Here is a 72,089-nt window from a genome sequence, read left to right on the forward strand (position 1 = left end):
ACATTGATTAATATTTTTTAGGTGCAGTCCTTATCTCTTCTCACCCTTTTTTCTTTTATTTCTTTTTTTAGTCTTCACTTTTATATCACGTTCACCTGCACGTGTGTTCACTCACCCCCACTCACCCTCGGTTAGTTATTTCACTATTAATTACGTATGTCTTCTCATTTTCTGTATAAATATATTAATATATATTTTTCTATTCTTTTATTTTATGATTTTACTGCAGATTTAAGTGAAGTTTTAAATTGTATGATGTTCTGTATGTTCATATATATGCTAGAATGTTCACATTTTTCACTGCTGTAAAGATGTGTATATATATATATATATATATATATATATATATATATATATATACTGATTTATGTATGTTTAATTGGGATGCTAATGTCAATGCTATAGGTGTTTGAACAGTATATGTGTATTGTGGATATATATACCTGGTTATTCGGGATTGCTCCTGAACTTGGCTGCTGTGTCTTATCGCTGGGACTTCACCTCCATTCCTTATTTTTGGGTGGAGAGTCCCATCGATATATACGACATCCTTATTATGTACATCTTTCTAAACCTATATGTCCGGGTTTCTGGCATACTTGCCAGGTTCCAAGATGGCCACCGCTACTCTGTTACATAATATGTTTGGTCACGTCAGCCCCTCCTCCAAGATTTTAGGTGCGCACGCGCCGTACGTACTTTTATGATGTCTATGCTTAAGGACATGCTTTCCGGCGCTTGTTTTAGCACTGGTGCGCATGCGCGGCGGGGGAAATATGGCGCTTGCAAGCACGAGTGCAGCTCCCTTCCTTTGTTTACATCCCTGGACTTCTGCAGCATGGTAGGCAGATATCCTCTTTTGTGATTATAATACTCAGAGGCTGTGTATACTGTGCATCCATTGGATGCTGCTATAATCCCCTCCCCTTGTGTTCTATACTTAAAGTGACCATTATTTCATCATGTCAGTACCCCTTGAGAAAGCTGACGGCGAAACGCGCGTTGGGGGCGGTCTGTGTGGAGATATCTCGTTTGTGGCTCATCATGCAATCCACGGGTTTGTGCAGTTCTCTTAGCCCATTAAATAGGGCAATTATTTGGTCTATCTGTGCATAGGTGGGCACAATTTTGTGCTTTCTGGCCAGGTGTATAATACATCTAGAACCTTTTTTTGTTCTTTAGTTTAATTATTTGGCTTATGATATATCCTTTTGGATAGAGATTTCTGTACTATACCACATCACATGATGGTCATATTGTGTTAGCATATAACTGGGACTATTTACGCTGTTTCTCCACACTCTCCTTTTTAATTGTGTGTATTATTGTTTTTATCTTTGTGATGGCCAATATGCTGTTATGTGCAATATAATAAAGTTTATTTTTTATTGTCATGGTACGTAATTTGTGCTATATGTCGCTTATTTTCTGGATATACTAGCTGTCTTCACAGTCTTCTATAGGTTTTGAGTTCTGTCTTGCGATCTGTGTGGACGCTATTTTTTGGGCGAATGCCAATGGTCTATAATTGTATAGGTATTCATCTATTATAGTTATGTCTGAATTTTCTAGATCTGTAAGGGTATGTTCACACGCATTGTTTTCAGATGTAATTCGGGTGTTTTACGCCTCGAATTATGCATGAAAAAAACGTCTCCATTACGCCTACAAATGCTTGCAATGGGTTTTATGATTTTCTGTTCAGACAAGGTGTAATTTTAAGCGTCACTGTCAAAAGGCGGCGAGTAAAAAGACGCCCGCGTCAAAGAAGTGCATCTCACTTCTTTGGACGTTTTTGGAGCCGTTTTTCATTGACTCCATTGCAAAACAGCTCCGAATCTTTTGATTTTTATCTCTATATGCTAGTACATTATCTTGTGTCATTTATTATTTATTTTGTGTTATAATTTTTTGCTCTAAATGCCAGTATATTATCCTGTGTACTAATAGTATATAGGCAGTTGTTAGGGCATACCTAAATGTAGTGCCTAACAACAAGGAATATGGTCAGACAGCCTTGGGTTTCTTCACTGGACCCTGATCTGTCTGCCCATACAAGTTATAGGCTCTCATCCTTTTAGAGGGCATACTTGTGATTCAATAAGATATACTGCAGCACAGCCGATATACAGTGGTTGGAGCCTTCTGCTTCCGGCACCGACCACTGCATAGCTTCTGCCAACTGGAGGCAGCCGGGCAGCTGATTGGTTCGGGGTCTGGGTGTCGTACCCCCACCGATCATATACTGATGACCTATCCTGTGGATAGTTCATCGGTATGGAAAACATTCCCCAACCTGGACAACCAATTTAATAACAGTAGGAATTATTCCCTTTGCTATTGATAGTGACCAATGTCCTTGGTCAGATTAATTTTATTTTTTGTTTACATTTTTAAGATTAGAAAAAGATCTATATGACCTCAGGCAGGCCTCCCGATAATGCCTTCCCGAAATGCACTGCAATTATTCCTCCCTCTACCACAGCCAATCATGAGGGGTACAGGTGAATGGCATTACTTATGCTGGCTTAGCGTTAAAGAGATTGAATGGGTTTGAATACGTCAGACACAAGTTTTTAGGGCAATCCGGGCATTTCTGATTATACGGACCAAGACTAATTAGACGGCTGATTCGACCCAATTGGACCCAAAACAAATTTGATTTTGTAGGATGTGTTTTATTGAACATTATCATTTTTGGAAGCATGTACCAAGTTCTGATATTATGATGTGAGCATGTTGGTGCAATATATTCAAGGGACAGTAATGAAAGGTTAGCTCATATTCGTATACAACTAAATATATCAATATACTCTCATGTAAAAGGGACTATTGTGACCATTGCATTTCCATGATCAGTGTTACTAAGGACATATAAAAGACAACATCAGGTCCACCTCATTCTTTACGATAATCCGTCCAGGATGAAGATTCTCTGGTAATCGATGGCAAGAGGTCATTTGCCAGACATCCAGTATGGTCACTGGCAGCTTGGAGAACATGGCTCTCATTACTGTGTCCAACTGATAGGACAACCAGTCATTAACCAAGACAAAATTATATCCAGTGTTGGCCGATTTAATAAGAATCTTTGTATCAGGGCTACGTTCCAAAAGTTGTGTTACAGCTTCTCGAATGTGCTGTAGTCGTCGTATGTACAGTCATACTGGATAGGTGACAAAATGAGCCCAGCAGTTCAAGACGATGACCATTCCCTTCCGAGCTCCCAGTCCATCCAGCTCTGTAGCAATGTAATGTAGCTCTTTAATTCCCAAACGCTTCATACGCAGAGGCTTCTGGTGCGCTCTCCATTGTACCAGATAGTTATTGTCTGCATCTGTCGCTATTAACGGACCTGAGTCCTGGAGCACATGGAGACTTATCTGCTTGAGAGCTATATATATTTTTATTTTTTAAAAAGCAAGAGAATTTGGACATTAACTACCAGCCACAAAGTCTAAAATTAACAAGCCAGAAAAATAAATATATTTTACCAGGGGTGAAAGGAGACAGCAGAGGGCCCCTGTGCAAGAACAGTATATGGTCACCTTGCTCCATAATTGCTCAACATACAGCAGTTAGCCCCCTGGCTGCCATGGCAACCAATTGGCGGCCGGAGATCACATTTGCGGGCCACCGATTAGTGACAGAGGGAGCCCCAACCCCCTGTCAAACCACTTGATTAGTGGCTCCAACTTCTCATGAAACAAATTCAACACAATATTGCGACGTGCTAACAAAACTCTTGACAGACTGCAATTCCCATCATAACCACTCGGTGGCCACATATAGACAAATATAGCATAGGCATCTCGTGACAGAGTATCGTGAAATCATGTATTTTTTTTTAAAGCTGGTCATCTCACGCCACACATCTCAGGATATGGTGAGATAAGAGAAAAAGTAAAGAACAACACATCTGTACATTGCAAAGTTGCTATTGTAGACACTTTAGGATCAATGAAATATACAATTTCAATTTTGGAAGACCCTTTAATACCCATGCTGGTTCCTACCATCCACAAGAATATGTAGGTTTAGTCCCAGTTCTGGGTGCATGTGCAGCTTAGGTTCCCAACTTATAGAGGTCGCATAGTCGTGGCAGGTGGGCTCACATAATTTGATCAAAATGTGCTCTAAGAACCTCCCTATTGTAAGTAGATTTAGCAGTAATGCATATTTGTTTATATTTAGTGGCTTAGGTGGCATTAGTGTTCGCAGTGTGCAGTCGCCATTTTCTTGTGTGCTGTATAAATTTGCAGTCACAGATGTTCTTGCACCTGTCTACAAATTTTGTTTCATTTTGTTGGAATGTGCTGTTCAAACTTTTGTGTTGATTGTGATTCCTTTAAAACCCATGTTATTTTAAGTACATAGTGCTGGTTTCAAGCTCCTTCTCCAGCTCTGTGCCTGGCTGTCAGCATATTTGCTCCTAGCATATTTGGTCCTATTTTTCCTCTTTATTGTATTCTCTACCCTGGCTGTCAGAGACCGAGAGAGAGAGAAAGTCAGAGACAGCCAAAAACCCTAAAGAAAAGACAGAAGCTTTTAAAATCTGCTTCTATCTTCTCTATTGCATCTTACACAACGCTCACTGAGTGCTGTGTAGTAAATAGAGGCAATCATGTGATCGTCCTGTGGCCCCCCGGGCATAACAGAGTTGCTGAGTCTAAAAATACCCAGATCAGCTCTGCCAGTTACTGATGTCACTAGTGTGGCCTATTTTTCCTATGTATACCCCAGTTACAATGGAAAACTGCACAAAGATATAAACAGGAAGGGATTGCACCCAATAGATCTTTTAAGACATCTTGGGGGGGTCAAAATATTTATAAAAAAATAAATACAGAAAAATAATTTAAAAAAAATACAAATAAATTACAAATAAAAGAAAAAACAAAAAACATACACAGCTGTGCCAGCCCAAACTGCCACCATATGTGCCAGATCCCTGAAGACAATATATAATACATATCAAAATGATCAAAACCAAATATTTACTTTGGTGCAAATTTGCGGATTTAAAAAATAAAGAACTTTTAATGCAATATTTTTCTTTGTGGTTTTGTACAATTTACAAATAATAAAATGAAATAAGAAAATAATATAAATATGTATGTATGTATATATATATATATATATATATATATATATATAATGGTATAAAAAATATTCTATGTGTCACAAAAAGATGCAAAAATGAAAAATGTTTAAAAAAAAACTGCTAAATAAAAAAGCTAGTACCACTTACAAAAAAATCACTGAAAAGTGTCTGGTCATTTAGGAAGAAAACACTACAGCCATTAAGGGTTAACAGTATTTTTGTGGATCCTTTGCAAATTTATTCTGACAATGAATATATATTTATAATCAGGGTTGGACTGGCGCAGCAGAATACCAAAGAATCCTCTGCTGAGCCCAGGCTCTGACGTAACGATGGGCTCTACAGGTCCAACACAAGACAACCCCATTTGAAGATAATCATTTATCACTAGGGTCTATTTCTTATGGGTTGGTTCACAATTAACCCATTAGACCTTATTCATGATGTGTCCTGTGTGTGCAATGATAACAACAAAGATTACAATGAAAATTAATACGGACGTGCACATGATAGAGCAGGAGGAGGTCCTCAGAATCTTGTTCTCTGGAGGGTCGAAGCAACCCCAGTCCGACACAGATAACCATATTATTTGTCCCATTTTTTACTACTTACTTGGTACAAACTTCACTAGATAGTCCCACCAGGCCCGGAGGGTGGAGTCTCCGAACATGTAGATTATTTTCCCAGAAAGACATTTGGCCACTTTTTCGGCGTTGTTGAAATGTTGATTGGAACAGACAAGCGAGTTCCAGACGTCCTGGTAATAGAAACCTACTGGGTTTGGATTCTTAAGTCTTGGTGTGCAAGCTTTTCTAACTAAATAAAAAATGGGAACATTTTTAGGATATTTAACCTTGATTTTCCATGAAATTTCTTTTTCTTTTTTCTTAAATATTTTTTCCCCCCATTTCATGGCCTTTTGACTTTGTTTTTTGACTTTGGTTTGAGTCTTTGCCACCTGCATTGTCTGGTACTTTCTTCCCATTATAATTTAAATTCATTGTCTTCTCCAGATTCACAAAGTGGTAAATGTGGCTCTAATAGATAGATTCCTTTAATGTCATAGTAAGATATTTTTTGAATATCCCAATCAACCATTAAGGCCTTATGTACATGGAAGAGCCATGTTCGCGCGGCATGTAGGGTGGACCCCATAGTCCCTATAGAGACAGACTGTGCTGCCATATAGAGGACCTGTACAGCCCCAATATTACTGATGTTTTCTCCCCTAAAAACAATCCTTCTACGGAAGAACATATATGTATATGGTTTCCGATGCCACCATGTTTTTTTCTGTCAGAAAAACCTCCAAATACCTCCAGATGACATTGTAGTAAATAGAGATACAGTACCATAATGCAGCCATGCGCATGTTCCTTAAGCCCTTCCCGACATATGATGTACAGTTACGTCATAGCCGGGCAGGGTGAGTATGGAGCGGTTTCACGGGCTGAGCCCACTCGAAACTCAGCGGGTCTCAGCTGTATATTATAGTCGAAACCTCACCGAAATGGCCGGGATCAGAGATAACCCCGATCCCGGCCGTTAAACCAATTAGATGCACCCGTCAATAGCGACCATGACATCTTAACTGTTACGACGCCACGCTCAGTCCATAGCCCCGCACAATGTGATTGTCATAGCAGCCTGGAGGGCTACTGAAAGCCTCCACTTCTGCCATCTTTGTTTTTCTATAGCGCCCTGGCTGGGCTTAAGCCGCATTCCTTGTCGGATAAATGTCTAAAACATTTTTTAAATGGGACATACGGCATGTGCGCCAGAGATAGATAGATAGATAGATAGATAGATAGATAGATAGATAGATAGATAGATAGATAGATAGATAGATAGATAGATATGAGATAGATAGATAGATAGATAGATAGATAGATAGATAGATAGATAGATAGATAGATAGATAGATAGATAGATAGATAGATAGATAGATAGATATTAGATAGATATTAGATAGATAGATAGATAGATAGATAGATAGATAGATAGATAGATAGATAGATAGATAGATAGATAGATAGATAGATAGATATGAGATAGATAGATAGATAGATAGATAGATAGATAGATAGATAGATAGATAGATAGATAGATAGATAGATAGATAGATAGATAGATATTAGATAGATAGATAGATAGATAGATAGATAGATAGATAGATAGATAGATAGATAGATAGATAGATAGATAGATAGATAGATAGATAGATAGATAGATAGATTACCTTTAATTACATCTTTTTGGGGAAGAACACTAAAAGGTTTTATACTTGTTGAAAGTTCTTGGTCAATGAGAGTCCTTAAAGAAAATGAGAAGTTACACATTGGATGAAGTTATAATAATACTAATAATATAATAATAATAATAATAATAATATAATAATAATAATATAATAATAATATAATAATAATAATATAATAATAATATAATAAAAATAATACTAATATAATAATAATAATAATAATATAATACTAATATAATAATAATAATAATATAATAATAATAATAATAATATAATACTAATATAATAATAATAATAATAATAATAATAATAATAATATAATACTAATATAATAATAATAATAATAATAATAATAATAATAATAATAATAATAATAATAATAATATAATAAGAAATGTTTTCCTTCGCAAGGACCTGGGAAATCAAATTGTAGGAAAGTTATTACCCAAATACATGGGAAAACAGTTCAGCGAGCATCCGGGACACAGCAGTCCTGTCCTCATGACAACACTTTGTGGACAACACTTGACAATCTCTAATGTTTAACCCGTTGCGTACCATCTCCGCAATAGTACGTCGCAGGCCGCTCATTGAAGCGGACCTTCGCCGTACTATTGCGGAGAAGGAATAAACTGTCACTATGTGAAATCACATAGTGATATAACAGCGGCGCCAGCTGTCATTGACAGCTAACCGTCTCTGTTACCAGCCTGGGAACCAATTAGCAGTCCCCCATGCCGGCGATTGCTGTGATTGGTCAGTCTTCAGAGACTGACCAATCACAGCCGTCTGTGATGTTGTCTACAGGAGAAAGCTCCTGTCACTTTCTCTGATCTCCTCATTTCTGTGAGATCCGTGAGGAGATCAGAGAAAGCTGTGTAAAAAAAAGCAAACACTATTTTTATTAACCCCTTCCCAAAAATGGGCGTATAGTAACGCCCTGAGGATGAAACGGTTTGAATGATATCTCAGAAACTAGTCTTGATTAATGGTCTATGTATCTTTATATCACACATGAGTTTGTGTTTTTTTTAAATACTCTGGGATCATTTGGTTTTTTTCTTTTTCGTATATAAATGGATTCATTTTGTTTTTGTTTTAAATACGCTGAAGAGTTTTTTGGTGTATATCTACTTTTATATTCACTTGCTCTACATGTATCTATTTTAATTGAGTTACTTTTTAGTCCATTATATTATTATTCAGGATTTTGAACATTTCTGTGGCTGTCCGCTTCTTCAGGGAAGGTTTCTGACGTTGGGGTCATTCTTTAATTCTCTTCATTGTTAAAATGGTTGTTATAATTTATTTATTCATTGTAGTCTTGAAAGTTTGCTCATTATGGGTCCCCTGTAGCAGATGAATTTGTTGCCTTGAATTTGGTTGATCGTTCTTCATATAAATAGTTGGCTCCTTTCCCTTTTATTTTTAGCATACAGTATTTATTTAATTTTGACTTATTTATGTATACTCAACACTTATATTTATTTATGATAGAAGTCCCCACTGAATTTTACACACTTTAATCCAAAGGGCAACTATTGAAAATAATATTAACCCCTTAATGACCGCCGATACGCCTTTTTACGGCGGTCATTAGTGGGCTTTATTCTAGAGCGCCGCTATTCTACGTCGCTGCTGTAGAATAAAGTAAACAGAGCAGGGAGTGTCAAATCTACCTGCTCTCAGCTGCTAGAGGCAGCTGAGGGCTGGGGGCGTCCCTGCTCTGCCGGGTGAGATCGATATTAGTATCGATCTCACCCGTTTAACCCTTCAGATGTGGTGCACAATAGCGAGCACCGCATCTGAATGGTTTTGGAGAGAGGGAGGGAGCTCCCTCTCTCTCCACCGACACCCGGCGATAAAATCGCCGAGTGTCTGTGTCTTCTATGGCAGCCGGGGGTCTAATAAAGACCCCCAGGTCTGCCTGGAGCGAATGCCTGCTAGATCATGCCGCAGGCATGACCTAGCAGATGCCTGTCCGTTTTAAACGGACAGGCAGTAATACACTGCAATACAAAAGTATTGCAGTGTATTATAATAGCGATCGGAGGATAGTGAAGTCCCCTAGTGGGACTAGTAAAAAAGTAAAAAAGTTTAATAAAGTTAATAAAAAAAAAAAAGTGAAACAAAAAAAATGAAAAACCCACTTTTTCCCCTTACAAACTGCTTTACTATTAAAAAAAACTACAATAAAGCAAAAAAGTTACACATATTTGGTATCACCGCTTCCGTAACGACCCCGACTATAAATCTATAACATTATTTAACCCGCACTGTGAACGCCGTAAAAAATAAAATAAAAAACAATGGAAAAATTGCTGTTTTCTGTTAATCCTGACTTTAAAAAAATGTGATAAAAAGTGATCAAAAAGTCGCATCTACTCTCAAATGGTACCAATAAAAACTACAAGTCGTCCCGCAAAAAACAAGACCTTATACAGCTATGCCGACGCAAAAATAAAAAAGTTACAGCTCTTCGAATGTGACAATGGAAAAATGTTAAAAATGGCTTGGACATTAGGGCCCAGAATGCAAGCAGGGGGAAGGGGTTAAGATCATCTCAATGGATGATCATTAGTTCTATTAAAATAGACATCATTTGGTGTGCTTTCCTCGTTTAGTTGAGTTCCTATCGATATGGGTTTAATAGTAGTTTTCATCATTTTCACCCATTAAGTTCATTTTCCTTCAATTCGTTTTCATTGTAATTAATTGGTGAATTACCGCAAAACATCGCTATTACGATACAGCACAAACTTCTGTATATTTTGTTGAGTTTTAACTCTTGTTTAAATTCATCGATATGTATATTATTGTTTTCATGAGATTGTCTGCAATTGTCCTTTTTATTTATATCTTTATATCCCATACCCCTTTTAATTTTTTGTCTTCTCTAGTTTTAATTAATTAGTATATACGAATGGATGTTTTTCATGTATTTTTTAAGCCTGAACTTCTCCCGGTGATTACGTCACCGTTGCACTTTGACCCTGTTTACATTGCTGTTTTTTTTCCCACATGGTGTATTTAAAGGGCTGGTGTTTAGACTGCAATGTGTGTGGCCTGAGGAAGATGCCGGTGCGGCATTGAAACGCGTAGCCTATAACAATAAAGCATAATTTACTATTACTACTGAATCCTTCTTGAGTAGCAGCGCCTCACGGGGTCCCGTTTTTCCAAAGAATCTCTACTGAGGATGAAACGGGCACAGGAGCTGTGCTCGCTCCATCTTCATCGGGTGTCGGCTGTAATATACAGCTGACATCCCACTCCAACAACAGCGATCACTGTTCTCTACAATCGCTGTAGTTTAACCCCTTAAATGCCGATGTCAATAGCGACAGCGGAATTTAAGTGATTGATACAGAGGGAGGGGTCTCCCTCTGCACCCCATTCACCCCCCCGCAAAAAATTGTCGGGTTCTGATGGTTGCAATGGCAACCAGGAAGCCTAGCAATGGCTTCCTGGTTGCCAGGTATGGGAGCCTATCAGGTCCTGCCAGAGGCAGGATGTAATAGGCTCAACTGTCTGTTGTAAAGTGACAGTTACAATACACTGCACTACACAAGTACATACAGAAGTAGTGCAGTGTATTGTACAGGGGATCAGAAGATCAGATCTTCAGTCTCTTAGTAAGTGTAAAATAAAAAGTGAAAAAATTTTTTTTTAGATAAATAAATAAAAGTTTTACGTTATAAAAACAATAATCGCCTTGTTTCCCTGATCAAGTCCTTTATAATTCGAAAAAACGGAAAAAACAAAACTAGACATAATAGGTATCGCCGCGTTCGTATCGGCCTGACCTAAAAAAAATATCATATTATTTATCCCACACGGTGAACACCGTAAAAAAAATACAATAAAAAACAATGACAGAATTTCCTTTTTTGGTCACGTTGTTTCCAAAAAAATGGAATAAAAAGTGATCAAAAAGTTGCGCGTAGCCAAACATGGTACCAATAAAAACTACAGTGTGTCATGCAAAAAACAAGCCCTCACACGGCTCTGTCGACAAAAAAATAAAAAAGTTATGGCTCTCAGGACATGGTGACACTAAAACATTTTATTTAAAAAAAAGTGTTTTTATTTTGTAAAAGTAGTAAAACATAAAAACGATATAAATTTCGTATTGCCATAGTCGTATCGAACCGCATAATAAGTAAACATGTTGTTTATACTGCTCAGAGAACGCCGTTAAAAAATTATAAAAAATACAGTGAAAGAATTTCTGTTTTTTGGTCTCTTCACCTCACAAAAAATGGAATAAAAACTGTTCAAATTATCGCATGTACCCCAAAATGATACTAATAAAAACGACAGCTCGTCCCATGAAAATCAAGCACTCACACAGCTCGTCAACGGAAAAATAAAAAGTTATGACTCTTGGAACGCAATAATGCAAAACGACGGCCCAGACTAATTTATATGTGCAGCAGTTCTTCACCTAAAACCCCACGTCATCATTTGCAGCCCCCACTGATAGACCCTGTAAATGCAGCGGAAACTATGACATTTTGGGGTCTGTGCTACATATGGGGCTAGTGAAGAAGTCAAAGATTAGGCAATGCTGAAGTGCGGATGTTTTGTACAATACCACAGACACCCTTTAGAAGTGCGACTCCTGCACCCAATAATCCGGCCTGTTCATAAAGGATAGGTTCAAAGCGTACGTCACTATCCATGGATCATTAATTTTATTATTCATTCTCCCCATTATTACATTATCCTATTATGACCTGTTGCACTCAGCCCAGAGTCACGGCGCGGGTTGTGGACACACTGGGCCGTACCGCGTAGCGGGGTAGAAGCTGGCCAACAAGGTACTAAACGATGTCTATAGTTCAAAACGGGTATCTGAGGCAATGTAGACAGTGGCAGGATCACGACTTGGCTTTCACAGCAGGAGACGCAGCGGATGCGGCGGAAGACACGACTTGGCTTTCATAGCAGGTGACGCCGCGGATGCAGCGGAAGACACGACTTGGCTTTCGCAGCAGGTGATGCCGCGGATGCCACGACTTGACTTTTACAGCAGGTAACAATAGTACGGGATACAGGGTACAGGCAGCAGGAACGGGCAACACTGGGAACTGGAAAACACTGGGAAACCTTTAGCAAGACAGACTAGGGTATACACCAATGCTCAGGCAAGGAACCAGTGGGCGGAGCCCCTTTTTATAGTCCAGCAGCCATTTGGGCTGATAACTGATTACTGGCAGCTGGACGCGTACTGGCCCTTTAAGGCCGTGCACGCGCGGGCGCGCGCGCCCTGCGGGGAACGGAACAAGGACCCGGAAGACAGTGCCGGCGTCTGCCAGAGGGAGGAGGACGCTGAGCAGACAGGTGTCCATGGCCGGGATCGTCAGGGGGTGAGTTAGAACGGCGATCCCCGGCCATGGACGTAACAGTATCCCCCCTCTTATGCCCCCTCCTCTTGGGACCAGAGAGGGAAAGAAATTTCTTCACGAGGACAGGGGCATCAATATTCTCCTCCGGCTCCCAAGACCTCTCCTCTGGACCAAATACCCTCCAATCCACAAAGTAAAATGTCCTGCCTCCTACTTTCTTGGTGGCCAGGATCTCCCTCACTTCGAAAGTTCCGGATGAACTGCCAGGAGCTACTGCGGAACTAGGAGTCCTGGAGTAGCGGTTTAGAACCACGGGTTTTAGCAAGGAGACGTGGAAGGAGTTAGGGATCTTGAGGGTAGGAGGCAGTCGAAGCTTGTACGACACAGTATTGATCTGCAGCAGAATCTCGAAGGGTCCAAGAAACCTAGGAGCAAACTTGCAAGATGGCACCCTCAGCCGGATATTCCTGGAAGACAGCCAGACCTTTGTACCTGGAAGAAACTCTGGAGGTTCTCGTCTTCTAGTGTCTGCCTTTCTCTTCATGCGGTCCACCGCCAGCAGAATAGAAGACCGTGTCTGCTGCCATATTTGCAGAAAGTTTCTGAAGGTAGAATCGGCTGCAGGCACCTGAGACATAGTAGAGCCGGGTAGGGGTATTTGAGGATGTTGGCCATAGACTATAAAGAACGGACTGGAAGTGGTGTAGTCACTGGTATGGTTATTATAAGAGAACTCCGCCCACAGGAGCAGCTGCACCCAGTCATCATGTCTTCTGGAGACAAAGTGCCGTAGGTAGTTCTCCATAATTTGATTAATCCTCTCAACTTGCCCATTGGACTGAGGGTGATAAGCTGAGGAGAAGTCCAACTTTACCCCGAGTAGGCCGCAGAGTGCTCTCCAGAACTTAGAGGTGAACTAGACCCCTCGATCCGAGACAATATGCAGAGGTAATCCATGCAGACGGAAGATGTGTTGCATGAAGAGGTCAGCCAGTCGAGCGGCAGAAGGCAGGCCAGTTAGGGGAACAAAATGAGCCATCTTTGAAAAACGATGCACCACCACCCAGATAACACTGCATCCTGCAGAGGGAGGCAGATCCGTAACAAAATCCATAGCAATATGCTGCCAGGGGACCTCGGGCACCGGCAGTGGTTGGAGCAGACCGGCTGGTCTGGAGTGGTCACCCTTGTTGGCTGCACACACCGTACAGGAGGAGACGAAGTCTATGACGTCTTTGGGCAGCGTGGGCCACCAGAACTGACGGCCAATCAGGTCTCGGGTCTAACGGGCACCCGCATGTCCTGCCAGATTGGAACAGTGACCCCAGCGAAGGATTCTTCCTCTATCTGCCAGCCATATGAAAGTTTTTGCTGGGGAAATGCCTCTAACCTGCAGAGGGTTGACAGAGTAGATGCAGGAGGGATCGATAATATTCTGTGGGGACTCCACAGTGTCCTCTGTTTCAAAAGACCTGGACAAGGCATCGGCCCTCACATTCTTGTCGGCAGGTCGGTAGTGGAGTTCGAACCGGAACCGTGCAAAAAACAATGACCATCTGGCTTGACGAGGGTTCAGTCGTTGAGCCGTCTGTAGGTAGGTCAAGTTCTTGTGGTCCGTGAAGACCAGGATAGGATGAGCTGCGCCTTCCAGTAGGTGTCTCCATTCCTGCAGAGCCAGCTTGATGGCCAGTAACTCCCGGTCCCCAATCGAGTAGTTGCGCTCTGCAGAAGAAAACAGCTTGGAGTAGTAACCACATACCACCGTCGTGCCTTTCGAACCCATCTGGTACAATAGAGCCCTGACACCAATAGAGGAGGCGTCCACCTCTAACGAAAACTGCAGGGACACATCAGGATGGTGCAGAATGGAGGCAGACGTGAAGGCTTTCTTTAAGGTTTCAAATGCGATCTCCGCCTCTGGAGTCCATACTTTGGCATTCATAACCTTTTTAGTGAGGGTGGAGATGGGAGCTGTCAGAGAAGAGAAGTTGGGGATGAATAGTCTGTAGAAGTTGGCGAATCCCAGGAAGCGTTCTATGGCCCTTAAGCCTTGGGGACGTGGCCACTGCAGGACAGCCTTGACCTTCTCGGGATCCATCTTGAGACCCTGATCAGAGATAATGTAGCCCAGGAAGGGTAGAGACTTTTCTTGGAACACACACTTCTCCAACTTGGCGTAGAGATGATTATCTCTTAATCTAAGCAACACCTGGCGGACATGGCCCTGATGAGTCACAAGATCTGGGGAAAAAATCAAGATATCATCGAGGTACACCACAACACAGACATAGAGGAGGTCACGAAATATGTCATTCACAAATTCTTGAAATACTGCGTGAGCATTACACAGGCCGAAGGGCATGACCAAATATTCGTAGTGTCCATCACGTGTGTTAAAGGCAGTCTTCCACTCGTCTCCCTGACGGATCCGGATTAGATTGTAGGCCCCCCGCAGGTCAAGCTTGGAAAAAAAATTTGCCCCCCGTATACGATCAAAGAGCTCAGAAATCAACGGCAAGGGGTACCTGTTCTTCACCGTGATCTGATTGAGACCCCGGTAGTCAATGCAGGGTCGAAGTGATCCATCCTTCTTTTTGACAAAGAAAAACCCGGCTCCGGCCGGGGATGAAGACTTTCGTATGAAGCCACTCTCTAGATTCTCTTTAATGTAGGCCGACATAGACTGGGTCTCTGGCAAGGAAAGAGGGTATACTCTACCGCGAGGAGGAGAAGAGTCAGGAACCAAGTTGATGGGAATGTCGTATTCTCGATGTGGTGGCAATATCTCTGCCTCCTTTTTGTCGAAGACATCAGCGAACTGAGAGTAACAAGGAGGTAGCCCAGACAATGACTGAGGCGAAGAAGGCTGGGATGGACGGACATGGCCCAGACAGCGGTCTAGACACTTGGGACCCCACTGAAGAACCTCTCCAGAGTTCCAATTCATGACTGGGGCGTGAAGACGGAGCCAAGGCAAGTCCAGCAGCACAAGGTTGACGGCCTTGGACAGGACATACAGAGAGATCAGCTCGGAATGAAGAGCTCCCACCTGGAGTCTCAACGGCTTGGTCACAGACAAACCTGGTTCAGGCAAAGGCAGTGCATCTACCGAGGCAACGATCAATGGTCTCTCCAGCAAAACAGTGGGCAACTGAAGGAGATCCACAAGGTCTTGACAGATGAAATTGGCTGCGGAGCCAGAGTCCAGGTTGGCAGAGACTGGATGAGGTCTCCCGCCAGCGACAATGGTCACAGGAATGAACAGCTTGGACGAGAATTCTCTATCAAGTGCAGTAGCGCCCACGGTGGTCTCTCCAACCAATCCTAGACATTGGGGTTTCTTAGGCCTCTGGGGACACAGACGCACGACATGGCGAGCGAGGCCGCAATACAGACAGAGTCCAGAGGTGCGCCTGCGCAGTTTCTCCTGATCAGACAGTTTAAGTCGATCCACCTGCATCGGGACCTCGGGCGCAGCAGAAGAATAGGGCAAGAGGGGTTGCTGGAAGTTGGGCGCCAGTCTAGGAAGCCGTCTCTCCTGTAGAATCTCTTGGGATCTCTCTCTGAGCCTTATGTCCACGGGGGTAGCCAGTAGAATCAGATCATCCAGGGCAGCTGGGAGATCTCAAGCAGCCAGTTAGTCTTTGATCTCAGGCGATAGGCCATGCCAGAAGGATGCTACCAAGGCCTCATTGTTCCAAGACAATTCTCCTGCCAGAGTCCAGAACTGGATGGTGTATTCGCCCATGGAGGCGTCTCCTGACGCAGGTTAAAAAGTAGCAGTTGTAGCCGATGAGGCTCGTCCAGGCTCCTCAAATACTGAACGGAACAACCGCACAAACCCCAGGAAGTCTCTGGTCACGGGTCCCTGTCGTTCCCAGATTGGATTCGCCCACGCCAGGGCCTTGCTGGTGAGCAGGGATACAATAAAGGCGATCCTGGCTCCGTCCGAAGGAAATGCTTGGGCGTGCAGAGTGAAGTGGATTTGGCATTGGTTCAGGAACCCCCTGCACGAACTTGCATCTCCATGAAACCGTGGTGGCAATGGCAGCGAGAACCGAGAGTCCGAACTGGAGCTGCCAGGAGGTGTAGCAGGAGGGTTGATCGGAGCAGTTTCACTAAGGGCAATGACGGAAGAAACTAGTGCACCAAGGTGCTGCGCCATGGAGTCTACTGCCACAATGAGTTGATCCTGTCGCGCTTGCAGATCCTGCAGGTCTGCCTGCATGGCTTGGGAGGATGACAGGCTCTTGACTTGGCCAGCGGGGTCCATGGCCTGAGCGTACTGTCACGGCACGGGGTGTGGATCCACTGGGCCGTACCGCGTAGCGGGGTAGCAGCTGGCCAACAAGGTACAAAACGATGTCTATAGTTCAAAACGGGTACCTGAGGCAATGTAGACAGTGGCAGGATCACGACTTGGCTTTCACAGCAGGAGACGCCGGGGACGCGGCGGAAGACACAAGTTGGCTTTCACAGCAGGTGACGCCGCGGATGCGGCGGAAGACACGACTTGGCTTTCGCAGCAGGAGACGCCGCGGATGCGGCGGAAGACACGACTTGGCTTTCGCAGCAGGTGACGTACTGATGTACTCCACCCAGCTTACATATACCCTGATTTACTCCGCCCAGCTTACATATACCCTGGCGTACTCTGCCCAGCTTACATATGCCAGTTCAGTTATTTCTGTCCCCCTCTTCATAATATTTAGAGAGTCTCTCATGAGTGGTATAGTGCCAAGGGACTGGCGCAGGGCAAATGTGGTGCCTATTTTCAAAAAGGGCTCTAGGTCTTCGCCGGGTAATTATAGACCAGTAAGCTTAACATCAATTGTGGGGAAAATGTTTGAGGGGCTATTGAGGGACTATATACAGAATTATGTGACAATAAATAGTATTATAAGTGACAGCCAGCATGGTTTTACAAAGGACAGAAGCTGTCAAACCAACCTGATTTGTTTTTATGAAGAGGTAAGCAGAAGCCTAGACAGAGGGGCCGCTGTGGATATAGTGTTTTTGGACTTTGCAAAGGCATTTGACACTGTCCCTCATAGACATCTAATGGGTAAATTAAGGACTATAGGTTTAGAAAGTATAGTTTGTAATTGGATTGAGAATTGGCTCAAGGACCGAATCCAGAGAGTTGTGGTCAATGATTCCTACTCTGAATGGTCCCCAGTTATAAGTGGTGTACCCCAGGGTTCAGTGCTGGGACCACTATTATTCAACTTATTTATTAATGATATAGAGGATGGGATTAATAGCACTATTTCTATTTTTGCAGACGACACCAAGCTATGCAATATAGTTCAGACTATGGAAGATGTTTGTGAATTGCAGGCAGATTTAAACAAACTAAGTGTTTGGGCGTCCACTTGGCAAATGAAATTTAATGTAGATAAATGTAAAGTTATGCATCTGGGTACGAAAAACCTGCAAGCATCATATGTCCTAGGGGGAGCTACACTGGGGGAGTCAATTGTTGAGAAGGATCTGGGTGTACTTGTAAATCATAAACTAAATTTCAGCATGCAGTGTCAATCAGCTGCTTCAAAGGCCAGCAAAATATTGTCGTGTATCAAAAGAGGCATGGACTCGCGGGACAGGGATGTAATATTACCACTTTACAAAGCATTAGTGAGGCCTCATCTAGAATATGCAGTCCAGTTCTGGGCTCCAGTTCATAGAAAGGATGCCCTGGAGTTGGAAAAAATACAAAGAAGAGCAACGAAGCTAATAAGGGGCATGGAGAATCTAAGTTATGAGGAAAGATTAAAAGAACTAAACCTATTTAGCCTTGAGAAAAGACGACTAAGGGGGGACATGATTAACTTATATAAATATATGAATGGCGCATACAAAAAATATGGTGAAATCCTGTTCCATGTAAAACCCCCTCAAAAAACAAGGGGGCACTCCGTCTGGAGAAAAAAAGGTTCAACCTGCAGAGGCGACAAGCCTTCTTTACTGTGAGAACTGTGAATCTATGGAATAGCCTACCGCAGGAGCTGGTCGCAGCAGGGACAGTAGATGGCTTTAAAAAAGGCTTAGATAATTTCCTAGAACAAAAAAATATTAACTGCTATGTGTACAAATTTTTTACTTCCCCTTTCCCATCCCACTTCCCCTTTCCCATCCCTTGGTTGAACTTGATGGACATGTGTCTTTTTTCAACCGTACATACTATGTAACTATATGTAACTATGTAACTATGCCCTGATGTACTCTTCACAGCTTACATATACCCTGATGTACTCCTCACAGATTACATATACCCTGATGTACTCCTCACATATTACATATACCCTGATGTACTCCTCACATATTACATATACCCTGATGTACTCCTCACATATTACATATACCCTGATGTACTCCTCACATATTACATATACCCTGATGTACTCCTCACAGCTTACATACACCCTGACGTACTCCACATAGCGTACATATACCCTGATGTGTTCCTCACAGATTACATATACCCTGATGTACTCCTCACATATTACATATACCCTGATATACTCCTCTCATATTACATATACCCTGATGTACTCCTCTCATATTACATATATCCTGATGTACTCCTCACATATTACATATACCCTGATGTACTCCTCACATATTACATATACCCTGATGTACTCCTCACATATTACATATATCCTGATGTACTCCTCACAGATTACATATATTCTGATGTACTCCTGACAGATTACATATACCCTGATGTACTCCGCACAGTTTACATATACCCTGATGTACTCCTCACATATTACATATATCCTGATGCACTCCTCACATATTACATATACCCTGATGTACTCTTCACATATTACATATACCCTGATGTACTCCTCACATATTACATATACCCTGATGTACTCCTCACATATTACATATACCCTGATGTACTCCTCACATATTACATATACCCTGATGTACTCCGCACAGCTTACATATACCCTGACATACTCCACATAGCGTACATATACCCTGATGTACTCCTCACATATTACATATACCCTGATGTACTCCACCTAGCTTACATATACCCTGATGTACTCCGCACATATTACATATACCCTGATGTACTCCGCACAAATTACATATACCCTGATGTACTCCTCACATATTACATATACCCTGATGTACTCCTCACATATTACATATACCCTAATGTACTCCTCACACATTACATATATCCTGATGTACTCCGCACAGATTACATATATCCTGATGTACTCCTCACATATTACATATACCCTGATGTACTCCACATAGCGTACATATACCCTGATGTACTCCTCACATATTACATATACCCTGATGTACTCCGCACAGCTTACATATACCCTGATGTACTCCTCACATATTACATATACCCTGATGTACTCCTCACATATTACATATACCCTGATGTACTCCTCACATATTACATATACCCTGATGTACTCCTCACATATTACATATATCCTGATGTACTCCTCACATATTACATATACCCTGATGTACTCCTCACAGATTACATATATCCTGATGTACTCCTCACATATTACATATACCCTGATGTACTCCTCACATATTACATATATTCTGATGTACTCCTCACATATTACATATACCCTGATGTACTCCTCACATATTACATATACCCTGATGTACTCCACCCAGCTTACATATACCCTGATGTACTCCGCCCAGCTTACATATACCCTGGCGTACTCTGCCCAGCTTACATATGCCCTGATGTACTCTTCACAGTTTACATATACCCTGATGTACTCCTCACATATTACATAAACCCTGATGTACTCCTCACATATTACATATACCGTGATGTACTCCTCACAGCTTACATACACCCTGACGTACTCCACATAGCGTACATATACCCTGATGTACTCCTCACATATTACATATACCCTGATGTACTCCTCACATATTACATATATCCTGATGTACTCCTCACAGATTACATATATTCTGATGTACTCCTGACAGATTACATATACCCTGATGTACTCCGCACAGTTTACATATACCCTGATGTACTCCTCACATATTACATATATCCTGATGTACTCCTCACATATTACATATACCCTGATGTACTCCTCACATATTACATATACCCTGATGTACTCCTCACATATTACATATACCCTGATGTACTCCTCACATATTACATATACCCTGATGTACTCCTCACAGATTACACATACCCTGATGTACTCCTCACATATTACAGATACCCTGATGTACTTCGCACAGCTTACATATACCCTGACATACTCCACATAGCGTACATATACCCTGATGTACCCCTCACATATTACATATACCCTGACGTGCTCCACCCAGCTTACATATACCCTGATGTACTCCGCACATATTACATATACCCTGATGTACTCCGCACAAATTACATATACCCTGATGTACTCCTCACATATTACATATACCCTGATGTACTCCTCACATATTACATATACCCTAATGTACTCCTCACATATTACATATATCCTGATGTACTCCGCACAGATTACATATATCCTGATGTACTCCTCACATATTACATATACCCTGATGTACTCCACATAGCGTACATATACCCTGATGTACTCCTCACATATTACATATACCCTGATGTACTCCGCACAGCTTACATATACCCTGATGTACTCCTCACATATTACATATACCCTGATGTACTCCTCACAGATTACATATACCCTGATGTACTCCTCACATATTACATATACCCTAATGTACTCCTCACATATTACATATACCCTGATGTACTCCGCACATATTACATATACCCTGATGTACTCCTCACATATTACATATACCCTGATGTACTCCTCACATATTACATATACCCTGATGTACTCCGCACAGCTTACATATACCCTGATGTACTCCTCACATATTACATATACCCTGATGTACTCCTCACATATTACATATACCCTGATGTACTCCTCACATATTACATATACCGTGATGTACTCCTCACAGCTTACATACACCCTGACGTACTCCACATAGCGTTCATATACCCTGATGTGTTCCTCACAGATTACATATACCCTGATGTACTCCTCACATATTACATATACCCTGATGTACTCCTCTCATATTACATATACCCTGATGTACTCCTCTCATATTACATATATCCTGATGTACTCCTCACATATTACATATACCCTGATGTACTCCTCACATATTACATATACCCTGATGTACTCCTCACATATTACATATATCCTGATGTACTCCTCACAGATTACATATATTCTGATGTACTCCTGACAGATTACATATACCCTGATGTACTCCGCACAGTTTACATATACCCTGATGTACTCCTCACATATTACATATATCCTAATGCACTCCTCACATATTACATATACCCTGATGTACTCTTCACATATTACATATACCCTGATGTACTCCTCACATATTACATATACCCTGATGTACTCCTCACATATTACATATACCCTGATGTACTCCTCACATATTACATATACCCTGATGTACTCCGCACAGCTTACATATACCCTGACATACTCCACATAGCGTACATATACCCTGATGTACTCCTCACATATTACATATACCCTGATGTACTCCACCTAGCTTACATATACCCTGATGTACTCCGCACATATTACATATACCCTGATGTACTCCGCACAAATTACATATACCCTGATGTACTCCTCACATATTACATATACCCTGATGTACTCCTCACATATTACATATAACCTAATGTACTCCTCACACATTACATATATCCTGATGTACTCCGCACAGATTACATATATCCTGATGTACTCCTCACATATTACATATACCCTGATGTACTCCACATAGCGTACATATACCCTGATGTACTCCTCACATATTACATATACCCTGATGTACTCCGCACAGCTTACATATACCCTGATGTACTCCACACATATTACATATACCCTGATGTACTCCTCACAGATTACATATACCCTGATGTACTCCTCACATATTACATATACCCTGATGTACTCCTCACATATTACATATACCCTGATGTACTCCTCACTTATTACATATACCCTGATGTACTCCTCACATATTACATATACCCTGATGTACTCCTCACATATTACATATACCCTGATGTACTCCTCACTTATTACATATACCCTGATGTACTCCTCACATATTACATATACCCTGATGTACTCCTCACTTATTACATATACCCTGATGTACTCCTCACATATTACATATACCCTGATGTACTCCGCACAGCTTACATATACCCTGATGTACTCCTCACATATTACATATACCCTGATGTACTCCTCACAGATTACATATACCCTGATGTACTCCTCACATATTACATATACCCTGATGTACTCCGCACATATTACATATACCCTGATGTACTCCTCACATATTACATATACCCTGATGTACTCCTCACATATTACATATACCCTGATGTACTCCTCACATATTACATATACCCTGATGTACTCCTCACAGCTTACATATACCCTGACGTACTCCACATAGCGTACATATACCCTGATGTACTCCTCACATATTACATATACCCTGATGTACTCCTCACATATTACATATATCCTGATGTACTCCTCACAGATTACATATATCCTGATGTACTCCTCACAGATTACATATACCCTGATGTACTCCGCACAGTTTACATATACCCTGATGTACTCCTCACATATTACATATACCATGATGTACTCCGCACAGCTTACATATACCCTGATGTACTCCTCACATATTACATATACCCTGATGTACTCCTCACATATTACATATACCCTCATGTGCTCCTCACACATTACATATACCCTGATTTACTCCTCACATATTACATATACCCTGATATACTCCTCACATATTACATATACCCTGATGTACTCCTCACATATTACATATAACCTGATGTACTCCTCACATATTACATATACCCTGATGTACTCCTCACATATTACATACACCCTGATGTACTCATCACATATTACATATACCCTGATGTACTCCTCACATATTACATATATCCTGATGTACTCCTCACATATTACATATACCCTGATGTACTCCGCACAGATTACATATACCCTGATGTACTCCTCACATATTACATATACCCTGATGTACTCCTCACAGATTACATATACCCTGATGTACTCCTCACAGATTACATATACCCTGATGTACTCCTTACATATTACATATATCCTGATGTACTCCTCACATATTACATATACCCTGATGTACTCCTTACATATTACATATATCCTGATGTACTCCTCACATATTACATATACCCTGATGTACTCCTCACATATTACATATATCCTGATGTACTCCTCACATATTACATATATCCTGATGTACTCCTCACATATTACATATATCCTGATGTACTCCTCACATATTACATATACACTGATGTACTCCTCACAGATTACATATACCCTGATGTACTCCTCACAGATTACATATACCCTGATCTACTCCTCACATATTACATATACCCTGATGTACTCCTCACATATTACATATATCCTGATGTACTCCTCACATATTACATATACCCTGATGTGTTCCTCACAGATTACATATACCCTGATGTACTCCTCACATATTACACATATCCTGATGTACTCCTCACATATTACATATACCCTGATGTACTCCTCACATATTACATATATCCTGATGTACTCCTCACATATTACATATACCCTGATGTACTCCTCACAGATTACATATATCCTGATGTACTCCTCACATATTACATATACCCTGATGTACTCCTCACATATTACATATATCCTGATGTACTCCTCACATATTACATATACCCTGATGTACTCCTCACATATTACATATACCCTGATGTACTCCACCCAGCTTACATATACCCTGATGTACTCCGCCCAGCTTACATATACCCTGGCGTACTCTGCCCAGCTTACATATGCCCTGATGTACTCTTCACAGCTTACACATACCCTGATGTACTCCTCACATATTACATATATCCTGATGTACTCCTCACATATTACATATACCCTGATGTACTCCTCACATATTACATATATCCTGATGTACTCCTCACATATTACATATACCCTGATGTACTCCTCACATATTACATATATCCTGATGTACTCCTCACATATTACATATACCCTGATGTACTCCTCACAGATTACATATATCCTGATGTACTCCTCACATATTACATATACCCTGATGTACTCCTCACATTTTACATATATTCTGATGTACTCCTCACATATTACATATACCCTGATGTACTCCTCACATATTACATATACCCTGATGTACTCCACCCAGCTTACATATACCCTGATGTACTCCGCCCAGCTTACATATACCCTGGCGTACTCTGCCCAGCTTACATATGCCCTGATGTACTCTTCACAGTTTACATATACCCTGATGTACTCCTCACATATTACATAAACCCTGATGTACTCCTCACATATTACATATACCGTGATGTACTCCTCACAGCTTACATACACCCTGACGTACTCCACATAGCGTACATATACCCTGATGTACTCCTCACATATTACATATACCCTGATGTACTCCTCACATATTACATATACCCTGATGTACTCCGCACAAATTACATATACCCTGATGTACTCCTCACATATTACATATACCCTGATGTACTCCTCACATATTACATATACCCTAATGTACTCCTCACATATTACATATATCCTGATGTACTCCGCACAGATTACATATATCCTGATGTACTCCTCACATATTACATATACCCTGATGTACTCCACATAGCGTACATATACCCTGATGTACTCCTCACATATTACATATACCCTGATGTACTCCGCACAGCTTACATATACCCTGATGTTCTCCTCACATATTACATATATCCTGATGTACTCCTCACATATTACATATATCCTGATGTACTCCTCACATATTACATATATCCTGATGTACTCCTCACATATTACATATACACTGATGTACTCCTCACAGATTACATATACCCTGATGTACTCCTCACAGATTACATATACCCTGATCTACTCCTCACATATTACATATACCCTGATGTACTCCTCACATATTACATATATCCTGATGTACTCCTCACATATTACATATACCCTGATGTGTTCCTCACAGATTACATATACCCTGATGTACTCCTCACATATTACACATATCCTGATGTACTCCTCACATATTACATATACCCTGATGTACTCCTCACATATTACATATATCCTGATGTACTCCTCACATATTACATATACCCTGATGTACTCCTCACAGATTACATATATCCTGATGTACTCCTCACATATTACATATACCCTGATGTACTCCTCACATATTACATATATCCTGATGTACTCCTCACATATTACATATACCCTGATGTACTCCTCACATATTACATATACCCTGATGTACTCCACCCAGCTTACATATACCCTGATGTACTCCGCCCAGCTTACATATACCCTGGCGTACTCTGCCCAGCTTACATATGCCCTGATGTACTCTTCACAGCTTACACATACCCTGATGTACTCCTCACATATTACATATATCCTGATGTACTCCTCACATATTACATATACCCTGATGTACTCCTCACATATTACATATATCCTGATGTACTCCTCACATATTACATATACCCTGATGTACTCCTCACAGATTACATATATCCTGATGTAATCCTCACATATTACATATACCCTGATGTACTCCTCACATATTACATATATCCTGATGTACTCCTCACATATTACATATACCCTGATGTACTCCTCACATATTACATATATTCTGATGTACTCCTCACATATTACATATACCCTGATGTACTCCTCACATATTACATATACCCTGATGTACTCCACCCAGCTTACATATACCCTGATGTACTCCGCCCAGCTTACATATACCCTGGCGTACTCTGCCCAGCTTACATATGCCCTGATGTACTCTTCACAGTTTACATATACCCTGATGTACTCCTCACATATTACATAAACCCTGATGTACTCCTCACATATTACATATACCGTGATGTACTCCTCACAGCTTACATACACCCTGACGTACTCCACATAGCGTACATATACCCTGATGTACTCCTCACATATTACATATACCCTGATGTACTCCTCACATATTACATATACCCTGATGTACTCCGCACAAATTACATATACCCTGATGTACTCCTCACATATTACATATACCCTGATGTACTCCTCACATATTACATATACCCTAATGTACTCCTCACATATTACATATATCCTGATGTACTCCGCACAGATTACATATATCCTGATGTACTCCTCACATATTACATATACCCTGATGTACTCCACATAGCGTACATATACCCTGATGTACTCCTCACATATTACATATACCCTGATGTACTCCGCACAGCTTACATATACCCTGATGTTCTCCTCACATATTGCATATACCCTGATGTACTCCTCACAGATTACATATACCCTGATGTACTCCTCACATATTACATATACCCTGATGTACTCCTCACATATTACATATACCCTGATGTACTCCTCACATATTACATATACCCTGATGTACTCCGCACAGCTTACATATACCCTGATGTACTCCTCACAGATTACATATACCCTGATGTACTCCTCACATATTACATATACCCTGATGTACTCCTCACATATTACATATACCCTGATGTACTCCTCACATATTACATATATCCTGATGTACTCCGCACAGATTACATATATCCTGATGTGCTCTTCACATATTACATATACCCTGATGTACTCCACATAGCGTACATATACCCTGATGTACTTCTCACATATTACATATACCCTGATGTACTCCGCACAGCTTACATATACCCTGATGTACTCCTCACATATTACATATACCCTGATGTACTCCTCACAGATTACATATACCCTGATGTACTCCTCATATATTACATATACCCTGATGTACTCCGCACATATTACATATACCCTGATGTGCTCCTCACATATTACATATACCCTGATGTACTCCTCACATATTACATATACCCTGATGTACACCTCACATATTACATATACCCTGATGTACTCCTCACAGCTTACATATACCCTGACGTACTCCACATAGCGTACATATACCCTGATGTACTCCTCACATATTACATATACCCTGATGTACTCCTCACATATTACATATATCCTGATGTACTCCTCACAGATTACATATATCCTGATGTACTCCTCACAGATTACATATACCCTGATGTACTCCGCACAGTTTACATATACCCTGATGTACTCCTCACATATTACATATACCCTGATGTACTCCGCACAGCTTACATATACCCTGATGTACTCCTCACATATTACATATACCCTGATGTACTCCTCACATATTACATATACCCTCATGTGCTCCTCACACATTACATATACCCTGATGTACTCCTCACATATTACATATATCCTGATGTGCTCCTCACAGATTACATATATCCTGATGTACTCCTCACATATTACATATACCCTGATGTACTCCTCACAGATTACATATATCCTGATGTACTCCTCACATATTACACATACCCTGATATACTCCTCACATATTACATATACCCTGATGTACTCCTCACATATTACATATAACCTGATGTACTCCTCACATATTACATATACCCTGATTTACTCCTCACATATTACATACACCCTGATGTACTCATCACATATTACATATACCCTGATGTACTCCTCACATATTACATATATCCTGATGTACTCCTCACATATTACATATACCCTGATGTACTCCGCACAGATTACATATACCCTGATGTACTCCTCACATATTACATATACCCTGATGTACTCCTCACAGATTACATATACCCTGATGTACTCCTCACAGATTACATATACCCTGATGTACTCCTCACATATTACATATACCCTGATGTACTCCTCACAGATTACATATACCCTGATGTACTCCTCACAGATTACATATACCCTGATGTACTCCTCACAGATTACATATACCCTGATGTACTCCTCACATATTACATATACCCTGATGTACTCCTCACATATTACATATACCCTGATGTACTCCTCATATATTACATATACCCTGATGTACTCCTCACATATTACATATACCCTGATGTACTCCTCACATATTACATATACCCTGATGTACTCCTCACAGATTACATATACCCTGATGTACTCCTTACATATTACATATATCCTGATGTACTCCTCACATATTACATATACCCTGATGTACTCCTTACATATTACATATATCCTGATGTACTCCTCACAGATTACATATACCCTGATGTACTCCTTACATATTACATATATCCTGATGTACTCCTCACATATTACATATACCCTGATGTACTCCTTACATATTACATATATCCTGATGTACTCCTCACATATTACATATACCCTGATGTACTCCTCACATATTACATATATCCTGATGTGCTCCTCACATATTACATATACCCTGATGTGTTCCTCACAGATTACATATATCCTGATGTACTCCTCACATATTACATATACCCTGATATACTCCTCACAGATTACATATATCCTGATGTACTCCTCACAGATTACATATATCCTGATGTACTCCTCACATATTACATATATCCTGATGTACTCCTCACATATTACATATACCCTGATGTACTCCTCACATATTACATATACCCTGATGTACTCCGCACAGCTTACATATACCCTGATGTACTCCTCACATATTACATATACCCTGATGTACTCCTCACATATTACATATACCCTCATGTGCTCCTCACACATTACATATACCCTGATGTACTCCTCACATATTACATATACCCTGATGTACTCCTCACATATTACATATACCCTGATGTACTCCTCACATATTACATATATCCTGATGTACTCCTCACAGACTACATATATCCTGATGTACACCTCACATATTACATATACCCTGATGTACTCCTCACATATTACATATACCCTGATGTACACCTCACATATTACATATACCCTGATGTACTCCTCACATATTACATATACCCTGATGTACTCCGCACAGATTACATATATCCTGATGTACTCCTCACATATTACATATACCCTGATGTACTCCTCACATATTACATATACCCTGATGTACTCCACATAGCGTACATATACCCTGATGTACTCCTCACATATTACATATACCCTGATGTACTCCGCACAGCTTACATATACCCTGATGTACTCCTCACATATTACATATACCCTGATGTACTCCTCACAGATTACATATACCCTGATGTACTCCTCACATATTACATATACCCTGATGTACTCCTCACATATTACATATACCCTGATGTACTCCTCACATATTACATATACCCTGATGTACTCCTCACATGTTACATATACCCTGATGTACTCCTCACATATTACATATATCCTGATGTACTCCGCACAGATTACATATATCCTGATGTACTCCTCACATATTACATATACCCTGATGTACTCCACATAGCGTACATATACCCTGATGTACTCCTCACATATTACATATATCCTGATGTACTCCGCACAGATTACATATATCCTGATGTACTCCTCACATATTACATATACCCTGATGTACTCCACATAGCGTACATATACCCTGATGTACTCCTCACATATTACATATACCCTGATGTACTCCGCACAGCTTACATATACCCTGATGTACTCCTCACATATTACATATACCCTGATGTACTCCTCACAGATTACATATACCCTGATGTACTCCTCACATATTACATATACCCTGATGTACTCCTCACATATTACATATACCCTGATGTACTCCTCACATATTACATATACCCTGATGTACTCCGCACAGCTTACATATACCCTGATGTACTCCTCACATATTACATATACCCTGATGTACTCCTCACAGATTACATATACCCTGATGTACTCCTCACATATTACATATACCCTGATGTACTCCTCACATATTACATATACCCTGATGTGCTCCTCAAATATTACATATACCCTGATGTACTCCACACACATTACATATACCCTGATGTACTCCTCACATATTACATATACCCTGATGTACTCCTCACATATTACATATACCCTGATGTACTCCTCACATATTACATATATCCTGATGTACTCCTCACAGACTACATATATCCTGATGTACACCTCACATATTACATATACCCTGATGTACTCCTCACATATTACATATACCCTGATGTACACCTCACATATTACATATACCCTGATGTACTCCTCACATATTACATATACCCTCATGTACTCCGCACAGATTACATATATCCTGATGTACTCCTCACATATTACATATACCCTGATGTACTCCTCACATATTACATACACCCTGATGTACTCATCACATATTACATATACCCTGATGTACTCCTCACATATTACATATACCCTGATGTACTCCTCACATATTACATATACCCTGATGTACTCCGCACAGATTACATATACCCTGATGTACTCCTCACATATTACATATACCCTGATGTACTCCTCACATATTACAAATACCCTGATGTACTCCTCACATATTACATATATCCTGATGTACTCCTCACATATTACATATACCCTGATGTACTCCTCACAGATTACATATATCCTGATGTACTCCTCACATATTACATATACCCTGATGTACTCCTCACATATTACATATACCCTGATGTACTCCTCACATATTACATATATACTGATGTACTCCTCACATATTACATATACCCTGATGTACTCCTCACATATTACATATACCCTGATGTACTCCTCACATATTACATATACCCTGATGTACTCCTCACATATTACATATACCCTGATGTACTCCTCACATGTTACATATACCCTGATGTACTCCTCACATATTACATATATCCTGATGTACTCCGCACAGATTACATATATCCTGTTGTACTCCTCACATATTACATATACCCTGATGTACTCCACATAGCGTACATATACCCTGATGTACTCCTCACATATTACATATATCCTGATGTACTCCGCACAGATTACATATATCCTGATGTACTCCTCACATATTACATATACCCTGATGTACTCCACATAGCGTACATATACCCTGATGTACTCCTCACATATTACATATACCCTGATGTACTCCGCACAGCTTACATATACCCTGATGTACTCCTCACATATTACATATACCCTGATGTACTCCTCACAGATTACATATACCCTGATGTACTCCTCACATATTACATATACCCTGATGTACTCCTCACATATTACATATACCCTGATGTACTCCTCACATATTACATATACCCTGATGTACTCCGCCCAGCTTACATATAATTAGACAAAGGAGTTTCACAGGACACATAAACAATCAAGGTGGGAAGCAGAAAGTCTCAACCACCTACTACATTTATTGGAGATAAGGACTCCAAAATTAATATATTAACACTAAAGAAGAAAGGAGTCCATAACTATCAAGTATGAAAAATATCTTTATTAAATGTATTTATTTAAATAGCAAAAAATGAGAATCTAAAACACATCTCTAACTGGATCAGCATTTACATGTACAGATCATAGTTATATGTACACACAGTATACAACATGGGAAGTCACAATGTCAAAGACAAAATGAACAAAGTAAAGAAGCTCAAAGTGAAAGTTTGCACCTGATAAAGTTAACAGGTGCAGTGGCAGTAAGTGAGACCCGACAGAGCCTCAAGTAGTGAGCTTACCCATGTTCAATAACGTGATGGCTTGACCCAGAGGGTTAGGTAGCGCCCCGACGCACATTTCGCTTGTAGCTTTTCCACTGTTTTGGCACCACAAGAACTCTTCAAACCTTACATGGAGCCTAAAATATATTCTGAAAAAAGGAGGCCCCAAAATCCTCTAGGTGCTCCTTTGCTTCTGAGGTCTGTGTTTCAGTCCATTAGCACACTAGGGCCACATGTGGGATATTGCTAAAAACTGCAGAACCTGGGCAATAAATATTGAGTTGTGTTTCTCAGGTAAAACCTTCTGTGGTACAGATTTTTTTTTATTAAATATGAATTTTGTAAAAAAAAAAATGAAATTTGAAAATGTCAGCTCTACTTTACTTCAATTCCTGTAAAACGCCTAAAGGGTTGAAACACTTTCTGAATGCTGTTTTGGATACTTTGAGGGGTGAAGTTTTCAAAATGGGGTGTTTTATGGGGGTTTCTAATATATAAGGCCCTCAAAACCACTTCAGAACTGAACTCATCCCTGAAAAAAATTGTTTTTTGAAATTTTCTTAAAAATGTGAGAAATTGCTGCTAAAGTTCTTAGCCTTGTAACGTCCTAGAAAAATAAAAGAATGTTCAAAAAACGATGCAAACATAAAGTAGACATATGGGAAATGTTAATTAGTAACTATTTTGTGTGGTAATACTATCTGTTTTACAAGCAGATACATTTAAAATAGGAAAAAAATCATAATTTCTTCATATTTTCTCTACATTTTCGTGTTTTTCACAAATAAGCAATGAATTTATCGACCAAATTTTTTCACTAACATAAAGTACAATATGTCACAAGAAAACGATCTCAGAATCAATTGGATAGGTAAAAGCATTCCAGAGTTATTACCACAATAAAGTGACACATGTCAGATTTGAAAAAATGGATCTGGTCCTCAAGGCCAAAATGAGCTGGGTACTCAAGGGGTTAAAGAGTTTTTTTACCAAAAACATAAATTATCCACGAGATAGGTGATAATTATTTGATTGCTGGGGGTCCCACCGATCGTGAGAAGGAGCGTCCGAACCCCCACATCTCACTGCTCGACCTATTCTCTCAATAGATCACTTATGATTTTGCGAATACCCCTTTAAATAAAGTCTAAATAGCGTGACTTCCAAAATAGAAACGTCATTTTGGCTATATGATGATTGGGGACCATCAAGTGCTGGATGTTGATTGGACTATTTTTCTAATGTCACATGTGTGGGGATCCCCTTTTTACTTGTACTCATTAAAAAAAAACAACAACAACAACAGCAGTAACAGCAGCAGCAGCAACAGCAGCAACAGCAGCAGCAACAGTGGCAACAGCAGCAACAGCAGCAACAACGGCAGCAACAGCAGCAGCAACAGTGGCAATAGCAGCAACAGCAGCAACAACAGCAGCAGCAGTAACAGCAGCAGCAGCAGCAACAGCAGCAACAGTAGCAGCAGCAAAAGCAGCATCAACAGCAGCAACAGCAGCAGCAGCAACAGCAACAGCAGCAACAACAGCCGCAGTCCTCTGATGTTTATGTAAATGACCATTTAGGACAGAACTCTAAACTGAGGATCATAATTCATGGACTTTTGGAAAAGTACAACTCCAAGCATGGCCTGATCATTTATCATCTAACAACAATGGGAGTTGTAGTTACACAGAATAGGTATCACAAATCTTGAAAATGCAGGATGGGGGCATGGGAGGCTTCAAACTTCAGACTAGACCCCCAAATTGATCAGACCTCAAACCAGACCCCTTAACTTAATTTACACCCCAGGCCAGAACTTCAGACCTTCTGACTGCTCATATTTGACAAAAATAAGACGGCAGCACTAGAGTCCTCGCTTCCTACATATGTGCTCTTTCACACATTAAAGTGCAGCTAAACGTTTGACAAACTTCTGAAAAGTCATAGTGACATGTCAGAAGTTTGGATTAGTGGGTGTCTGAGACCCCCGCCAATCGCTAGAACGAAGCAGCTGAAGCACTCATCTGCTTCGTGTCTGTTAGGATTTTTCCGGAAAGCCGCTGTATCGGAGTACCGGCTCATAGACTTTCTATTCAGTCCGTGCACGATACATTCATTTCTGGAAAAAGCCAAACAGACATGAAGAGGCTGAGCGCTCATGCCAGCGCTTCAGCTGCTCCGTACTAGTGATTGGTGGGGGTCTCAGTGCTCAGACCCCCACCAATCTAAACTCCTGACATGTCACTATGACATGTCAGAAGTTTGTCAAACGTTTAGTTCCACTTTAAGGAATGCCCCCCCCCCTGGCTTTTGGGTCCGGTTGCAACTGTGACCCCTATGGCAATGCCTCTGGACATTGGGGATAATCATCCAAGTACAGAAATTTTGTAGCAAAGGCTCAAAAGCAGATAGGGCCGAGAAAGATCAGCAAAAAATTGTGGTGGGGTTAATTATTGTACGTTTGGTCTAACACCGATTCTACGGGACAGGAACATAACAATGTCTGAGTACCTGACGTCCATGCAAAATGCGTTTGACATGCGTTTAAAATATGCCGATCACTTAACGCTGATTGGTCTAAATACAGGTGGGGATTAATCCGCCCACTCTCCACTGATTGACATATGTCTCCCTATTACAGTGCATAGCGAGACATCTGTCAATCAGTGGAGAGTGGGCAGAGCTAGCCAAAAAGGGCGGAGCTAGCGGAATCTCATGAATATGCTGGACTATTTTCTGGCAGGGCTGTCCGGGCTCTGCAGGTAAGTTATCAGAAATGGGTTCACGCAAGCAAATGAGTGGCAAACCACGTGTCTGTCACTAGATAATGCTGCCCAATGAGGGCAACATGATGTCCCCCACAGCATCCCTTTAACCCCTTAACGCCCTCTGTATAGTGTTTTTACGGCGGCAGTTCAGGCTAGTTCTTCTGAAGTGCCGGCTTTTCACGTCAACTTTGCAGAAGAAGTTTTCCTGCATCGTGCGGGGCGCTGCTGAAGCCTGTGCTGTTGTTTACAGGCTCGGGCTTCAGGGCAATGATTGGAGACTACTAGCAGTGGTCTCCAATCATATTTAACCCCTCAGATGCATCGCTCAATACGACCGCCGCATCTGAGTGGTTTAGAGGGAGGGGGCTGCCTCTCTCACCCCACTGGCACCCCGCAAAGTAATCACGGGGTGTCAATGGTTTCTATGGCAGCCTGGGAGCGTAGCAAAGGCCCTCAGACCTGCCTCTAATGAATGACTAACAGATACCTGTCAGTTTTACAATAACAGGCATAATACACTGAAATACAGAAGTATTACAGTGCATTATAAAAGCGATCAAAAGATCGCACAGTGAAGTCCCCTAATGGGACTAAAAAAAAGTTCTAAATTTTTAATAAATTTTGAAATAAATAAATAAAAAATTATTAAAAATCCACTTTTTCCCATTACAAAATACTTTGTTATGAAAAAAAGTAAATAGTTACACATATTTGGAATCGCTGCGTCTGTAACGACCCCAACTATAAAACGATTACATTATTTAACCTGCACGGTGAACGCTGTAAAAAATTTAAAAATAATACAATTCCAGAATTGCTGTTTTCTGTTCATCCTGCCTTCAAAAAATCGACAAAAAGTGATCAAAAATTTGCATCTACTCCAAAATGGTACCAATAAAAATGACAAGTCATCTCGTAAAAAAAAAGCCCTCATACTGCTGCATCGGCATAAAAATAAAAAGTTATTTGCTCCTAAAATATGGCCACACAAAAACAAATAATTTTGACAAAAAAAAGTGTTTTTACTGTGTAAAAGTAGTAAAAAATAAAAAATCTATATAAAGAAGGGTTTAAATGTATTTGTATGTTCGTTTTTGTTGTAGGTGCGCTCCCCCATTACATTTATACATTTTTAATTAACATATTTATTAATTCATTACGTTTTGACCCTTTTGGGGCTCAGATGAGCAGGGTCCACAAGATCTGTTAGTTCCCTGTTTTCCCGATATACCGATCACTGATTACACAGGTAGCAGTCCACTAGTTCAATATTACCAATAATCTGTATACAGGGACAAGCAGAGAAGATGCAGACCCTTAAGATAGTCTACCAATAGCTGATCGGTGGGGGCCCCCCTTCATTGTTTATTCAAGCACAGCACCATACATTTGTTTGTGGCTGTGCCTGGTACTGCAGCTAAAAGCAATTTCAAGTGAAAGGCACAGAGTTGCAGTACCAGGCACAGCCACAACTAAATGTATGGCGCTGTGCCTGAGAAAACAATGAAGGAGGCCTCTACACCCAGCTGACCGGTGGGACTGCCAAGAATTCGACTGTCACCGATTAGATATTTATTACAGTCCTAGTAAACCCCTTTACATTTAACATCATGAACTAGCCTGGTATCTAATAATAATTAATTACCTGGATAAGAAGTCTTGTTCTTCTTTTCTTAGGTAATTACGGATTCCTCCTGCTGAATGGTCCCGATAAGCATCACAGGGTAGTGTTTTTGGTCGCTGACACACCCATCTTTCTTTAAGACGTTCATCATTATATTCACAAACGTCTTGCCCAGGAAGGTCAATGTTGCATTCCACCACTTCCTCTGTCCCATTTTTCACAAAATATCCCTTGAAGAAAAGCTGCACCAGAGAAAGTCACAAAACAAGACACAGGGATTGAAATCTTGTATCTATAGTGGACAAAACAATAAAAAACAATAAAAAAGTCTATATTTTTATATTACACAATGGGGCAAGGCCTCAATAGAACAAGCACAGGGTAGAGAATGACAACATATATGGATATAGCTATGAAAACCCTGATTCCTTCCCTCCCTGTTCAGTGTTTGGCCCAATGGGGTCACATGCCTGATAGCGTGGTTATTGGGATGCCAGAGATAGGGCTATGCTTGGTCTAGTTAGACTTTCCAACCCCAGAATAATATTCACTGGTCCGGTGTCCATAGCGGGACAGATAGAACTTCACATGCAGTGCCAAGGTAAATATCTAGATATCAAGCGGAAGCAACTAATGCTAGGACCTCTCCCGATAGGAAAGCATGGGATCAGTTCTGGCATCAGTTTCCCTCCGGCATTTCTGTACCATGCCTGAGGGAAACTACGCCGGATCGCCAGACGTATCGGTCCGAGGTGCTCCCATGCGGGACACATTTTCACGTATCCCCATAGAGTTGAGCCTATGGAGGGATCCGTGAAAACGGAACAAAATAGGACAGATTCTATTTTTCAACGGACCCTTCATATGGTCCGTTGAAACAACGGCCGAGTGAACGGCCTCATTGAAAAACATGCGTCCGTGTAACGGCCGTCACATGGACGTATTCAACGTTCGTGTGAATTAGGCCTTATTCACACGAATGTTGAATACGTGTATATCCGTGTGACAGCCCTTAAAACAACGGCCGTCACATGGACCTTTGCAATACAATGGGGCCATTCACGCAGTGTGTTTCCGTTGAGTGAAACTCACTGCATGTCCTATTCTTGTGCGTTTTTTTGCAGATCACGCACCCATGGAAGTCAATGCGTGTGTGACAATCACGGACAGCACACGGACGCACATCCATGTGTTGTCTGTAATTCACACACCAGTTCTTTGAAATGCAGAGAAATAAAAATAAAGAAATGTCTGACATCAACAACTGATGCCACACGGAACAAACACTGATGGCACCCGGAACTGCAACACATGATTAACGTGTCTGTTTTTTGCGGACGCAAAATGGACATGTTTGTGTGAATAAGGCCTTACAGGGATGATATTCACTGTACCTGGTGCATGAAGAAAAAGTAAAAAAGTAAAAACAAAATTAATAATAATAAAGTCAAAAATAAAATAAATGTTACGGCCAATCCAAACTTTAACTCTAGCCCCACCAATCACCGAAAACTCGGCATGTCAGACATCAAAATGGTATCAGAATCTCAAGCAAAATTGCGATATGTAACTTTCAAAAAATATAGATGTTAAAAAAAAAATCTAAATTGTGCCGGATCATTAACCTTTTAAGGAAGCGGCCTAGTTTAGTCCATCAGAACTCAGCAATTTTTTTTAAAGCCGTAACTTTTTTGTTGATGGAGCCATGTAAGGGCTTGTTTTGTTGTGTTTTGAATGTTGTTTTTACAGCTTTTACCATGTGATATAAATACTATGATGACTTTTTTTCCTCGGTTCGTTACAAATACAGTGATACCAAATTGATATAGTTTTTTTATGTTTCATTACTTCTGTACTACAAAAATAAAAATTCTTTGTAAATAATTATTTTTTTGTGCATTCTTGCTGCATCTGAGAGTCATATCTTTTTTTTTTTTTTATCATTTACGGAGCTTATTTTTGCCAAATCAGTTTTGATAAGTTGACGAATTTTTGATTACTTTTCATAGCTTTTTTTGGAAGGCGAGAGGACCAAAAAAATATAAATTCTGCCATTGTTTTTTATTTTTTACAGTGTTCACCATGCGGAATAAAGAAGGGGTCAAAGCTGATGCGGCGATAGAAATTATGCGTAAGTTCAAAATAAGAATAAAACATTTCCCGAAATGTTTTTTCTTTTACTTTTTTCTTTTTTTTTATTTGGGGGGGGGGGGGACTTTCCTATTAACTTTATTGAACTTTTTTAACTTGAGTTTTTTTTTAGTTACTCTATGGGACCTGCATTTTTGATCTCCGGATTGCTTCTATAATTCATTGCAATATTTCTGTATTGCAAAGTGTTATGCCTGTCAGAGTTACACTGGCAGGGCCTGATAGTCTTACAGTATGTGCATGGCAGATCTTTGGGCCATTGGGCATCATGGGGTGGGTCTCTGATACCAGCCGTTAAAGGGAATGTCAGCTGTTTGATACATCCGACACCCACAAGTGTCGATTACTTGGGCACAGCTCCTGTGCCTGCACCATCACTGCAAAGCGCTATTACGGCTGTTCGCATTAACTACCTTGCTGCTGTGACGTAACAGTATGTCACAGGGCGGCAAGGGGTTAAAAGGTTGTCTCATCTACACAATCTCTATCCATGTGCCCTTTTAGGCACCCACCTCTCTCTCCGGTGGTCCTGGCCTCGAATGGATTGGCATTTATTGGTATGGACGAGATATAATACTGCGTTTCAGATGCAGCAGCTAGAGCAGGAGAAATGTGTGAAGTATTGTAAAGATACAACCCCTTTAAGGCTGAAAACACATGGCATATTTAGGCATCAGAACAAGTGACTTTGATGGTGGTTCTATATGTTTTTTGTTGTTTGTAATTTAGGGGTCTGGGGTCTGCATTAGTTTCAGTGGTCTGGTCTGGGGTCTGTATTAGTTTATGGGTCTGATCTTGGGTCTGTATTAGTTTAGGGGTCTGTATTTAGGGGGCCTAGTCTCGGGTCTGTATTAGTTTAGGGGGTCTTTATATAGGGGGACTGTATTTAGGGGTCTGGGTTCTGTATTAGTTTAGGGGGCCTAGTCTGGGTTCTGTATTAGTTTAGGGAGTCAGAAAAGGGGTCATTATTAGTTTAGGGTGTCAGGTCTGGGGTCTGTACTTATTTAGGGTGTTCGTTCTGGCATCTGTATTTGTTTGGGAGTCTGGTATGGGGACTGCAATAGTTTAGAAGGCCTGGGGTCTGTAAGCATTCTAGTTTATTAATCTGAGTAAAAGGGGTTGTCCGGGCACATTGATAGGTCATCAATATGAAAAACCGTCTGTGCCCGGACAACCGCTTTAATGTATGGCCCTGGGTCTTGGTGTCTGAATTTTTGTGTTTCTATAGAGGCTGGAAATGGCTGAAGAAGTGAGGCGCAAAGATGTCTCATCAGGAGAAGTCGCCATACCGGTCTGTGTCAGATGGAGAAGAAAAGAGAACGACTCCCATCAGGAGAAGTCGCCATACCGGTCTGTGTCAGATGGAGAAGAAAAGATAACGACTCCCATCAGGAGAAATCGTCACACCGGTCTGTGTCAGATAGAGAAGAAAAGAGAACGACTCCCATCAGGAGAAGTCGCCATACCGGTCGGGTCAGATGGAGAGGAAAAGAGAACGACTCCGATCAGGAGAAGTCACCATACCGGTCGGGTCAGATGGAGAAGAAAAGGAATCGTAACACCCATTTGTCAATGCTCGTACAGAAAGGTGGTGTTCACTATAATCACGGCAGAGCTGCGGTAGAAAAGGGGGGCCCAAGTTTGTGGAACTGAAAAATTGTATAAGAGACCTTAATAGTTGGCGAGCACAAAACTAGAATACCGCAAAGAGAATTGCCAGAGGCAATAGGAGCCCGTTTTTTTCCAAACTACTTATGACTGATAGAACTAGTTTAAATATGTAAGATAACTTTATTGCTTAACAAAGGACATACAACATAAATTGTAAAATTATAATGTGGGCTGGCAAGTAAGGTGAGTGCACTGACCATCTTCCCCTATCCAGTCATCGGTATATTATCAGTGGGGGTCCGACACCCGGACCCCGCACCTAACAGCTGTTCCCCCTGCCTCCGGGTGCCGGATGTTATGCGCTGTATGCAGTATCTGGAGCCGTACAGAGATGGCTACGGTCACAGTATAGCGGCCGAGCTTCAGTATGCAAGTGAATAGGAGCAGAGTTGCAGTTCTGTAGCACGGCCACTATGCAGTGTATGGGACCAACTGCTTCCGACTCCGAATACTGCATACAGCGCATAACATCTGGTGCCCGGACCCAGGCGGAACAGATGTTAGGTGTCGCACCTCCACAGGTCATATACTGATGTCCTATCCTGTGGATAGGTCATCGGTAGTCCGTGCCCCTTTAAAGGTCCAACCCCATTTGGAGGTCTTAGGAGCCAATCACTTACCACTAGAGTTTATTTCTTATGGGATGATTCACAAATGACCTCTTAGACCTTATTGATGAACTGTCCTGAGTGTATGAGTGTACAATAATAAAAACAAGGACTATGATTGAATAAGATGTGGACACAAGGATTATGATAAAATCAGAAGTGGATACAAGGACTAGGATTAAATTAGAAGTGGACACAAGGATTATGATAAAATCAGAAGTGGATACAAGGACTAGGATTAAATTAGAAGTGGACACAAGGACTATGATTAAATAAAATGTGGACACAAGGACTATGATTAAATTAGAAATAAATACAAGGATTATAATTAAATTAGAAGTGGACACAAGGACTATGATTAAATAAGATGTGGACACATGATTAAAGAGGCTCTGTCAACAGATTCTCAAATCCCTATCTCCTATTGCATGTGATCGGCGCTGCAATGTAGATAACAGTAACGTTTTTTTTTTGTTTTTTTTTAAAACGTTCATTTTTGGCCAAATTATGAGCTATTTTATTTATATGCAAATGAGGTTTGAAATGGACAACTGGGCGTTTTTTTTTTTCGTTATGTCCAACTGGGCGTGTATTGTGTTTTTAACTGGGCGTATTTACGTGTATGACGCTGACCAATCAGTGACCAGTCAGCATCATACACTCATCTACATTGATTTACACAGCAGCGATGTGCAGCCGCATACACAGAGATTAACGTTAATCAAGTGTCCTGATAATGAATACACATGAAATCCAGCCTGGACGTCATGTGTATTCAGAATCCTGACACTTCTGACTCTTTTCTTTGAGATTTCTAGCAAGGGAAACTAAATCTCGCGAGATTTCGGAGGTAAACAAGATTTCGTTTCCCTTGTTCAAATCTCACAGAAAAGAGTCAGAAGTGTCAGGATTCTGAGTACACATGACGTCCAGGCTGGATTTCATGTGTATTCATTATCAGGACACTTGATTAACGTTAATCTCTGTGTATGCGGCTGCACATCGCTGCTGTGTAAATAAATGTAGAGGAGTGTATGATGCTGACTGGTCACTGATTGGTCAGCGTCATACACGTAAACACGCCCAGTTAAAAACACAATACACGCCCAGTTGGACATAACGAAAAAAAACGCCCAGTTGTCCATTTCAAAGCTCATTTGCATATATATAAAATAGCTCATAACTTGGCCAAAAATGAACGTTTAAAAAAAAAAACATAAACGTTACTGTTCTCTACATTGCAGCGCCAATCACATGCAATAGGAGATAGGGATTTGAGAATCTGGTGACAGAGCCTCTTTAAATTAGATGTGGGCACAAGGACTATGATTAAATTAGAAGTGGACACAAGGACTATGATTAAATTAAATGTGGAGACAAGGACTATGATTAAATTAGAAGTTGACACAAGGACTATGATTAAATTAGAAGTGGACACAAGGACTATGATTAAATTAGAAGTGGACACAAGGACTATGATTAAATTAGAAGTGGACACAAGGACTATGAATAAATTAGAAGTGGACACAAGGACTATGATTAAATTAAATGTGGAGACAAGGACTATGATTAAATTAGATGTGGACACAAGGACTATGATTAAATTAGAAGTGGACACAAGGACTATGATTAAATTAGAAGTGGACACAAGGACTATGATTAAATTAGAAGTGGACACAAGGACTATGAATAAATTAGAAGTGGACACAAGGACTATGATTAAATTAGAAGTGGACACAAGGACTATGATTAAATTAGAAGTGGACACAAGGACTATGATTAAATTAGAAGTGGAGACAAGGACTATGATTAAATTAAATGTGGAGACAAGGACTATGATTAAATTAGATGTGAACACAAGGACTATGATTAAATTAGAAGTGGACACAAGGACTATGATTAAATTAGAAGTGGAGACAAGGACTATGATTAAATTAAATGTGGAGACAAGGACTATGATTAAATTAGATGTGAACACAAGGACTATGATTAAATTAGAAGTGGACACAAGGACTATGATTAAATTAGAAGTGGAGACAAGGACTATGATTAAATTAAATGTGGAGACAAGGACTATGATTAAATTAGATGTGAACACAAGGACTATGATTAAATTAGAAGTGGACACAAGGACTATGATTAAATTAGAAGTGGACACAAGGACTATGATTAAATAAGATGTGGACACAAGGACTATGATTAAATAAAATGTGGACTCAAGGACTATGATTAAATTAGAAGTGGACATCTACATGTTATATATAGATGGAGGGTGGCACTTAGAATCATCTCTTCTGTTGGGTGCAAGGAACCCCAGTCCGACCCAATTGTATCCACCCTAGATAAACCCCCTATAAGATAAAGAGCAGAATGGCCGCCATAAGTCTCTTGAGTCTTACCATTGTGATGAGAGAGAATAGACACAGAGCAGCGAGGATGAGCAGCAGCCTCTTCATTCTCCCTCATGTGAGTGTCTTCTCCAGTTACGCTCCAGCCTGCAGTTATCACTGAGGACGTGGTACTTTGTTCTTGGCAAACAAAGTAATAACATCCATAAATCCATCGTAGATTGTAAGCCTTTGCGGGCTGGATCCTCTCCGCTTCCTCTACCAGTCTGTCATTCATTAAGCTAATGATAATTCCACTAGTTGTTTTATTGCCTTATGTCATGTACTTATCCCAGAGGTGGACAGAGAATGCAGAGGGCGTCCCATAATCTAACCACGCCCGCGCGCATACAGAATTATACAAATCTATATCGCACATTTAATGACTAGTTTAGAACACAAGTAACAAACATGAACAATGCAAATAATTTCCATATTTAACAACGGAGTATAACACAAAGCGCTCATGTAACTTATAATCACTTTATCATGCTCATTGTCACTTATCCAGCAGGACTAACGTGTGAAACTTCACCTATAGGAATGAATCGTGCTGAACCGAGGAAGTGATGACCGAAAAGTGACTTTTTAAAAAATAAATACTTGCCATTCACTTCTATGAGAGTTACGGAAGCAGCGCAGATCAGCGAGCTTTGCTGTTTCCGTAACTCCCGATCATCTAATGAGGAAGTGGCCAGAAAGCAGCGGGAGCCGAGAAATGCAGAACAGGGTTTAGGGGGCCTCGTTCTAGAGATAGGCGCAGGTCCCAGAGGTGGGACCTGCATCTATCAGACATTTATGTCATATACTGTGTATCCTGTGGATATGTCATAAATGTTAAAGAAGGATAAACCCCTTTAACTGTCCACCAAGCTCCAATCCAAACATTTTCTACAGACCGGCAACCACAACCTCCTAGTCCTTTTTATTTTGTCAGTTCCCATCATGATGCTCAGCACACACACACACAACACAGTAATAGCACCAGCAGGCTCAGGGGGCGGGGCAAGAAGAACCATAACACTGATAGGCTGAGAGTTTCAGCCAACCAGTATTAGGCTTAATTTCAGCAACGCCGCTATCCCGGATCAATAACTGGTCTGAAGATATCGATGCTGCTTGCTTGGTTCAGCGCACTCAATCTGGTGGTTTTGGTCACCTAGTGAGCGTCTCTGTCAGATGTGATCACAGGGTGTTGATGGTTGTCATTACAGCCTGGGGGCCAAATGAAGGTCCCCAGGTCTTCCAGGGGACCATCTGGCAGATGGCAGGGCTTCAAGGGAGACTGTCAGTATAGCGATATACTGCAATACATTAGTATGGCAGTAGATCATGCAAGCGATTCATGCTCTGCTTGGTTCAAGTCCCCTAGGGGGCTAATTAAAAAAATGTTGAATAAAGGTGTTTTAGTGTTCAAAAAAATAATATTAAGTTAAAAAAAGAAAACCTTTACCCATTTTTCCCCTAAAGCAATGTAAAAAATAAAAAAGTTAACATAACCAGTATTGTCGCATCCGTAAATGTCTGAACTATCACAATATAGCTGTGTTTAACCCTCTCGGTGAATGTCATAAACTATATCTATATAAAACATGCAAATGGCTGGTTTTTGGTCCCCTTAGCTCTCAAATAAATTGCAAAAAAAGGTGATCAAAAAGTCGCATGTACCCCAAAATGGCATCTCTAAAAACTACAGCTCGTCATGCAAAAAATAAGCCCTCACATTGCTCAATTGACTGAAAAATAAAAAGTTAATGCTCTCAGAATATGGGGACACAAAATAGGTTTTTTTTCGCAAAAAGTAATTTTTTTTTGAAGTGGTTCAACATAAAAAAAAACATATACATTTGGTATCGCTGTAATCAACTCAACCTATAGAATAGGGTGAAAATGTGGTTTTTACCGCTTGATGGACACCATAAAAGATCCCCCAAAAAATAGCGTAATTTTTTTGCCCAGTTCACTCCACAAATATATATTTTTTCAGTTTTGCCTGCCTTCGCCGAGCCGCTCACAGCACACTGAGCAAAGTGCAGAAGAGGCAAAGGATCCTCCACCCGTCGTGGGAATGGGGATAGGTAAGTATGTATGTTATTATTTTTCTATTTGATCTTTACATATGGGGGCATTATACTGTATTTGGGAGGGAGGGGGGCATTATACTGTATTTGGGAGGGAAGGGGGCATTATACTGTGTTTGGGAGGGAGGGGGCATTATACTGTGTATGGGAGGGAGGGGCATTATACTGTGTATGGGAGGGAGGGGGGCATTATACTGTGTATGGGAGGGAGGGGGGCATTATACTGTGTATGGGAGGGAGGGGGCATTATACTGTGTATTGGAGGGAGGGGGCATTATACTGTGTATGGGAGGGGCATTATACTGTGTATGGGAGGGAGATGGAGGCATTGTACTGTGTATGGGAGGGAGATGGGGGCATTATACTGTGTATGGGAGGGAGGGGGGCATTATACTGTGTATGGGAGGAGGGGGCATTATACTGTGTATGAGAGAGAGGGGGCATTATACTGTGTATTTGAGGGAGGGGGCATTATACTGTGTATGGGAGGGAGGGGGCATTATACTGTGTATGGGAGGGAGGGGGCATTATACTGTGTATGGGAGGGGGCATTATACTGTGTATGGGAGGGAGATGAAGGCATTGTACTGTGTATGGGAGGGAGATGGGGGCATTATACTGTGTATGGGAGGGAGGGGGGCATTATACTGTGTATGGGAGGAGGGGGCATTATACTGTGTATGAGAGAGAGGGGGCATTATACTGTGTATGGGAGGGAGGGGGCATTATACTGTGTATGGGAGGGAGGGGGCATTATACTGTGTATGGGAGGGGGCATTGTACTGTGTATGGGAGGGAGATAGGGGCATTATACTGTGTATGGGAGGGAGGCATTATACTGTGTATGGGAGGGGGCATTGTACTGTGTATGGGAGGGAGATAGGGGCATTATACTGTGTTTGGGAGGGAGGGGGCATTATACTGTGTATCGGGGGGGGGCATTGTACTGTGTATGGGAGGGAGATAGGGGCATTATACTGTGTTTGGGAGGGAGGGGGGCATTATACTGTGTTTGGGAGGGAGGGGGGCATTATACTGTGTATGGGAGGGAGGAGGCATTATGATGTGTATGGGAGGGAGGGGGGCATTATACTGTGTATGGGAGTAAGGGGGGCATTATACTGTGTATGGGAGAGAGGGGGCAGTATACTGTGTATGGGAGGGGGCATTGTACTGTGTATGGGAGGGAGGGAGGCATTATACTGTGTACGGGAAGGAGGGGGCAGTATACTGTGTATGGGAGGGAGGGGGGCATTATACTGTGTATGGGAGGGAGGGGGGCATTATACTGTGTATGGGAGGGAGGGGGGCATTATACTGTGTATGGGAGGGAGGGGGCATGATACTGTGTATGGGAGGGAGGGGGGCATTATACTGTGTATGGGAGGGAGGGGGGCATTATACTGTGTATGGGAGGGAGGGGGCATTATACTGTGTATGGGAGGGAGGGAGGCCTTATACTGTGTATGGGAGGGAGGGGGCATTGTACTGTGTATGGGAGGAAGGGGGTGTTGTATTGTGTATGGTAGGGAGGGGGCCTTATACTGTGTATGGGAGGGAGGGGGGCATTATACTGTGTATGGGAGGGAGGGGGCATTATACTGTGTATGGGAGGGAGGGGGCATTATACTGTGTATGGGAGGGAGGGGGGCATTATACTGTGTATGGGAGGGAGGGGGCATTATACTGTGTATGGGAGGGAGGGAGGCATTATACTGTGTATGGGAGGGAGGGGGCATTGTACTGTGTATGGGAGGAAGGGGGTGTTGTATTGTGTATGGTAGGGAGGGGGCCTTATACTGTGTATGGGAGGGAGGGGGCATTATACTGTGTATGGGAGGGAGGGGGCATTATACTGTGTATGGGAGGGAGGGGGCATTATACTGTGTATGGGAGGGAGGGGGGCATTATACTGTGTATGGGAGGGAGGGGGCATTGTACTGTGTATGGGAGGGAGTGGGGTGGCATTATACTGTGTATGGGAGGGAGATTGAGGGCATTAAACTGTGTATTGGAGGGAGGGGGCATTATACTGTGTATGGGAGGGAGGGGGCATTATACTGTGTATGGGAGGGAGGGGGGCATTATACTGTGTATGGGAGGGAGGGGCATTGTACTGTGTATGGGAGGGAGTGGGTGGCATTATACTGTGTATGGGAGGGAGATTGAGGGCATTAAACTGTGTATTGGAGGGAGGGGGCATTATACTGTGTATGGGAGGGGGCATTATACTGTGTGTATGGGAGGGAGGGGGCATTATACTATGTATGGGAGGGAAGGGGAATTATACTGTGTGAAAGCAGCTATGGGAAGCATTATGCTGTGTGGGGGCAGCCATGGGGGCATTATACTGCGTGGGGGAAACTTTGGAGGGCATTATACTATGTGGGGGCAGCTATGGGGGGTATTGTACTGTGGGGCAGCTATGGGGGGCATTATACAGTGGGGCAGCTATGGGGGGCATTTTACTGTGGGGGATGCTATGGGGGAATTATACTGTGGGGGCAGCTATGAGGGGCATTATACTGTGGGGGCAGCTATGAGGGGCATTATACGGTGTGGGGGCAGCTATGAGGGGCATTATACGGTGTGGTGGCAGCTATGGGGAGCATTTATATATATTAACAGACCACTGCACTCCTTCTGCTAGCAAACCCGTGTTACGGGTTTTCTATACTAGTATATATATATATGTATATATGGCGTAGGTCATGTGGGGGAGAGTGGTGTGGGCTCACGGGCTGAGCCTGCTCCATAGAACGAGTGTGTCGGATGTGTGTAACAGCCGACACTTCAATATAATGTGCGGAATTCTGTTCGATCGGGATCCCACATGTTTAACCCCTTAGATGCTGAAGTCAAAATTGACTGCAACATATAAGTGGTTAGAGACAGGGCGGGGGCCCCCTGTGACGTTGCATTGGCCCCACCGCGATGAAATTACAGGGTGTCGATGGTTAACCTGTTGAAGGCCCCCAGATCTGCCAACTTTGTACTCCTTTAAAGGACTGTCAGTACAATGGTATACAGCAATATATTAGTATTACAGTATATCATGCAAGCGATCCAATTACCACACGTTCAAGTTCCTTAGGGGGACTAGTAAATACAGTTAATAAAGTTGTTTTTTAATATATAAAAATATAAATACATTAAAAGTAAAAAAAAACAACATTTTGCAATTCCCCCCAAGCAAAGTGTAAAAAAAAGTTAACATAACAATCAATCGCCGCATCTGTAAAAGCCTAAACTATTACAATATAACACTATTTAACCCGCATGATGAACGCCATAAAAAAAAATTTAAATGCCAGAATTGATGATTTTTTGGTCACTTCATCTCCCACAAAAAAATGGAAATAAAAGTGATAAAAAAAGTCTTATATACTCCAAAATAGTACCAATAGAAAGTACAGCTCACCCTGCAAATAATAAGTCCTCATACCGCTCAATCGACATAGAAAAAAAAAGTTATGGTTTTCAGAATATGGCGACAAAATGCTAATTTTATATTTTAACAATCAGTTTTTTCAATGTAAAAAGTAGTAAAACATAAAAAAAAACTATATACATTTGGTATTGCCGTAATTATATTGACCCGCATAAAAGAGTTAACATGACTTTTTACCGCACGGTGAATGCCCAAAAAAGGAGGAGTCATTGTTTTTTTCCTATTCTATCCCACAAAGACATTTTTTTCCAGTTTCCCAATACATTATACAATTCAATAAATAATGCCTAAAAAACTACAACTTGACCAGCAAAATAACAAGCCCTCATATAGCTATATTAATGAAAAAATTAAAAAGATATGGTTTTTGGAGGGTGGGGAGGAAAAAATGAAAGTGAAAATTCGAAAAATGGCTGCGGTGGGAAGTAATTAAATTACTTAAATATGTCTAATTACTTTGGACTCCTGCAGGGTGGTGTTCTTGCGAGTTGGTGCATGTTAAAATAGCCAGTTAGTCATGGTGCCTGTGTAGGGGGTAAATGTAGGGGGTAAATGTAGTGTGTGGGCAGATTGGTGCTAGATTTTGTAGCTCCAAGGATCTCCTCCGTCTGATGGCTGCATGGGTGAGGTATAATATATTATTGCATTGTTTTCCTCATGATACGTAATGTTTTCCTGATATAGTGGCTGCTGTGGCCAATTCAATCCAAACCATTGTCTCCGAGTACAATTTGATAAGATTATTCTAGGGAAATAGTTGGGAGAAATTGGCCAGTTTAGTAAAAGAGCTAAGGGAGTAACTTGGCAAACCAAATTGTACAAAACTAGAGTCATGAGTGACACATTACTAGAAGATCCCTCACATATAGCAGAAGATAAACATTAAGAAGTTTTCCTTTATAATGACGACCTCTGCACAAGGTTAACTTTGTACCCTAAAGCTAGAACTAAAAGCTTTGTTAAATATTAAAGCTGCTTAATCTCTACAAACTTTAAAAAAAAAAATTTGACACATATAAATGAAGGGTCAAAGTTTATGTTTAAACTTATTAAGTAATTCAAGATAAAACATTAGTATTGACTCCAATAAATCATAAAAAATCTAAGGTCACCTCCACATTATTTACTGCAAAAGAGTTTCACAACTTTTACTTAGCCTATTTTCCCAACGAGTCCAAATGTTCTATCAATTTTAAAAATGTTAAAAATTTAAAAAACTAATGTCTGCAATTAGCTTTTTCAATACAAAAGACACTTGTAAAACAAACAAATACAAAAATACAGCAGCACCCTGCAAATGCTAAGATATATTCCAACATTTAATATATTTGTTTAACTTTATATTGCTTTACTTCATATTTAATATACTTATAAATGTCAGGTTCTTAGCGCAAATTTTGATAAAATTGTCTGAGCCTATCTGTAACGACAAGGCTATCCCATTTAGATGGGTCCTTAAAGGAACAGTGTCATCACAAATTATTTTTTCATATGCTAAAGATGTTAGTGCTTTATTAAAAACGTTTATATTTATTTGTGTGTTTGTGTTTTACTTTTTCTTATTTTTACACTTTTTCTTCCCTATGGGGGCTACCATTTTTTGTTCCATTTCTGTATGTGTCGATTAACGACACATACAGACATGGAATACGGCAGCCACAGTCCCATAGGGACTGCGAACGGCTCCCGTCCCATCCACTTCTGTGTACGCCGTCTGTGTGGGAACCGCGCATGCGCCGCTCCCACACAGTCCAATTTGAAATTTGCGCCGTCCGGCGCCATTTTCCTGTGGACCGGAAGTCGCGGCCGGACAGTAAGATTACTACTTCCGGTCGCGGCTTCCGGACTTGTGCACTTGGACCAGCGGCAGCAGACGGAGCGGACGGGCCGGAGGGAGCCGCGGCGGCAGGAGCAGGTAAGAGATTTCAATGTATGTTCGTGTTTGTGTACGTTTACTACTGTATGTAAACCTACTACACTGTGTGTTAGCTCAAAAAATTGCGACACACAGTGTAGGAGGATAGACCGTTCAAACCCCTCGTTTATCCCGGCACTAGCCAGGATAAAGGAGGGGGGGATGCTGAGAGCTCACTAGAGCGAGGGCTTTTTACCCAATTTTGCAATGCTGCAATTTTGGGAATAGCTCCATCTAGTGACCAGCAATGGGAAATATTATAAATTAGAATCTAATTTATAATATTTCCTGACTCGTGAAAAAAATAAAAAAAATTTGAACAATGTTTAATCACCTACACACTAAATGTTTAATTAAAAAAAAACAAACATGTTTTTCTGGCAACACATTCCCTTTAAATGAAACATTGTACCTGTTCTGTGAAAGGATAGACAGGAACCAAATTTATTTTGCTCTTATTAACCCCTTCCTGACCTTTGACGTACAGTTACGTCATAGCCGGTAAGTGTGAGTATGGAGTGATCTCACAGGCTGAACCCACTCCATACTCAGCGGGTGTCGACTTTATGTTACAGCTGACACCTCACTGCAATGGATGGATCGAACGAGATCGGATGAGAACTCCGATCCCAGATGCTTAACCATTAAGCTGCGGCTGTCAATAGTTACTGAGGCATCTGAGCCATTGAAATGAGGGGGGCCCCCTGTCAGGCCATCACCCCCTCCCGCGACACGATAGAGGGGTGTTAATTGCTGTCATGACAGCCGGGAAGCTTGTAGCCAGTAAAATCGAGAAAACTAATGTGCCAGGGGCACAGTGAAACTAATTTTCCCAGCTACCAACTGAATGTAAATAAGATATAACTTTTATTAATCTATTATTAAAAAGTCCAGGATGGACAACAAGGCACAAAAAATTAAAATTGGCTATAGACAACTAGCAGATGCTCTATATAAGTACTGCCGGATTGAGGCAGGATCAGGTATGAAAATATTATTTCAGTGTGAATGCCTGCGTCAGCAGCTGCAGACTGCCGGACATACGCTGGTGTCACAGTGTATAAGATGTAGAGGCTAGTAGGTCATAGCAGTTAAAATGTTTATATATATAGCCCCCCCGACATGTTTCGTTGTAAACACAACGTCCTCAGGGGATCACAATGGGGCTTGTGAGCGCGCGCTCTACTTCCTCGTAATTTAAAAACTCAGACATGCGCCACACAGAAAATCATATATAGATGTCTAACGCATTAACCTAATTCCCAAATCCTACCGTGGGGATACCGACTTTATCAAAGGCTGGGAACAAATACTAACTGATAGTTCCCTACGTTTATTACATTATTTGTTGGAATTTGAGAAGAAATACTTTGTTAAAATTGGCTCACAATTAGAAAAATAAATTCACGACATTCAAACATTTAGCTCAGTACCTGAATATAACGACTGCGAAATAAAATTGCAAAAAAACATAGAATATTTACAAAGAGATTAAGGAGAGGAAACATAGGAAATACATTAGAGAGAGAAGAGACTTCGACACAGGACAAGTATATACCTATCGCAGTCGGGTTGCCTCCACCCCATTTCCTGGTCACGACAATAGGTCTGTAGACATTTCAGAATCGGACGTATCAGGTACTGACGAGCCGAGGTTACCCTCCAACGACAGCAGACTGGGAGCCAAACGAAAAAATAAAAAATAGACAATACTATCCATCCAAAAGGACACCTACTGGCCCCAGAAAAATATCTCCACCATGTCTATCTCACAATGGACAGCGTACTATTACTTCTACATCTGGTACCTCAACAGCCTCCCTAGCCCCCCCCCCCCCCCTACATTAACAACTGGAATACCAAACACGCCATTTTTCAAGGGGACAAACTTAGAGAGAACTGGGAGGAATACCAAGACCACGGGATTTATGGGCCCTGCAGCTATGGCACCTGTAAACACCTTTCCCCCTGTTCCTTTTTTAGGACTACACAGTCAACCGTGGAATCAGACCAAATAATGCCCGGCGGTAATCATTCCCCAGATGAAATGCAGATAGTCAATTTGTCATGTATCAAACTGAGTTCACAACAAGAGATACTCCTACGAAAGGGTTTATACTATACCCCCACACTTGTCTTTGATGAGTTCACCTGGACCAAAGACATTAATCTATTCGCAAGGAAACTGGCCTTACATAAATATTTTAAGACTAAGATTGGTGACACCATCCCTCTAAGTCACACTGAACTCAACACGCTTCATGCTCTGGAAGACTTAGCTAATGAGAATGAGTACGCAGTGGCCATGGCCACAGGCCCCTTCTCCTCTCTACGACCCAGGTCACGACTAACTCCACCTTTCTCGCAATACGCACACATTGACATTTTCGTTAAAATGGTCAGTTATGAGCTGAGTAAACTAAAAACATATAAAGTCAAATCCCCAAGTAATCTTAGCAAACTGGAAAGAACTGCCCTGGATGAACTTTGCAAAAATAATGACATCATAATCAAGCAGTCTGACAAAGGGGACAACATTGTCATTCTGAATCGAGTGGACTATGTTAGCATGGTCCATAGACTTTTGGACGATACATCCACTTATATCGTCCCGGATAAAAATCCCACTGACTGTTATCTATTGGAGCTACGCTCCTTACTCAATGATGCCAGATCTAAAGGCCTTATCTCTCTGGAAGAATTCAAGTTAATGTTCAAGCCCAACCCGACATTGGCAACATTCTATGCTCAGCCCAAAATTCATAAAGAGGTGTCACCTGTACCCGGTAGACCAATTGTCTTGAGGAATGACAACTTAACACAGGGGATAAGCATGTATGTGGATGAGATATTATCACCTTTTGTCACAGCCCTGCCCTCCTTCCTACGAGACACCAAAGACACCCTCACTAGGATCCAGGAGATTAATGTCTCTCCGCACACCTTAATTGCCAGCATTGATGTGGAATCACTGTATACCAACATTAAGCATGATCTGGGCCTCAATGCTGTGCAACACTTTCTAAACACTAAAGGGACCCAGTATCAGGCACATAATAGTTTCACTCTATCACTACTTAAATTTTTACTCACCCACAATTATTTCCTTTTCGACAGCAAATTCTATCACCAACTTAAAGGCACTACCATGGGCACAGTTTGTGCACCCACCTATGCAAATTTATTTTTGGGGTGGTGGGAAGACACTTTGATTTTCAATGAGGATTTACTTTTTTTCACCTGTCACATTTTATTTTGGGGTAGGTATATCGATGATATACTTAATTTTTTGGGGATGACGATATTGCCCTTTTCTCTGACTTTATGGATATTATTAACAATAATTACATTGGCATTAAATTCACGCATACCATACACACTAATGAAATTAACTTTCTTGACCTTAAAATCTCCTTGGATCCTAGTGGCGGTGTCCAAACCAATATCTTTCGCAAAGAGACTGCCACAAACAGTTTCTTACACTGGGGGAGCTTCCATCCACCAGCCCTCAAGAAGGGTATTCCAACTGGCCAGTATCTGAGAGCTAGGAGGAATTGTTCGGAAGAACATACCTTTAAACTTGAATGTGACATTTTGTACCAAAAATTTCGAGCACGTGGGTACCCCAAGAAGACTCTGCATAGAGTGTTTGCTAGAGCCAGGGCAACACCCAGAGAAGAGCTACTCTATGGTAGGAATAAGAATAACAACCCTAGCAATGGTAATAGACAACAACCATCTCCCATTAGATGCATAGGCAATTTCGACACCTGCTCTTAGATTAAGAATATTTTACAGAAATACTGGTCCATCCTACAAGCAGATTCCGATTTGTGTGATGCAATTTCTAGTGGTCCCAACATCACCTATCGGAGAAGGAAGAATCTTCGGGAATTCCTCACACACAGCCTTTATTCCAGACCTTCCATTGAGCGTAGCAGTTGGCTTCCACCCCCCACATATGGGTCCTTTCCATGTGGCAGTTGCTCTTTCTGCCCATTTATGCCCACGACCAAGACCTTCTCTAATACATTTGATGGAAAGAGCTTTACCATAAAACAATTTATCAACTGCCAAAGCAGTGGCATTATTTTTGCTGCCCAATGTCCCTGCCCCAAACTGTATGTGGGCAAGACCATTCAACAGCTTCGAAGGAGGATTTCAAAACACATCAGCACCATCAATACTAAAGAGGACACCCCTCTTTCTAAACACATTAGATTCGTGCATCAGGGCAACACCAGTGCCCTTAAATTCTGGGGCATCACCCAAATTAAATTGGGCCCTAGAGCTGGTAATCTGGATAAGAAGCTTTTACAGGAAGGAGCCAAATGGATACATAGGTTGAGCACCTTAAACCCCAATGGTTTAAATGAAGGCTTCACCTTTGTTGCCTTCCTATAGCTTTTGTAGCTTAGGCTACCTATACACTTATGTACACCGATTGACGTAATGTCGATATGGCAGCATTATTATAGTATTACTAGGTCATCATGTGATATGTGCGGCATCCTTACTTTATATAATACATTGTGACTATCATTATCTGTTGTCCACCTCGATGGATTACATTTTTCTTCCTTGTTTACTCAGACATAGGACTGTTTCACAAGCATAATTTTTAATACAGTGTATCCTTAGGTACAACATAGTCACCTGTTCATCTTTATGTACTTTATAACATTAATACACTAAGTAACATAATTGTTACTACTTACAAACCTCAAACCTAATGCAGCCCTTTTGTCTCCCTAGATCTAGGAGCTAGGCTTGTATATGATATTTCGATTTGTGTTCCCCTGAACACACATCTATCAATTACCGTTAAATCAGCGCATAGATTCAAGATTGCGGGTTCTAAGTCCACAGACATGCGTATTTGCCATTTTGCAACTTCAATCGACTAAGTCCACTATGGCACGTTATTCGCATGTGCCGCTCGCGCATACTGACTGGTGTATAGGAACCTCTACTTGATTGGCTAATCTAGATGTCAATCTTATGATACAGAGGTTTGTCACTGCCCGTGCAACCCTATTGGTTCCGACACAGGGGATTCCTGTGTGGGCCATGTCTTATAACTTTAATCGTCAAAGTCCACTCTGGTACGCTATGCACATGCGCCGCTCGCGCATAGTGACTGGTGCATAAGCACCTCTACTTGATTGGCTTACCTAGATGTCAATCTTATGTTATAGAGGCTTGTCACTGTCCGTGCAATTCTATTGGTCCCCACACAGGTGATTCCTGTGTGGGGCATGTCTGAGTTTTTCAATTACGAGGAAGTAGAACGCGCACCCACAAGCCCCATTGTGATCCCCTGAGGACGTTGTGTTTATAACTAAACATGTCGGGGGGGCTATATATATATATATATATAAAATTTTTAACTGCTATGACCTACTAGCCTCTACATCTTATACACTGTGACACCAGCGTATGTCCGGCAGTCTGCAGCTGCTGACGCAGGCATTCACACTGAAATAATATTTTCATACCTAATCCTGCCTCAATCCGGCAGTACTTATATAGAGCATCTGCTAGTTGTCTATAGCCAATTTTAACTCTTTGTGCCTTGTTGTCCATCCTGGACTTTTTAATAATAGATTAATAAAAGTTATATCTTATTTACATTCAGTTGGTAGCTGGGAAAATGGGTTTCACTGTGCCCCTGGCACATTAGTTTTCTCGATTGAATTATTTACCTGCCAGCTACCAGGGTCTTCTCAGTATCTTAGTGTAGCCAGTAAAAAACACAATACTCTGCAGTACTTAAGTATTGTAGTACAAGTGGAGTATTGTGCAATAGACCCAACGATCACTTGTTCAAGTCTCCTAGGAAGACTAAAAAAACATAAAAAATATTGAATAAAGCTTTTTTTTAAATTAAAAGTTCAAAAAACAAAACCTTTTCCCATTTTCCCCCTAAAGTAATGTAAAATAAATAGACACAGTTGGTATATCTACGTCCGTCAAAGTTCAGACTGTTACATTACACATTTTTTTTAACCTGCACTGTGAATGCCATAAAAAAGAATTCAAATGCCAGTATTGCTCCTACGACTCCCCAAAAAAGGAATAAAAACTGAACTAAAATTGACATGCACCAATAAAAATTACAGCTCATTCCACAGAAAAACAAGCTGTAACACCGCTCAATCGATGGAAAAATATAAAAGTTATGGCTCTTAAAATATGGAGACACAAAGTATATTTTTAGTAATACATAAAAAAACTAATAATTTTAGTATCGCTGCAATCGCTTTGACCAGCAAAACAAAGTTAAAACCCAATTTAGCAAATCACTGTTTTTTTCCCATACCACTCCACAAAGTATGCTTTTTACGTCTCCAAGTACATTATATGGTACAATTACAACTTGTCCTGCACAAAACAAGCCCTCATACGGCTATATAGACGGAAAAAGTTATGGCTTTTGGCATGTGGAGAGGAACAAATGTAAATAATAAAAAAAAACGAAAAATGGATGTGGAGGAAAGGGGTTAAAAATACAGATAGAAGTGGCGTGCAAGACCAAGATGGAGGCAATAACCACCTCCAAAAGTACAATGCAAAAGACATATGAATGAGGTCACCTGGTCTTGGCAGGAGGGCACGGACAATTGATCAAAATGTGTACTAAAACCCTGACATTTCTAAGTATAGTAAATATAGCAGTAATGCAATATAAGTTAAAACAAATATTAATTATTTGCATACAGATGTAGCCGTCTTTATCTTGACATGTAACGCATTAAATAAACAATGGCTAGATCCTTTATCTTGACTTTTTCAATGGCTTTTGTTGCGTGATATCACGCTGCAGCAAGTTATCAGAGTCAAGATAAAGATGGCTGCATCCATGTTGTCATGTTGCGGGTTTGTGGACCCACTAGGCCATACCACCATAGCGGGGAGGCAGCTGGCCAAACAACAGGGAACACCAGCAATACAATGTCCCGCACAAGGGTACCTGGATAGTCCAGATAGTGGTCACAGCTCTGGCACTGATGGAGATGGGTGCAGCAGGTAAGGCCAAACGTGGTGGATGACACAGGTGCCGCAGGTTGCGCCAGACGTGGCAAAGCCCTCTGGACGTGGCAGATGACACAGGATGTGGCAGATGACACTGATGCCGCAGGTTGCGTCAGACGTGGCAAATTCCTCTGGACATGGCAGATGACACAGGACGTGGCGGGTGACACAGATGCTGCAGGTTGCTCCAGACGTGGCGAATTCCTCGGGACGTGACATGACTCCGACACTAGTCGGCACAGGAACAAGAACTGCACAGGATACAGGAACAGGTAACAGGGCACTGGTAACAACTGGAATGGGAAACGAGGGATATATACCGGAGCAACATGTGGAGGTGATTGTGAATTGCCGGGGACACCCAATTTGTCATACCCACTTGTCTGTTTTACGTGGCTCTATGATTCCAGCTAAGGGTACAGGTTATTTGAAGGGGACTGTGCTGTGGGAGGTGGTACGTTGGGGGATATGTTTTTGTTACTTGCTTTGTATGACATGTATTATCTCAATATGTGTTATCTCAAAGGTTGATACTGCTTTCATTAGCTGTTTATTGTATTGAGAAACGTTGTCAATACACTTGATCTACAAATGAAATTAGCAGCGGATCCAGAGTCCATATACGCAGAGACCCAATGCATTTTCTCACCGGACTCTATGGTCACGGGTATGGACAATTTAGACAAAAGTCCTTTTTAACAAAGGTTGTCTCTCCTAGCAACCCTAGGCTTTGGGACTTTTGGGGACAAGATGGCCTCCGAGGCCGCAATATAGACAGAGTCCCGAAGTGCGTCTGCGTTGTCTCTCCTGGATTGATAGCTTACACTAGTCTATCCTCACAGACTCCTTAGGAGGATTGGCACCTGAGGACAGCAGAGATTGCGGCAAGGGTGGTACCGGACTAGGAAGGCCTCCCTCCCGACGAGCTTCGTGGAGCCGTTCTCGGATCCTCATATTAATCCCGGCAGACAGAAGGATGAGGTCATCCAGGGTAGACGGTAGATCTAGAGTGGAAAGTTCGTCCTTAATCTTAGACGACAGTCCCTGCCAGAATGTAGCCACCAGGGCCTCATTGTTCCATAACAGTTCTCCCGCAAGGGTGCAGAAGTGGATGGCGTACTCGCCCACGGAGGTGTCTCCTTGTCTTGTTTAGCAAGGAAGCCGCTGCAGATGAGACTCATCCAGGCTCCTCAAACACCATGCGAAAATTCCGGAGGAAGCCCTGGAAGTCATGGGTTTCTGGTCCTTGTCTCTCCCAGATTACTAGCCCTGCTTTACCTGCATATCCCGTGGTACCTGTTTAACCCTTTACCACCATTTACCTGCTATACAGCAACCCATTCCCCTTGTTAACCCTTTATCCTCCTGCTGTCCCTGGTAACCCTTGCTGTCCCTAGTGACCCTTGCTATTAACCCTTAGTGTACAGGGATAGTTCTTGCTAGGTGGGAGTGGGACAGAAACAGTGAGCATGTGTATTGTATTGTAATGTAACATAGGTATGTCTAGATAAGTGGGTGATGGCACAACATAGGATTGTGATACCGTGTAAATACTGTACTACATATAGTGTGAGTATACTCTGTATATATTATTGTGTTATATGTATTGGGGTATACTGATTCTATACCATGATTGGTTACTGTGTTTTGTGTTTGGTGTATTTTATATGTAAGTGTGATTATTGTTAGTAATAAATATCAACCTTTATTCACTATACAATTGTATTTACTGAGTTGTATACACTTACCTAGCAGCAAAGCAAGTAGATTTACGTTAATGTAAGGAAAAGGTAGGGGAACTAGGCATAACCCTAGTGACACTGTATATAAAGTAGGTGGTAATAGTGGGTGACACAAGTAGGTGAAACCCGCTATTATACCACTCCTTTTACATATAACATACGTAAAATGCCCGAATTACGTCTGAAAATAGGCCGTGTGAACATACCCTTAATTGAAAAGAAACACTCCCCATGTAGATACGGATGTAGCCATCTTTTACTTGCTGCAATGATGCCAGATCTAAAGGCCTTATCTCTCTGGAAGAATTCAAGTTAATGTTCAAGCCCAACTCGACATTGGCAACATTCTATGCTCAGCCCAAAATTCATAAAAAGGTGTCACCGGTACCCGGTAGACCAATTGTCTCGAGGAATGACAACTTAACACAGGGGATAAGCATGTATGTGGACGAGATATTATCACCTTTTGTCACAGCCCTGCCCTCCTTCCTACGAGACACCAAAGACACCATCACTAGGATCCAGGAGATTAATGTCTCTCCGCACACCTTAATTGCCAGCATTGATGTGGAATCACTGTATACCAACATTAAGCATGATCTGGGCCTCAATGCTGTGCAACACTTTCTAAACACTAAAGGGACCCAGTTTCAGGCACATAATAGTTTCACTCTATCACTACTTCAATTTTTACTCACCCACAATTATTTCCTTTTCGACAGCAAATTCTATCACCAACTTAAAGGCACTACCATGGGCACAGTTTGTGCACCCACCTATGAAAATTTATTTTTGGGGTGGTGGGAAGACACTTTGATTTTCAATGAGGATTTACTTTTTTTCACCTGTCACATTTTATTTTGGGGTAGGTATATAGATGATATACTTAGTTTTTTGGGGATGGCGATATTGCCCTTTTCTCTGACTTTATGGATATTATTAACAATAATTACATTGGCATGAAATTCACGCATACCATACACACTAATGAAATTAACTTTCTTGACCTTAAAATCTCCTTGGATCCTAGTGGCGGTGTCCAAACCAATATCTTTCGCAAAGAGACTGCCACAAACAGTTTCTTACACTGGGGGAGCTTCCATCCACCAGCCCTCAAGAAGGGTATTCCAACTGGCCAGTATCTGATAGCTAGGAGGAATTGTTCGGAAGAACATACCTTTAAACTTGAATGTGACACTTTGTACCAAAAATTTCGAGCACGTGGGTACCCCAAGAAGACTCTTCATAGAGCATTTGCTAGAGCCAGGGCAACCCCCAGAGAAGAGCTACTCTATGGTAGGAATAAGAATAACAACCCTAGCAATGGTAATAGACAACAACCATCTCCCATTAGATGCATAGGCAATTTCGACACCTGCTCTTAGATTAAGAATATTTTACAGAAATACTGGTCCATCCTACAGGCAGATTCCGATTTGCGTGATGCAATTTCTAGTGGTCCCAACATCACCTATCGGAGAAGGAAGAATCTTCGGGAATTCCTCACACACAGCCATTATTCCAGACCTTTCCATACCCTTACTTGAAAAGAAACACTCCCCATGTAGATACGGATGTAGCCATCTTTTACTTGCTGCAACAAAAGCCATTGAAAAATCATTGAAAAAGTTAAGATAAGAGATCTAGCCACTGTTTATTTAAATAGTACGAAAATAAACTACAACTCCTCTCTCAAAGCATAAGCCCTCACACCACACCATTGACAGAAACATTAAAAAAGGGATTAGGTATATAAAAAATAATAAAAACATGTTAAAAAATAAATTGATTTTAAAATTCTCAAAATTAAAGTTACTTCAAACATATTAAAAAACGTTATTAGATAAACATTAAAAAACATAACTAATAATATACATATTTCTTCCGCCAAATAGCTGTAGCAGTGCATATAATAAAGCTGGCCCATTATATATAAGGATCAGTACATGGAATGATATTTTCTGTATTTCCCAATATATGAAATGCCAATTTATGTGTCCCAAAAATTGGTGCCTAAAAAACTACAAATCAACACTACCTGTAAAAAATAAGACCACAAACAGCCAAATCAATGCAAAAGAAATAAATAAAGATGTTTTAAAAACACATACAGATCTGAATGGGAAAGGCAATTTTTTCTAGCCCACAAAGTGTTTTTCCCATCGGGACAACACCTTTGCAAAGTCCTATTACAGTATATGGCTACATAGAGGTGGATCCTGCGCTCAAGAGTGTACTGCACTTTTAATCAGAGTGTAGAGCTATTTAACTATTGTCCCACAGCTTCACAGAAGTTCACATGACTAAGGCTTCTTTCACACGTCAGTATTGTGGTCAGTATTTTGCTTCAGTATTTGGAAGCCAAAACTAGGAATGGGTCCAAAACACGGAAGAGGTGTCTGTTTATGTACCACTCCTGGTTTTGGCTTCCAAATGCTGAAGCAAAATACTGCCGTGTGAAAGAGGCCTATGGCCTCATGCACACAGCCATGCTACTATTCACGGACTGCATTTACGGGCACGGCCAGCTGCTGTCTGCCGCAGACAGCCATCTGCATTCACAAAGTATGGGAGCATGGACTGTAAAAAGCAAAAGATAGGACATGTCCAATCTTTTGCGGAGGCCTTCTACGGCCCGGACACCTTCCCGGATGTCTGTGGTCAATAGAAGTGAAGTGGTCCGTAACTGCGGACCGCAATTACTGACAAATTTATTCGTGTGCATGGGGCCTGAGTATTACATGGTATACCATTAATTTGAATGGGAACCATGTTCTACTACAATTCAATATGTGGCTGTACAAGATGCAATGGTGGAGGTTTTTTTCCCCACTTTAGTCACTGATGGCATATCCACTGGATACATAGTTTCTGTAAAATTGATGACTGTTGTATCCTCCAAATCATGTATGTAACCTACTATTCTCCCCTATCGGGACAAGAGAGATATCCTGTCCTCCGTTCTGCAAGAAACAAAGTCTGTATCCAGGAGATTAAATGGATAAGACGCCAAGCCTGTGCATGGAGCATACTTGAGCAGCCACCTCTATATTTACTCACCTACTGAATCTTGTTCTCCCGATAGGTTGGTACACCGCATATCAGAAAGTGCTGGTGAAAACCACTAAAAGTTTCCTTTGTTTGCATTTGGAAACCCCAAAAAAATAAAATAGCAATTTTAAGAAATTATGTAGTTGTCAATTTTTTACGTATGGCTTTCCTTAAGTCTTTATTTCTTAATGTATATATAACAGGGTTGATCAAAGGGGTAAACACAGTGTAGAGCAGTGATAAGCTCTTACTGATGGTCAATGATCCTCCACTTGTTGGAAGAACATAGACACAGGATATACTCCAGTAAAATATGGAGACCACAGTGAGGTGGGAGCTACAGGTGGAAAAGGCTTTCCGTCTACCGGTAACGGATGGAATCCTTAAGATGGTGATTATAATATTAGCATAAGATATTAATATAAGTATGGCTGGGAGAACAACTACAGGAGTGCTTAAAAGTAAAATTTCGAGTCTAACAATAAAGGTATCAGAACATGACATCTGTAACAGGGGAACGAGATCACAGAAGAAATGGTCAATGATATTTGATCCACAAAAAGTTAGCCTAGATGTTGATAATGTGTCAATCATTGTAGAGAAAAATCCCAGCGACCAACAGATAATGGAGAACATCACACAATGTCCACTGGTCATGATAGAGGTGTAACGGAGGGGATTACAGATGGCCACATATCTGTCATAGGACATCACTGTGAGGAGAAGACATTCAAATGCTTCAGAGGCGCTGAAAAAATAAAACTGAATCATACAACCAGTAAAAGTGATGGCTCCCCCGTTATTCAGGAGAAGGTGAAGTGTAATGGGGATTATATCAATGGTCAACAAGATGTCACTGATGGACAGTTGTGTGAGGAAGAAGTACATTGGAGTGTGGAGGTTCTTGCTGGTGAACACCAGGGTGATGATCAGGAGGTTCCCACATAATGTTCCCCAGTAAACCACCAGTAGAAGACAAAACAGGAAAATTCTCAAACATTGTCTGCCTTGAAAACCTAAGAGGAAAAACGTAGTGACCACCGTCAGATTGTTTTCCTGCAAAAAAAAAGGGAATAGCAAACAAAAAGTTCACATTTAAAATACGTTCCATTTTGAGATGTTAATATTAAAATACTCCGGGGTCTACTTATTACAGCGCCCCCAGTGGGAGACCAAATAAATTTGCTGCCAAGATTTTGGGGGATAATGAACCAGTTTTACCTCCACATTGTCCTGTGTTGTGGGGTCCTCCGGTGTATTATATTGTAATGTCCATAGAAACATGAAGCCAATGTTATGCTTTCCCACTAAAAATATACCCACTGAGCTATAACGGTTCTACCCCATCTATTTTCTTATAATTTCCTGTGAAAAGTTATAATTGTAATGATAAATCTCTGTGTAGAATATTTGCTCAGAGTATTTTCACATACATCACATCGCCCGTAGATGTAGTACTAGTAATAGAAGAGGGGTTTTTGTGACATTATTTTTTTGTAGTTTTGCTCTGTGAAATAGTTTCTCTGTTTTTGGTTATGAAATAAAATTTAATGAATGAAAATAATCAGCAGTAATAATAAGAATTGTGCACTTACATTGTATATTTCCATGTTCTTAAATGTAAAAAAAAAAGAAAATAAAAAAAATCAGCTTCAGATAATGCAGATAATAATGTAAGTAACCCGATAATGTTTAGTCATGAGCCAGACGTTAATTACATAAACGACACAGTGTCTACCTGTTAATATACACAAAGTGATGGTGAGGGGCTGCGTACTGGAACTCTTAGGAGATTTCTTACCATTTCCCTTACGTCTCCTGTCTAGTTCACTGGGGAATATAAAAAAAAAATGAAGTTGTCTTAATTAGTGACTTTCGCCCAAACATATTCACTTCAATGTATCTTTAAAGAAAGCATTAAAAAAAAAACGAAAAAGAAAATGTAAAAGAGTTTAAAAAAAAAAGGAGAAAAAAAAACAAAACAATCAAAACAAGACTTAGTGGATTTTTTGGGAGAATCACATCTATTATGAATATGTGGGGAAATAAATGAAAAAGCCCTGTGGTCATGTCAAAAACATAATAACTACAATTCTGAGATGAAAAAAAGGCAGAATTCTGATTTAAGTGGATGTTTCACGTAGCCTCATTTACAACTAAGCAACCAAAATTAACACACTTGTGTGCATGAGGTCGACAGGTGGACTTATATGTGGCGTTTTTGTTTTTTTTTGCACAAAAATGTTGCGTTTTGTAAGACTGCAGTAAAGTACATGCTTTAGCCACAGATTTTCTAGAGGAGAAAAATGTTCACCACCATCACAGATCGGGATTCTTTACTGTAAGAGTAGTGAGACTGTGGAACTCTCTGCCACATGATGTTGTGATGGTTGATTCTTTGAACAAGTTCAGGAGGGGCCTTGATGTCTTTCTTTCAAAATATAATATTACAGGTTATGAGTACCAGATTCTGGACATGGGACATGGATCCAGGGATTTATTCTGATTTCCATATTTGCAGTCAGGGAAGAATTTTCCCTTAATGAGGCAATTGGCATCAACCGAATGTGGGTTTGGCCTTCCTCTGGATCAACACGATAGGATTATAGATTGACTTGATGGACCTGTGACTTTTTTCAACCTTATCAACTATGTAACTACGTACATGCGTTACTGTATTGCACTATCTACAGGAGGCACTGCACGGCAATAACCATGTCATGCACAGTGTGTCGCGCTACCTACAGGGGACACTGTATGTGGTAATATCTGCAAAGTGCACTGCCTTTGTCAGTATCTACATGGGGGCACTGTGTGTGGCAGTATCTACAAGTCACACAACCCCCCAAACATGCACCCACACCACACACAAACCACCCACACACAATCCCCCCAAAACATGCAAAACACACTGCCTCCACACACACTCCCCCTTACGCACGTACACACTCACACACACCGTACCTGCTGCCGGACTTCAACAAAATGGCGCCATCTTTCCTCCTACAAACCAGCTTCTATGCTGGGTCGCTGTTAACTGCACATGCCACAGAGCATGCACTGTTCAGAGTTACAACGGCAGAAGCATAGGAGATAGGATCATCTCCCATCCCTACTCTCCTATGCCCTGTAGCTGCCGTATAGCACATGTGTATGTGTCATGAAGAGACACAGATGAAATTAAAAAATGGTAGCACATGTAAAAAAAAAGGGTTAATAAAAAAATACATTTTATGGGAAAAAATAAATATATTGAATATAATATAATATGAATATAATATATAAATAACTAAAAACACAAACTAATAATAATTAAAAGAAAATCATGACACCTTTCCTTTAATGCCAAAAAATGTTTTTGTTTGTGAGATGGTGCATTATGGGTGGCTTATTGTAAGCCCTCAGCAGTGAGGAATGATTCTGTAATCAGACATAAAGTGTCCTCATTGTCCAGTCTCCACAGGGGATCATCAGGAGGCACCACCATCACTCAGCTAGTGTGCAGACCAGCAAACCAAGCAGATCCAATTATCTCCCCCCACTGTGTTCTCATCCTGGCTGTGACAGACAATAGACGAGCAATACACATAATAGTACAAAAGACACAACTCACATACAGACAGTAGAAATACAAACTAAAGTCATTATAACAAATCATGGTGACTAGAAACTGCCAAGGTGTTCCTCCCCCTGAGGGGTATATAAGGGCTTGTCCTGGGGAGGATGGGAGATCTCCTGGATGTAGACTTTACTGAGAGCTGAAGCTGAGGCCGGCACTCTGAGGAGTTTCCTGTGATTACCTGACTTTTGGGACTGTGTGCTGTCCCTGCATGGAAGGGGACCTGGTCGGTCAGAATTGGATACAATAAATCCTGTTGGAGTTGTCCTGTCATCACTGGTTCTGTTGACCGTGTATAAAACTAACGAACCCCATGACAATTTGTATGATTGGAAAGCTACAGAATTTTTTTTGTTAAAAATGAATGATTTGGTGGAATAATGATGTGGAAGATGAAGGATCTCTCATTTTTCAGGCTGTGGAGATGAAGACTTGAGGATATCCGGTCTTGAGATGCCCTGACTACAATTAAAGGTGATGGGGAGTTGTGACCAGACGGCTCTGTGACTGGTTTATCTTGGGAAAGACAATACCAATCAACAAAAAAAATTTAAAACAACCATCCAAGGGCAGATGGCCAAGGGCAGTGTTTATAAGCCAAGTACTCCCTATCCCAAATAAATCACATAAAAGTGCCCCCGAGGATGTGACCGTACACTGCGCTAAATATTAAAAGCATAGCCTTAGGACAATGTAAGCACCCCCTAGAGACATGGCATGTACCTCCTTGGGTACACGTACAGATGTAGCCATCTTTATCTTGACTCTGATAACTTGCTGCAGTGTGATATCACACAACAAAAGCCACTGTAAAGTCATTGAAAAAGTCAAGATAAGAGATCTAGCCATTGTGTATTTAATGTGATAAAAGTAAAGGTAAAGACGGCTCCATCTGCGTAACACAGGTTGAGTAGACAGGGTCCTGGGTGTCTAGTGAGGCCAATACTGCTGATAAAAGATGAATTTACTGAGCAGTTTAGGGGAACAGAACTCTAAGAACTTATATAAAACATCAATTAATGCTAAACAAATTTTTTTTAAATGGGGCTAATCCTACAAAAAAATCCTATTTTTGTGTATATGGTTTGGTGTTTGACCCTTGTATACACAGGTGCAGTTTTTTTTATGCTATTAAATTAATTTTATTACAAAAAAATTGTATTTGATTTTCAAAAAGGGAGAAGTAAGACAGGAGATAAGTTACTGACACAACTTATATAATGGCAGAACAGGTTTGAGGGACCAGGTTATAAAACACTTAGAAATGAAAGTCACTCAAGGCTATGAAGACGAGGCGGCCGAGTGGTTGAGGTGATAGACTATGAAGACGAGGGGCCGAGTGGTTGAGGTGATGGACTACGAAGACGAGGGGCCGAGTAGTTGAGGTGATGGACTATAATCTGTTGCTCTCTGCGTCTGTGTGTTTGTAACCTGCTCTTGGCCGGACATTATGACAACCTTACATAATGACAATAATTGTGCACTTTTATTACATGTATAATGGATTTTTTTACAGAAGAAATTTAATTGGAATTAAAATTAAAAATGTAGAAAAAGGTGTCAGTAAATATGACAACAGGCCGGGCAAAATTTGGCACTTGGCTCGAGGGTAGACAAATATAAAATGTTCTTGAATAACTAAAATGTGACTGGATGGCATCCTACATAGGTAATCCTGCATCACATCAGAAACATTGCATACCCGGCCGGGGTCAGCAGACATCAGTAGGTCGTATATAACATAGACACTAAGACTATAACATTGTACATAAATAAGGCATGATCAATAATGCATGTGAAAATATAAAGATAGCGATTCATATACAACATCTATTAGTGATAAAAAGGGTAAATGAGAACGGGGACAGGCTGATAAACTGGAACGGATACAGGCTGATAAATTGGGACTTAGATAGCTGATAAATTGGGACTTAGACGGCTGATAAATTGGGACTTAGACGGCTGACTTGAGAACCAGGTGTTCACAAACAATCCTGAGCAAAGTCCATCAGGATGAAATAACAGGAGACTCACCACACGCACTTCACTGCCAAGGTCAAAAATATCCCCCAGGAGATATGACACGATGTATGAGTAGAGGACTTGCTGCAAATGTACTAAGTCCCAGAATTGAGGCGTGCGAACAAGTTCCTGGCTGGCAAAATCAGGTCCAAATAAAGATTGTCCAACAATAGAGGTACCAGTAAGGACCATGTAAACAGCCACCCACAGTTAATGTGCCGAGTAAGGGCTTGTCCATGCGAAACGGAATTGCTGCAGAAAATTTCCGAAAAAACCGCACCGCAGGTCAATTTCTGCTCATATTTGTTAAATCTCACCCACTTTGCCACTACTGTATTCTGCTGTGTATTTTCCGTCCGTGATTCTGGACGGAAAATATGCAGCAATTCTGCTACATGTGGACAAGCCCTAAGTACTAAGCTGAATTTCCCCAACTAGCGGCACTACACCAGTCACTGATATTAGCTAGGAGAGTAAAAGTAGTTAAAAGGAATACTCATCTGCCATGTAGGTGTACGGTCCAGAACAAACAGTTGTAGGCCACGTGCATCAGGACATCGTGGAGCCTTGAGGAGCCGTCCAGCCAAGCTGTATCCAAGTCCAGCAGTGGGAGCATGTGGCATCCGTTCCTGGGTGAGAACAAGGTGTCCTGGCATCACGTGTGGCGTATACACTATGTTAGGAATGTGCAGTGGATGAAACAGGATCCCGGCGTTTAATGTCAAGACGTGGGCTGCGCACGCTGATGTGTTTAATCACCACGTCACTTCTTCAGAGAATGTGTAGCAGGGTAAGTATAGGGAACTAGTTTACGTGTACAGGTGACCAATCAGACACTGCTTACGTAGCCCAGAACACAGCACTTTTGTAGACCCAATGTCAGCAGAATAAATAAAATGCAATACAATATCATGTCATGCATTTATCGATCCTCGATCAGTCACCGGGATCCAGGAGGGGGAAGAGCATGCGAAAACACCAAAAATGAAAAAGAAATAAAAAGTACAAAATGTAAAATTAAATATATCAAAACTAATATCATGGTAGCACACTCTTGAGGGACCTGGTAGGATTTAAATAAAAAAATACACCTGGAAATGGACAAAACGCTACCCCATGAAGACAAGGTGGCCGAGTGGTTAAGGCGATGGACTGTTAATCCATTGTGCTCTGCACGCATAGGTTTGAATCCCATCCTTGGTGGAGCGTTTTGACAACATTACATAATAACAAGGACTGTTTACTTCTAATACATGTAGGATTTATTTATTACAGAAGAAATGGAGTTGAATTAAAACCCAAAAACGAAAAACAGCGGATGTGATTTGAATGGTGAAAGGTCTCTCATTTTTCAGACTGTTGAGACCAGATTAGATGATATCCTTCTTTGAGGTGCAATAATACATCTCTGAGACTGGTTAGTCCTAGGAAAAACAATACCAAACAGAAAAAATCCTACGACCATGCATGGGTAAATAGCAAAGGACAGTGTATCTAAGCCAAGTGCAGGACATAGCCTTAGGACAACGCTAATACACCCTAGAGCCATGGCGCGCACCTCCTTGGGCACATGTTGCAGATGGTATAAAGCCAGGGTCCAGGGTGTCTGGTGGGGTCAATACTGCTGAAAGAAGCTGAATTTACTGAGCAGTTTGGGGGATAAGGAGTTTTTCCTGTTCCCTAGGATGAGATACAATAACCTATAGTTATGACATGCCTGGTCCACTCAGGAGATGGTATTGGTGTTTACTATGATTTCCAGTCAGGTACGTCAGGTGTAATCTCACTTTCTGATCAACATTTATTGTCTGAATATCTGAAAAAATACTTACAATCAAAGAGAAAAGGAAACAAGACATAGGGACATGTGAACAATAGGATTTTATTATTTCCTCAACTATCTACCAGTGAAGCCCATCGTCTTCACAGTTATATTTAACTCAGGGGTGGGGAACCTCCGGCCCGTGGGCCGTATAAGGCCCGCAAGATCATTTGGTCTGGCCCAATCTCATTTAGACCGCACCGCCGCCGCATCGTTTGCTACTTGCCTCTGTCTGCCATACTCACTCACATTTAGGAGCAGGAGGAGGGCGGACGAAGCCAAGTATGGCGGCGGCGGCAGTCTGAGTGTGGTCGGTGCCTGCCGGTCTGAGTGTGGACCAGTCCGGTCACCTGACATATCACCTGACCTCACGTCAGTGACATGAAGTCCGTTGACCGGATTGGTCCACTCCTGGCTCGGCACATTCCAGTCACCTGACCTCACGTCGGTGGCTTGAGGTCAGATGACTTAAGTCAGGTGACTGGACTAGTCCACTCCCATCACAGCACAAACTGACCTCACTCTGACCGGTGCTGCCGCCGTGGTTTTTATGCTACAAGATGTTAAATATGTGACAGGACATGTTTTAGTGGAGAACACAAAGTCCTTGACGCAACTATTTTCCTAAAATATAAACAAGTAGGAATAGTAAGTGTAGCAATACAAAGACTATGGGCACGTCAAAAAACATGAATGACTTAAAGGGGTTTTCCCCTGGAGGACGTTTATGACATATCAACAGGATAAATGTCAGATACAAAACAAATAGCGCAAGATGAAGCAGCACAGCAGCAGAAACAACCTCACGGTTGGTGCAAGCTCTAGAGGAACGACCCTTTTCTCCCAATCATGCAGCGCTCCAAATCACAAATGAGAGGTTTATTCACCAAACACCACCCCAACGTTTCACCCTCTCTACGACGGCTTTTTCAAGTAGTACTTTTTTTATTTGGAGTCCTGCTTTTTGCTCTTTCTGTGTACATAAATGTCAGATAGAATAGCGATCAGGGCCTCCAGCCCTCAAGTCCCCTAGTGGGACAAAGTAATAAAGTAAAAAAAAAAGTAAAAAAAGTTGTGTAAAATAATAAAATAAAAGTTTTAAAAGTAATAAAAGTAAAAATCCCCCTTTTTCCCTTATCAGTCCTTTATTATTAATAAAAATATATAAATAAACAAATAAACTATACATAATTGGTATCACCGCGTCCGTAACGGCCTGAACTACAAAATTATTTAGTTATTTATCCTGCGCGGTGAACGCCATAAAAGAAAATAATAATAAACCGTATGAAAAAACAAAAAAGAAAACAAATATTGGACATACACCAGCACACTCTAGGTAGGATTTTGTGTAAAAAAGTAAAAATGTATTAATTAATTTAAAGTTTGAGTCAAGTCAATTAACCATATAACTTCATAGCATAGTCAAAGGACAAGAGTCAAAGGCATACAAAAAAAAATCACTAAAAGGTATCATATAACAGG

At 41.0% G+C, this 72,089-nt stretch overlaps 1 protein-coding gene and 1 pseudogene across 1 annotated transcript; both read right to left on the reverse strand.

Moving 5' to 3' along the window:
- Positions 1-2,864: 2,864 nt before the first annotated feature.
- On the reverse strand, positions 2,865-43,935 carry LOC142750739 (NXPE family member 3-like; annotated as a pseudogene).
- A 19,341-nt stretch (positions 43,936-63,276) lies between these two features.
- Positions 63,277-68,974, reverse strand: LOC142750740 (olfactory receptor 5G9-like). The gene is made up of 2 exons (XM_075859719.1): positions 68,795-68,974; positions 63,277-64,197 (listed from the first exon to the last, which is right to left on the reverse strand). Exons 1-2 carry the CDS (start codon positions 68,972-68,974, stop codon positions 63,277-63,279), a joined length of 1,101 nt encoding a protein of 366 aa, XP_075715834.1.
- Between the last annotated feature and the right edge of the window lie 3,115 nt (positions 68,975-72,089).

This window comes from Rhinoderma darwinii, chromosome 3, assembly GCF_050947455.1.
Source record: "Rhinoderma darwinii isolate aRhiDar2 chromosome 3, aRhiDar2.hap1, whole genome shotgun sequence".
Taxonomy (NCBI): Eukaryota; Metazoa; Chordata; class Amphibia; order Anura; family Rhinodermatidae; genus Rhinoderma; species Rhinoderma darwinii.

Excerpts from the sequence above, each read along its gene's own strand:
- LOC142750740 (XM_075859719.1), bottom strand. The coding sequence starts at position 68,974 with ATGGTCCTTACTGGTACCTCTATTGTTGGACAATCTTTATTTGGACCT. Across the intron at positions 64,198-68,794 it reads TTGGCAGTGAAGTGCGTGTG|GAAAACAATCTGACGGTGGT; the intron begins GTGAGTCTCCTG and ends TTTTTTTTGCAG.